This window comes from Megalops cyprinoides, chromosome 11 (genome assembly GCF_013368585.1).
Source record: "Megalops cyprinoides isolate fMegCyp1 chromosome 11, fMegCyp1.pri, whole genome shotgun sequence".
NCBI classification, from domain to species: Eukaryota; Metazoa; Chordata; class Actinopteri; order Elopiformes; family Megalopidae; genus Megalops; species Megalops cyprinoides.
Genome location: NC_050593.1, coordinates 15,905,842 through 15,977,685, shown reverse-complemented (window position 1 = coordinate 15,977,685; position 71,844 = coordinate 15,905,842). Strand labels below are relative to the sequence as shown.

The 71,844-nt window shown below is 44.9% G+C and overlaps 3 protein-coding genes and 1 long non-coding RNA gene across 4 annotated transcripts; 1 reads left to right on the top strand and 3 right to left on the bottom strand.

Annotated features, from left to right (window-relative positions):
* Window positions 1-5,889: 5,889 nt before the first annotated feature.
* LOC118785638 (hemopexin-like) lies at window positions 5,890-10,762 on the bottom strand. The gene is made up of 9 exons (XM_036540457.1): window positions 10,705-10,762; window positions 9,119-9,214; window positions 8,752-8,906; window positions 8,211-8,364; window positions 7,676-7,888; window positions 7,355-7,450; window positions 6,917-7,047; window positions 6,350-6,497; window positions 5,890-6,116 (listed from the first exon to the last, which is right to left on the bottom strand). Exons 1-9 carry the CDS (start codon window positions 10,760-10,762, stop codon window positions 5,890-5,892), a joined length of 1,278 nt encoding a protein of 425 aa, XP_036396350.1.
* A 5,065-nt stretch (window positions 10,763-15,827) lies between these two features.
* LOC118786227 (ankyrin repeat domain-containing protein 50-like) lies at window positions 15,828-23,499 on the top strand. Its single transcript, XM_036541332.1, has 4 exons — window positions 15,828-16,228; window positions 18,089-18,312; window positions 19,399-22,953; window positions 23,433-23,499. Exons 1-3 carry the CDS (start codon window positions 15,828-15,830, stop codon window positions 22,950-22,952), a joined length of 4,179 nt encoding a protein of 1,392 aa, XP_036397225.1. The 3' UTR covers window position 22,953; window positions 23,433-23,499.
* A 9,065-nt stretch (window positions 23,500-32,564) lies between these two features.
* Window positions 32,565-45,198, bottom strand: fam160a2 (family with sequence similarity 160 member A2). Its single transcript, XM_036540664.1, has 10 exons — window positions 45,046-45,198; window positions 43,705-44,349; window positions 40,987-41,232; window positions 40,293-40,460; window positions 39,321-39,400; window positions 38,430-38,599; window positions 36,971-38,296; window positions 36,022-36,200; window positions 34,643-34,808; window positions 32,565-32,890 (listed from the first exon to the last, which is right to left on the bottom strand). The coding sequence occupies exons 1-10, from the start codon at window positions 45,172-45,174 to the stop codon at window positions 32,565-32,567; spliced, it is 3,435 nt and encodes a 1,144-aa protein (XP_036396557.1). The 5' UTR covers window positions 45,175-45,198.
* A 153-nt stretch (window positions 45,199-45,351) lies between these two features.
* LOC118785329 lies at window positions 45,352-54,569 on the bottom strand. The gene is made up of 3 exons (XR_005005281.1): window positions 54,342-54,569; window positions 51,366-51,481; window positions 45,352-45,588 (listed from the first exon to the last, which is right to left on the bottom strand). It is a non-coding gene; the product is annotated as an uncharacterized LOC118785329 (long non-coding RNA).
* Between the last annotated feature and the right edge of the window lie 17,275 nt (window positions 54,570-71,844).

Genomic DNA, 71,844 nt, shown 5'->3' with positions numbered 1-71,844 from the left:
CGTATACTGTATGTAAATGTCAGTTTAGATATTGGAAAATTGAAAAAAACACAATTCTAGATTCTTCACCAGTAAGGAGCTGCCAGTCATCCTTTGGTCAGAAAGTGTCTGATAGTGTATAACTGAAATGTATCACAAAAATTAAGTTGCACCATGGATGAGCCACAAACAGACAAGCGTGTTTCAGTCACTTGACTCCTCTAAAGTCTGTGATTAGTAGGTCCTGCAATCAAAAATGTTTTATAACTATATAAAGGAGACATAGGAACTACAAAAATCCATATTAAGAGACAAAGGTTTTTAGTGCTATGATTGAAGTTCAGTATTCCTGCAATCCATGCTGAAGTGTGATTTACCAGTTTTAAGCTTCAAAAATCTTTGACTTGTTTTGACTTGACTATATTTTTTCATTTTTTTTTTTTTTAAAAACAAGACATGCAACAGTTTTTGGGGTCAATTTGATCCAATGCATCGAAATGCATTGTATTTAAATTCTGACAGTAAATAGGGTAGAATCATGCTTTCTGCTGTTCCCACCTCCAAATGTTCTCCTCAACCCCCCCAACCACCACCATCACCACCATCCCACCATCCCCCAAAATAAACCCTCCTCCACATCCTACACTCTGTCCAGTGCATAATACTGGACCCTGCTAAACCCAGGGCCAAATGCCACCATTGATGAATGCCTCATTTCTTTTAGAGACGGCCACTGTCCATTCAAGAAGTATATTATGCCCAGAAAGCTTGGCAAGTATGGCAGAAAGATTTGGGCAGCATGCAAAGCCAAAACAAGCTATGCCTATCACATGCAAGTGTACACAGGCAAGCCAGCTGGACGAGCACCTGAGAGGAATCAGGGGACGGGGTAGTTCTGGACATGGTAGATAGATGTTATTACGTCCTGTCCTTCCTGATATGAAAATAAGACAAACGTGCCCATGCTAAAAATAAATCAGAAAATTAAATATGAACAAATTATATCCATAATATGAGATTTATATGCAGAGTAGAATGAAATTTGAAGCATAATATTCATTTTGCATCACAAAAAGTAGTGCTATTGAAGCATAATATTCATTTTGCAACACAAAAAGGAGTGCTATTTTTAAAGTAAATATGCAGTAAAAAAGTATAATTAAAATACATATACTACATATAATAATACATATAATCCAATTACAAGATAAACATTAATACAACCTTGTGTGAGCATATACCCCTGCAGTCAATATGTGTCTCTATAGACCCATGCAGCCAGTATGAGTACCCAGCCCACCAGCTCACTCGTTTAAGTCCCTAACTCAGAGGATTTGATAAAGTTTCATGCAAAACAAAAAACAAACAGCTTTTTAGTGATCTTGAACTTTGAGTTGGGTTAATTGGACCCATAACATCATACAAGGGTTATGGATTTGCATCTATATTCCTTTTTCCTTCATATTTCAATCATAATGACACGGATATAGAAAATGATACAGTTGGCATAAATGTTTACCCACATAACACAATTATGAACTGAATTATTTTCATTCAAATAGTTTCCTTCTGTGGAATTCCCCATCAACCGGAGAGACATGGGCTTGGCAAATCATTAGTCCCTGGCAGGTGAAATGATAGCACAGGGGGGGTGTTGAATGTAATTAGTGAAGCAGCATACTGGACGTGAGATGTGTGCTTGGGCTGGTGTTATATTGAATGAGGGGAGGGGACACTCAGGAAATGACAGCGTGATTGGGCCATGTTCGTTACTTCCACTTTGACCAGTGGCAGTGTAGCGTGGCGCCACACAGACGCTAAACCTTGAGCTCTATGACTAATCCTATTTGCCCTTCCATGGTCTTGTGACATCCCACACACCCCTGAGCAGAGGGATATCCCGGGACGGATCCACACATGCCTTGTTCGCTGGATGTCTTGTAAGACATCCCAGCTTCGCTGCCCATCTGGGGGAGAGCCCCCCTCACAGCGGGGGAGTCAGGATGGGGTTAAGGCTGGGTATCCAGGGATTTAGAGACCAAACACACCTCCTCTGCCCTTGTGCTCCCCCATGCCTAAAACAACTCTCCCAGGGGCAAACAGTGCAGCACTGAGACACAGAAGAGCATAAGTAAGTTAATTCAGCACAAACAGAATGTTAAAAACAAGCTGTAGGCGGCAGACTAATAGACTTCAGGATGAGCCTTGAGAAAGCTAAAGTCTTGTTCAAATTGTGTGTGATGTACATGACATTATCACAAAAGAATTGTATTAAATAAATGTGTCCTCTTATCTGTGTCATTCCCAGCATTTTAACCAGGAAGAAAATGAACACTAAGACAGTATCTACAATGGAATTGACAATATCATCAGCACACAAACTCTATTCGAAAGATAAAATGAGGGAAATGTCATCGCTGGCTTTTAATCTAAAAAAATAGCATTACAAAGATGATTTTAGCCAGGCAAAATCTGAGAATGTGGAAACTGAAATCCTTGCTGTAGGGTTACGCTGTTGGCGCTGCCAAGTTGTTATCTCCCCTGAACCCAGAGAAACACCAGGCACAAGTGCAGAGCTCTGACCCGTGGTCCACACAGCCAGCAGAATGGTCACCAAGGGTCCAGCTGTGGCAGATTTCAGTCGCTCGACCTTTGAACTTTGAGCTGTGACCTGAATTGACCACTCTCTCCATTTGCAGGGTCAATAGGTTTCAGAGAGCTGCAGCTCATGATTACAGTGCTGGCAATGATGACATGATGATAGTATGGATTTTGAAGGTGCTCAGCCATCAATATGATGGAAATGATGGCTGAAAATAGCATAGATTTCAGAGCACAGAGATTTAAAGATTCCTAAAAGATAAAGCATCGTCCAGAAGGAGAAAAATAGCATGTCGTGCAAAACCTTGAAAACGATTGGCATAGCAATACCCCATAGCATGAGAGCTAAGCATGAGCAAAAGTGACCCACACTGAGTTTGTGGCACAGACAGGGGCACTACATTTTCATGGACAGACATTTGTTTCTACTGTGAGGGGGAGAGAGATTCTCCAATCCTTCCCCTGACCACCCACCATTATCATTGCTAAGCCATAACTGCTAGTCAGTTGCTGTGTTAGAGACTCCCTTTCCCACCCCCTTCTCACTCTCAATCTCTTGTTTTGTAATGTTAGGGGAGGAGGGAGAGCCCTTTTTAAGTATCCCTACTTGATTCCCCTCTCCTTTACCCATAGCTGATTAATCTGATACATCTTCTGCCATCTTTTAATTAAAACCAAAAAAAAGAAAGTTGTTATAATTTTCTGCACATATACATACTTGTGTGTACTCATTTCAAGCAAAAACATATCCAAAAGCCTTGAAAAAAAAGACAAAAAGACAATGGTGTTAAAGTCACGTATGCAATTGACCTTATAGCTGGTAAGTAAGCACAGCTGAAAATGATGCTTAATTGATTGAAGAAATAAATGTGCCCTGTCCTTGGCGTGGTGTCAGCTCCAAGCACAGAAAGATAAAGCACAGTAATGAGCAGCCACTAAAAGGGCATTTTATAACTATTTTTGTAACTTTTCTATGATAAATCACGATGCAAATCTACAATAAATATCTGAATATATAACACACCTACTCTGGAGGTTATATGGTAATACTGTGAATGTAAGGCTGAGCCATGCTGCAAGCAGCAGAAAGGATTACCTGAGGGTCATGTAAGTAAGTCTGACCAAAAACCTTTAGCAGGGTGAAAGAATATTGATTTCAGAGCCCAAATCAGCCAAAACAGTGACAACAAAAGAGCTTCCAAAGAAAGTAGCACGTTGTTAAGAACATTCAGTCCCTCTGGGCTCTACGGAAAACTCCAGCTCATCATGAGTTGATTAGCTGGTCATCTAGGTATGTTTCTATTTGGTGAAAGGACCAAAACATGTAAAGAAACATCTCATTAGATAATGTGTATGTTTCAATGAAAAACTGACATCTGTGTAAGTGCATGTGTGCCTAAGGTCAGTGAGTAAATGAAATACAATTACAGGCACATTAATTATTACCTATTATATTGGCCAATATTGATTGGGTAAAATTTTTATTGTGGCAGCTAGCAATAAGTTGTGGCTAGCTAACTAGTCACTGTGCCTACCCTATTTGCAACAAGCAACTTTCAAAGTAATTTTGAAATTACACAATGAAGTTATATTACCCTGTCTTAGCAGCGAGTTAGTTTAGTCAAGTTCTCACGGATGTGTCATGGCATCAGATCAGAGTTGTGGGGACTAGCATTCAGCAATTGAAACTGTCTGTTGGTTTTAGTGATATACTATTTAGAAAAACAATTAGGACCTAGTAATCTAATTTTGATCACATGATCACAAAAGCATGACAGGGTAATGATTTTAAATTATATGTATAGGCTATGTCTTCCCTGTACACTGCTGTCCTTTATTTTAAGAGTACCTTTTAAAGTAGTTAGCTAGCTATCTGGGTACATTCATCATTTGTCCCTTTCTGTGCTTGATAGCACAGATGATCATTTGTTTTGACAAGTTTTTTTCCCCCCACACAACAATGTGGCAAGAGTTACCTTTAGTCCCACCTCGGATTTTATTACATTTATGGTGTCATGTATGCAATGGAAAGCTCCACTGATTCTTTGTCTTAAGAATGATTGCTTTGAGACATTTGTCTCGGACACACAACTGATCTACCTGCGGTCCCACACCAGCACATGTTATCTTTCTCTATGAAAGAATGTGAATGCCCTCTATTGGGCACTTTTTGAAATTGCATTGAAACATCTCATTGATAAAGCAGCAGTCCAACTGTATTTCAAAAGGTGACAACAGTCTCTCAATTTACTCATTCTTATAAAATATCCTTAGCCTTGACCATTGACAGCTATATAGCAGATGGTATTACAATTCCCAGTGATCAAACTGTGAAGGAGAGGAGGTTCTAAAACAGTGCATGATCTGGACCATAAAGCACTATGGTTGGAACCAATTGAGGAGTAGTTCTGTCCATCTGCAAAGTGATGCAAGATACTTTTCAGAGGGATCAGAACAGTTGTATCAGCTCTTTCTCAGTACCAAGCCCTGCTTGGCAAACATTTTCAGCTGCATCATTTTTTATAGAATGGGCCTATTATCATTCTCAATGTACTGTACATAGGCTTATAATATTGATTCAGTCTAGCCTATCATTTTAGCTTTTAACGTTTTGTTAAATTATTGAATTATCATTTCACTTCAATTTTCAACTCTTTCTTATAAAACTTTCTCATCAATATTCCAGCTTTTCATCTTAAAACAGTGCTCATGAAAATAGTATACTTTATAAACTGATGTCAAGACAAGGAACATGTTTTAGGCAACAACAATAACGTTTTCATTTCTTTACCACTCACTCAAAGATGATACAAATGATATGAAACTCAGTAAAGTTTTATTTTTGTCAAAATATCTAGAACAACAATGTAAGTAGAGGTATAGAGGACTGTGTAAGCTGTGTGAGCAGATGGTAGAAAACTGTAGTGGCTCTTCTTCACAGACAACTTTCCAGTCACCGAGATTTAACTTGAAAAAACAAAGCTGAAAAAGATGAAAGCACTGTGGTACAAAGATGGAAAAATGCACAAGATACAAAATGAGGTGCAAAATGTGCCACTATGTGCCTGTGTGTGTGTGTGTGTGTGTATGCTTGTGTTTATGTATTTGCTCTGTGTCTTATACCTATATAGACAACACCACCTCAAGATGTGGTGTTAACTTGGTTTCAGGTCAGTAAACAATATGGCTGCCTTCTTAACAAATGAGAAACCCTTTAACGGCATCCTGGTGACCTTATTGTTCCCCAGCTGAAAGCATGGTAACAACCCACCATTTAAGCCCTGCCCTTGCTACTGTGAGACTGCTGCCTTAATGATCACAGCCCAGCAACTCCAGGGAGATCTTGTGAGGCTCAGGCCGGATCCTGCTGAAAGCCAGGAGCATGGGGGTCTCATACTGGTAGTACTCGGGTCCCACAAACACTTTCACGCCGTCAGGGCCGCACATGGCCGCATCGATTTTAGGGAAGGGAAGGTGAGACTCCTTGGCCACCGCCCGAGGGGTGGCGGACAGATCGACATCACGCATCTTCTGCCCTGGAAGAAGACAAAGCCAGAGGCGGGCTTTTCAGTGCAGATGTTAATTTACATTGCATAACCAATGGGGCCCTCCCCTTCTTGCTTTGAGTTCAAAATTGTACTGGCCTTAAACATTTAATCTTGCGTGAAAGCAGGTAAGAACAAGCCCACCCGATCGTTAATGACGGTCACAGCCATGTCGTGTGGTTAGTAATCTCAGAGCATATGAGCATATGGGTAAGCACATGTACCTTGTATGACATGCACTGTGGGGTCCTCTCCGCACACAAAGGCAGCATCCACGTGGCCCTCAATCCCCAGCTCCTCTTTCAGGGTTTTTGGGTACCCCTGGATGAGTGTGTAGTGCGCTGCTGATTTGTAGATGTAAACTTGATCACCCTAGTAAACACACAATTGACATAATTGCATTACAATGATACAATGACAATACAAAGTTAATTTTCACAACTACTGTGATTGTTGCTCAATTAAATTTATTTTCCAGGTAGACACTTAACACATTTCTGCACCTGTTTGCTGTGATGTTGTTATTCACTAACCCTGTGATTAGACTGTTGGGCACAGGTCCTGAAGGTCATATGTTTGAACCTCCAGTGGCACACAGCTATTACACCTTTCAGCAAGGCTTTGTGTGAAGTGTAAAACTGCAAGCACTACATGATACTATCTGTCGCATGATAACCAAGATCTAAACTGTTTGGATAAACCTGTCAAATAAGGAAACCACAAGAGGTAATGTAAGGTTTTCACCTAAAAACACCTAACTTCCCAGTCCATGATTTCTTAACCCCGCTTACCTTGATCATGTACAGCTTGTCATCATAGGAGAAGACGGCATCCAGATCACTCTTCACATCCTTCCAGACATCTGCGATGGCGAAGGCGTGCCAGCCGTCCCGATGGGTGTCCAGGCGCATGTAGAAACTACCTGAATGAGACAGGCACGTCGGGGAGAGCGATGTAGGCAAGTGCCCGAGGAGGCGTAAATCCCCACACTCATAAACATTCTCACTGCTGAAAGCATAGGCCTTTCACAGTCAAACGCACGTGTGTGTGTGTGTGTGTGTGTGTGTGTGTGTGTGTGTGTGTGTGTATGCGCATATTAGAGTGTTTGTGTATGTGTGTGTGTGTGTGTGTGTGTGTGTGTGAGCACGCTTGGGGTGCCATTCAGGAAAAAAAGAAATCTTTTGTATTTTGCTCATCACTGTTGGTTAACCGGCTAACTGTGTCCTCACCCCTGAAGGCATAGGCCTTTCCAAGGTCGTCAGTGGTGATGGCGTCCAAATGGACGTGACTGCAGCGCTCCCTCTCAGTGGCATCACTCCCGTGGTCTGTGGTACAATGACAGCAATGCAGCGCATTGGAAACAACCCTTCTGCCTACACACGCTGAGCTCACAAAACGGTAAGGTGTTCCCGCAAACACTTTTTTTGAGCCTTGCTTCTTCTATTTTCATAGGGGCTTCTATTTCCTGATGTCATAGGGATTACGAGTTTTTCACAAATTCACAGTGGTGAATGACGGTGTCAGCGTTAGTTAAATATTCATCCACTTACCAAACTTGGGGCACCTCATGAAGTAGTTGCGGGTGTCTTTGGGGTACTTGCCAACAACAGACCCGGTAACTGGGTGGAACTTAGTGAACTGGTGACCATGGAAACAGTAGTGGCGCTCAAGCCAGCGATAGGCAGCTGTGCAGTTGGGCAGATGGGCCCAGTTCCTCTGCTTCACAGCCTTGGTCTTGATGTCAAAGTGGTATACTTTGTTTTCTAGGAAACAGGTAAAATGCTCATCACTGGCTACAGGTTGGCTACATGTTTCCGATAATGCAGTATTTGAAGAATATTCAAAACATGGCAGTTCATAAACATGAAAGTGTATAACTGATAAAGGATTGGAGCAGTGATGGTGGAGTTTACATTACACTGAATTTTTTTTTTCTCATAAATTTCTCATAAATTCCTTTATCTTGATTCTGAATTTTTGTTCAGATATCTGGCCCAAATAAGAAAAAAAAACATCATTTGAGCCCTTTCCTTAATTAAAAAGAAAGTTTTATATTTTTTACACAGTTTAATTGTTATGGCTGACCCTTGAAGAAGATGACAGAGTCAGTGACACACTCGCCCTTGGGACACTCCACAGCAGCGTCCAGGTGGGTTGGGATCCCTGGGAACACCTCCTCAATATCCTTGGGAAAACCGCTTTCCAAGGTGTGGTTGTAGTAGCTGAATACCTTGTCATCCTACAGTGACAGTGGGTGGAAAAGGGAACAGGGAGTGATGTCTATACTCTTAAACATAAGATGATTCAACATAAGACATACAAGAGAAAAATCAAGTTATGTTTTGTTTTGTTTTTTTTTGGTCAAATAATTACAATATGCGCAATGTAATATCAAAACTGCAAAGAGTAACAGCTTCTGTGTATGTATGCATATTACATTATTGTCTTTTAGCAGATGCTCTTATCCAGAGTGACTTGCAATTTTATTCATTGGTACAGTTGGATGTTTACTGAGGCAGTTGTGGGTTACATACATTTGGATAACATCTACCAGAAGGATGAGGAGAAATATGAAATTCCTACAAAAAGAGGATTTGACAGCAGAAAGGGCACCAATGGACCATACCTGGAAGAGGAAGATGTGGTCGTGGTCCTCGTGGTCTTCCTGGTGCATGCGGAAGGCAGCGTCCACATGTGCCAGGTGGTGATGGCTGTCCATTTCCTGGAAGGAGCTGTTCAGGAGCTCTGAGGGCCCATGGAAGCCCTTCCACAGGTGGTCACCTGGGCACGGCCAAACGGCAGACCAAGACATGTCTCCTTACAGGTAACTTACGGAATTAACAACTGAATTTATACATTCCTATATCAACATGAAAATAAATACTCCCCCAAAGTGACAAATGAATAAGGATATTTGCTTGGGCTAAAGTCCACAGGAAATTATGAGCATGAGTTTAAATTAATTTATAGAAATTATGTTGATATATAAGTACCCTTGAAGAAGAAAGTGATTCCCTTCTCGTCAGGGGTAATGGCATCGAACTCGATTCCCTCACAGCGGTCAAGCTTGGCATCAAGGTGGGGCTCATGGTCATGGTGAGGTGGGTGGGGCGTGCCCTCAGGGTGACCCTCATGGTGACTCCCATGGTGATCTGGCAAGACCAATCAAATTCTGGATGAATCCAGTGACTCAGTTACTTAAATTGGATTGTACTTCTCTTGATTTATTATTTGTATATATATATGTTATTGCGGTACAAGCAGTACAAAGAGAAACAATGTGCTTATCAATTTTGAGCATTATTTGAAGCAGTTTGGAGTAGATTGAAACTCTGGTAAGCATTCACAGCATTGACTGTTTTGTCTTATTTCTCTAATAATCAGCATTATCTAACAGACAGCATGAACCTTTTTTTTATCTCTAGGGTTTTGAATGATAGGAGCCTGCTGTTTTGTGGGGGGAAAAGAGCAACAGGGCCCTCTTGTGGACTATAGTGTTATGACATTTATGACACAAGAGTGTTCAGTGAGTCATGTCGCAATAGCAATATGTCCAAACCCCATTTACAAGCTTGTATTTTGTCTTTTTAATTTTTCACTGCACCCAAAATGAATACGTCGTAAATCGACTTTAATAACAAGATGAAACAAAGCTTCAATATGGAGACTGAGAGTGTCTCACGTCACACTTACCTCCCATCATATCCTGATGGTGTCTGTGCAGAGAAGAAGAGAAGTATTCAGAATTCAAGGTGCTGGAAGATTCTGTCACCTCTCACCGCTTGCAACAGTGCGTGGGGAGCCCTTATCAATGTGATCTTGTGCTTCTTGCCTGGTATTACACTGTGCATACTCTAGAGTAGCTCTGTAAATCTCACCTTTATATGCCCATTCTCATCAGATGAGGACACAACAGCAATACACATCATAATCCTTATAATAATCACAATAATATGACAAAGAGAGGCCCATCCTCTGTCAACATCTGCTAAACATTGCAAGCAAATAACACGGGTTAGAGAAACCATATATTTCTTGTTCTCTGAATGCAGACCTGTGGTACACAAGCTAGTTTGCAAGCCATTCTGTATAACCTGATGGCTGATATGACAGGAGGAAGTAACCAGGTAAAGAGTATGGTAGGTAGGCTGCTGATGGCATTGGGATGAACTTTGTAGCCACTCTTTTTCACTACTACCCGCTGTTCCATAGTGTAGCTAGTTGCGAATAAAGCATGGCCAATATGAGTCAGCCCTTTTGTTATATGATGCGCAAAACATAAATGCACACATATTAAAACACAGGGTTGTATAATGCAGTAATCTTTGTAGCCTTTGCTGCGGGTAGTAGTTTCTGTCCTGACTGTACATAATAATTTTTTTTTACAGAGCAAAAGATGAGAGGCAGGGGAAACGGGTGAGAAGAATTCTTATAATGCTGAATTCCTATAAGGATAGAACCCTATGTGTGCTGAAGTAGGTTAGAGGTTGGAGAAGGAGATTGAGAGAAAGAGTGAGGAGAAACGCAGCCTGTCAGAGCAGGATGGAGGAGTCAGAGGCATGTGATACTCACGGTGGGGCGGGCCGGCCCAGAGCCAGGACTACACACAGACACAGTGTCTGAAAGAGGGGCCTCATGGTGAACAGTCCTCTATGTCTACGCTCTGGAGAGACTAGAAGTGACCAAGGTTCCTGGACTTGAGCAGGACTGGCCTTTTATACTGAAGCCGCCCGTGGGGTGGGCTGTTTCATTGGGGCATGACATGAGGGAGGATATGGAGGGCTCGCCCCCAGTTTACCCAGAGGTCGGGGAGGGAGTACATGTGTGTACAGTTGAAAGAAAAGGTCAAGGTAAGCCACCGTGCTCTGTGAGCAAAAGGCACAAACACAGAGTGAGAGCCACAGAATAATATCATGTTGGATTACACAAGTAATCCTAAACAGAGAAATAGAAAAAAAATTTCATGTGAAAAATTTCATATTCCCATTGCTAGTTAATTTTATAATATTTGTCTCTAACTGATACACCTGCAGATCGGCTCATGGGCTGCATACATACATTTCATAGAAGCAGCAGTTAGGATGATTACCAGAGTTTGCAGGTATTCATCATTTTCTATAGAAAGCTCCAGTTTTTTCCTGTGAGTACTAGCTAGTCAATGTGTGAACATTCACATTTCATTGGAAGTGATGTGTTTCACAACTAAAATCCATTCCAATCCAAGCTAATTACCATATTTGTGGATTTTAGCCAGGGAGAAATCTGATTTAACCTTTATTTTACCAGGAATGATCACATTGAGGAGTCTCTGCCAAGACAGTGGTAAAACAGTTAACAGTGGATCAATATATGAAAATAATAAGGAAAAACAAAATCTGAATAAGGAGCTTAGAAGTGCATAAGGAGAACTCAGGCATTATTAGGCTAGAAGCAATCAGTAGCCAAATGTTCTTTGATCAAAAGTTTAAAGTCATGCAGTGGTATTAAAAAATCATGTTGGATTTTATTTTGTAGTTGCTCCCAAGACCAAGGGGCAAAGTAACTAAATGCTTTCGCACCAAAGACAGAACCAGTTTGTGAACTTGTGAACAAAAACAAACCCTGGAACCTCAAATCATTTATTGGGTGCTTGTCGAACCAGGAGAGAACAAAAATAACAGAGAAGCCCGCTTACGATTACCTCAGAGGAAGATGCACCAGTGTTTTTTTTTTCTTTTCTGTATGCTGTGAAGGCAGACCAGCTGTTTGATACAGATAGCAATAGGTAGAATCAGTGACAAACCTCAGTGCTACAAGATAGACTGTATCAAGTATGCTTAAGCAAGAAGTAGTGGCATGCGTGTAAATTATATCTCCATAATCAATGACAGAACAGAAGGTAGCTAATTGTTTTCTGGCCTGAAAAGAAAAAAAACTATGTTTATTTTCTACAGAAGAAACCCGTTTTAAATTCTTTTTCAATTAATTTTGTAAATTATGTACAGGGAGGTTTTCATCAAGGAGGAAGCATAGGTATTTCTATTTTTCACCTCTTAAATTTGTCACTGTAATCTGTTTTTCAATCGGCATCTTTGAACACCATTAATTTGGTTTTGTCAGCTTTCAAAACAAGTTTCAAAAAGGTCACTGAACAACATTAAAACCCTTATGTAATTCTCATCATAGCCTACTTGTCTAAGTAGGAAGCGCAAGTCTACAAAATGGCATCATCTGCATAAAGGTGTCATTGCCCACATTGAGACGCAGACTTTTTATATATAATGTACAAAATCAGGCCTATTATTGAACCCTGAGAAACAACACTATCTGTGTCAAAAAAGTCAGATTTTAAATGATTAAGCGTGACATATTGAGTTCTTTCAGACGGATATACTGATGTAAGATATACTGATGTAAGAACATTTCTCTAGTTAAGTCAATGCCATTATCTAATTCTGTAACTCAGTCCAGTGTGTATTTACACACTGGATTGACACGGTGACCTGATATTGTATTTCTTCTGGCCATGACCTGCTTTACTAACAAGCCATATATTTACATTTCTGAACCTTTATGGTCATGAACCATGTCACCTTGTTATTTTGCATAACTGCGCACATATGTAACAGACCCCTAAAGGTATATAAAAATACGTAAAGACCTCTGTAACAGACTAGAAACAGATCCTTTCCCCTAGAAGATATTTCTATGAAAAAGAATGCAGTGCAGGAGGTGATACTGTATCATTTTCCATCAAAGTCTGCTGGAAATATATTCTCACATGAAAGAAATGGTGGAAAAGGCGTCAGCAGGAGCGTGTGGGGGAGGGAACACTTGAACACTTCACATGAAATATTTTCGGAAAGATTTAGAGACGTGTGTAAAAGGGACTGGAATGAACTGACATTCAGCTGCCACCAGCTCAGTACTGAAAATGATAAACTAAATATTCATCAAATTTGACTGACTTGCAAAAAGTGATGAATCCCATTCACAGTTCAGAGCTGAATATATTTGCATTGATATGCTGTTACAGGCTACTTCTACAGTTCAAGAAAGAAAACCGTCGCTTCCTTGTATAAACCTCTCCTCAGTTCCATCTAGAAAATTTTGATCCCTAAGCAAAATGCTTAATCAAAATGTATATGCTAGGGTCAAGTCTAATTCTGTCACAGAAAACCAATTGTTGCAAAACATTGAATAAACATGAAGGGTATCCTAAAGTGAACATTTTAAGCCTCAGTCAAAGCAAAAAGGACCTCGCTGTGTCATGGGATACTTCAACTAAGTCATTCCCCACTGACCTCAGGCGTGGAAGTAACCGTCATTTAACCCTCAAAGTCATTTAACCCTCTGAGAGCTGGTCTTGTTGGAAAAAAAAGCCTGTGGGAGATGTAGCTTTACACCAGGGAAAAAAACTAAGCTAGAATATATTGTGTTATATCCTTCAGTTGTTGAAATCAAAGTTGGTGTCTACACTGGTATGGGATATGGGGTATGCCCTGCTCACCTGTATCTTGGTAGATGGCATATCATAGCTAATCATGACTCTGCATGATACACTTCCTCTGTTTGAGTAACATTGGTCCAGTATTGATTTTATTCTCATACAAGGTTGATTCTTTCAAGTGCAGTTAAAAATTGGACAAAATAGATGTTTGCATTTTTTTTCTCTGATTTGATGTGAACCAAATTCTGACTAAACATGGACTGAAATGTACTTGAATATTCTGTATTTATTAAACAAACCCATTATTTAAAAAATATAGATTTGTTAGACTTGGGTCACAACACGTCACATGTACACACTTTCTTCTGAGTCTATTTATTTGTACATAAATAATTCTCATTAGCAAACTGGAATGTGTCTGTGTTACAGAAATGCATATGGTATATAAGTCACATCTGCAATGCTGTATTGTTAGTCCATTTCCATATAGTAAGAAGCCTGTGACTGATATGGTGCCTGTAAGAGTTTAAATGAGATGCACTGATATCTCCATTGGCTGCCGGGGAGCTGATTGTACTGAATGTGCCCAGATTTGTTAAAACTACAGCAGTGCTGCATCTGCTATACAGAAATATGATGAATTAATATACATTTGTGTCATTGGCTGTTATTTCATATTTCTTGCCAAACAATATCCCTATATACATACAGTATAGCTGAGTCGCAGGCTGGACAAAGCAAATCCAGCCATTTGAAATAGACTGGATATTTGTGGGCTCCGTACTGTTAACTTATGAGGCATGGAATTTATTTGCTGTCAGTTTGATCGAACAGTTTGAGTTCACGTTAAGTATCAGATTTCATGCCTACCAAGCAGACATGAAAAATGGGAATGAAAATTGACTCTTGCTGTGTCAGTGCATTAAAAGCAATAATGCCATTATAATTGATCTACTACTGCTTAATATGCTGCATGTCATTGATCTCCAGTACTTATTCTCACACACTTATTGCTGGACCATATGCAGTGATAGAGATGGGCTGAAGGTATATATTGATCCTTCTCTCCTTTTTTGAAACCCGCATGTCCTTTTGTATTTTACATCTAAGCAGTTTGACCCAAGCAGTTTGAGCTTTTCTGCCAGCTTTGGGTGCTTTAATATTCTGGAATCCCAAGCATTTTGCAGTAGGATTCTGTTTTCTTGTTTGTGTGTAATAATAATCATGTGTTGGGTATTTAGGGAAAAAATCTGGCACAGCTCCTTCTCTTTCGTTCTGGAAGCAAAGGCACAGTGTGAAATGTTGAATGACTGCATGCCTCTGTGTGTGAACTTTGACCTCCAGCATCCCCTTACGCACGTTCTCTTACTTTCTCTCCCCCCCTCTTTTTCTTGCCCTCCCTCTCCCTCTCTCTCTCTCTCTCTCTCTCTCTCTCTCTGTCTCTCTCTCTCTCTCTCCCTCCTTCTCTCTATCTCTCCCTCTGTTTGCCTCCAGGTCTCCTTCATGCCCTGACATGCTTAGCAACCAGAGGGGTGGAGAACGATGAGGATAAGAAAATGATGAGCAGCTGAGAGAGAGAGAGAGAGAGAGAGAGAGAGAGAGAGAGGAGGAGGAGGATCTTCTTGGAGAGAGGGAGAGAAAGGACACATGAAGGAGGAGGAAATCCAGTCTGAGGCTGGAGAACAGAGACTTACAGGGAAGAAAATGACTTTGCAAGAATGGAGAGAGTGATAAAAACAGAAGGAGGGAGAGAGAGATTGGCAATAGAGCAATGGTGTGGTGAGCAGAAGGACAGAAATACAGCAGAAATCAGATTGTGCCGTAAAGAGAATGCCTGTGGTTACCTCTCTCACACAGAAACGGCATGAGCCCGACAATCCGGGGAGGTCCTGAATGGAATACTTGCTTTAGATTTGTCCCTTTTTTTCCCATGGATCTGAGGACGTAGGTGCAGCTGCCGAGGCTCCTGTTTGTTCTGCATCCCTTGTGAAGGCGGTGGAGGGACCGGTGATGTTTCCACACACCTGACGGTGAGTTCGATACTCTGACTCTCTGATACGGCAGTGAGGGAGAGGCAAAGTCATCGGAAGGAGTTTTAACCCGGAGATCTGATTCCCGCGGTCACCTCAGCAACAGAGAAGGCGTCCATCCACACAGACGGTACAGCGTGTGATTGAGGCTGTGGCAGCACTGGCGAGTGAGCGCTATCAGATGCTGTAGAACATGCACATCCGGGCTTCTGGGTTTCCTCCAGGCTGGCTCCCGGAGGGTCCATGAGTGGCGGCGGCGGCAGCCTGCTCCGGGGCCGGCCCTTCCACTGCCGGGAGTGGGCCCTGGAGAAGCTCCGGCACTGGCTGGAGGTCCAGTGCGCCGGGGTGCTGGTGATGGGGGGGCCGGGCGCCGGGAAGACCGCGCTGTGCACGGAGGTGGTGTGGCCCGCGACGGACGCTGGCCTCGCGACGGGACTGGCCCCGCTCTGCCTGGCGTCCCACTTCTGCCAGCCGGAGGACGAGAGGACCACGTCGGTGTGGAGGTTCGTGCTGGGCGTGGCAGAGCAGCTCCGGGGGAGCCCCCTCCTCTCGCCGGGGTACAGAGAAGCCCTGGACACCCCTGCTGTCGCTTCTGCCCTGGATCCCCTGCACTGCCAACAGGACCCTGACGACACCTTCAAGAGGTATCTATCTCTTTTTGCGCTTCATATTTTCTAGTAAATGTAACTGTTTATTTTGAAAATGTATGAACTGTGTGACGCTTAACATTGTTAGATAAATATGTTGCAATATTACACTGGAGTTTCAATGGCGCTCTACTGCTTGTTAAAGACTAAAATTCTGCCCCCCCCAAGCTGACTGTGCAGACTGATTTAGCAAGCTCCCTGCCTGTCATTGTTAGTGTTGGTGGTGTTCTGAACTGTAGGGGCCTGTAAATCACAGGAAAGGCCAATTGTTCAGCTTCCTTGCACTTATTATTTATTTCCCCCCATAAAGCAGCCCATTCACGAAGCTCACAATGGGCGTCTTGTCAGGCTTACCGCGAGAATGCTATTTACGACACATCCTCCAAAACCGAAAAACAGTCGCACTCCACATAAGAGATGTTGCGAAGTAAAGAGCTGCCAGATTTGTTCTGCCACTGGGTTCCATTCCCATGCAGTGCGTCTTCCGTCATGTTTACCCTGTCAGACGCCGCCATTCACACTCTGTTCACAGTTTGCCGTTTCCTGGTGCGAAGTATAGGGTTACATTCCACATCGGACTCAGACTAACCTGTAGCAGTCAGCTCTTTTAACACAAGTGAGAAAAGTAATGGTGACCAAAGCTTTACCTTCAGCTTTACATGGAACTTGAAAATTTGGTGAAAAATGTCAGAAATAATCACACAGTTCTGAGGGAGGCTGTCCTCCAAGCCTGGAGGGCTTAAAGGGTTTTGGGAACCTGTCCCAGGATGTGTGGCCTGAAGCAGCTTGACAGGACAGTGCAGGGCAGGGACCCAATCCATGGCTGGGGCTATTAACACAGTCCATCTCCAGAACACTGAGCACCAAGCATCCAGGCAGTGAGGTCCACTTTGTAGCGTTGGTTTGACTGTGAGTGTGTGATAATCACTGCTAGTAATGAGGCCGTTGCCTTTGCCCTCCTACAGCAGGGCCACATGTGCAGACAGATGGAGAATGTGCTAAACTGCTGCAAACACATCTCACGCCTCAGTAAAATTCTCACTTTTTTTACATCCACATCTCCACTCCCGTGAGCTCTGTTCAACACAGCTGGGCCCCAAAGCAGCGCACCTCCTTCACCAGCTCCTTCAGTGGGATGTGCTTTTGTGACACCCCAGAGGAGCTTACTTCTGTACTGTACCATAACTCTACTGAGCAGAGAGGCCTATCGGAGCGGGGTTGCAGGGTCATGGGAAAGCCTCAAGGCCAACACAGTGGCTCCAGCGGAGGACTGCGGGTGAATTAGAATGCCTCAGTGGTCTGAACCACAGTGATTGGAGTTAGGGCTCAGTGGACCGGCTGGTGGAGATTCAAGTCCTCACTGATTCCTGTTTGCTTGAGATGATGCAGGAAATCTAAAAGCTCCTTTAGGCATAATTCATTATATCAGATATCACTAGTTTCCTCCTGAGAGGCTATTCTCTCCCAGGCCTGCCAAAAGTAGAATGGATCCTTTGTTCCTGTTGTAACAAATGTAAGATTTTTTTGTTAATGGAAGTTTTTACGCACATACAGTATTATATATTTATATATTTCTTTCATCATTTTTTCAAGCTTTTACCATTCTTGCATAGTACAAATTTTTTTGATCTTTATGAATAAACTCATGGCAATTGAAAAATGTTTTCTCAATGGTTTGATCATTCAATATTCAGAACTATTTGATGTCCTCTTCTTTCACCCATCCTCCTTATCTGCATAGAAAAACTATAGACAAACTATACTTACATTCATCCTCCCTGTCTGAGCAAAACTACACTGTATTCCACCTAACAGATGAGGACTGATCTTCCCTTCACCTCCCCCTCTGTCCCGCAGGGTGGTGCTGCAGCCCTTGCAGGACCTGCCCCCTCCGGCGCACAGGCTCTTCCTCCTCGTGGACTCCCTGGACTCGGGATACCCGGGCGGGGCCGGGGCCGGGGGCGGGAAGAGCGGCTCCATCGCGGAGCTCCTGTCCAGCCACCTGCAACTCTTTCCCAGCTGGCTGCTCCTCATCTGCTCCACACGCCGCCAGAACCGAGCCGTCTGCAGGCTGTTCTCAGGTGGGAGGAGGGGGGGGGAGGGTACGAAGCGCCCCTGGGCACAGTGCAGACCGCTCCCGCCCCACCAGCCAAGCGGCTTCCAAGCACGTTTTCAGTAAACAGCCAGATGGGCAAGATAAGATGGCCTGTCAATCTTAACTGACCACAAATGCACTTCTCTCTTCTCTGTCAGCACCTAGGTTCACAAAATCATATTTTGTGCTAACTGCAAAATTAATGTGTTTAGTTTAATATTGACATCCCGCAAAGAAAATGGGTGACATCTGAGGGGATAGCTACTTCAGTCGTGCTGGAAGGGAAGGTACACGGTAACTCAGCATTAAAGCTGATTACCTTTAGCTCTATTACTGTGACTGTGTTTTCTCAACTGAAACCAAAGATATATTTGGGAGGGACAAGCTAAAGGTATTGGCAAATGATGCAATTTACAACGTGAAGGCCTATTACTACTCTGTCAATAGGATTAAGTCATTCTATTTGCAGGGCGCTTATCTAATTTCTGAGTCATGTTTGGTGGAAGCCATGCTGATTTCTGTCATTTCTGTTTTTTTCGTCTCGCTTCTCTCTACTCTCTGAAATGGTTTATTACACCTATTTCATTGCCCGTGTCTCATCTTATATTTTGACAAATGCAGATACCAGTACCAGTCAAAAGTTTGATACAGCTACTCATAGAAAGGATTTTCTTTATTTTTTCTATTTTCAGTATTTTAGAATAATAGTAAAGATGTCAAAACTGTGAAATAACACTGTGAAATGAAATTATTTGGTGACCAAAAATATGTAAAGCAAATCAAAATAATCTTATATTTTAGATTCTTCAAAGTAGCCAAAACATTGTTTTCAAAATTAAAATTTTTGTTTTGGAAAGAAATTCATACACAGGCATCAATGTCACCGTTTATGTTTGCTTAAACACATTCCAAGTATTTCTTCAAGGTAATGTCTTAAGATAATGTCCTTAAGATAATGAGAAACATGTATTCAATCAGGTGTGTCCAAACTGTTGACTGGCACTGTGTTTGGAAAGGGTTGCGTATTCTTTTCTCTTTTTTTCCCTCAGTAATTCCTCTCATCGCTCCGCAGGTTTCCGGAAGCTGCCCCTGGACGACCTGCGCAAGGCCCCGGTGGTGAGCGATGTGCAGCGGTACATCCTTCAGCGGCTGGACCAGGAGGGGGCCCTGCGGAGGCACCTGACCCCCGAGACGGCCGACATGCTCAACGTGCTGCACATCAAGAGCGGCGGCTGCTTCCTCTTCCTGCAGCGCGTGCTGGACGGCGTGGCGCGGGGCCTGGTGGCCGTCCGCGAGATCCGCGACATCCCCGGCACCCTCAGCGGCCTCTACCTGTGGCTCTGCCAGAGGATACTCCCGCGGAAGCTGTTCTCGCAGGTGAAGCCGCTCCTCGATGTCCTCCTGGCCTCCCCCCGCCCGCTCACCCCGGAGCAGCTGTACGTGGCCGCTTGGACCCGGGACGCTAAGCTCAGTCATGCTGACTTCCAGCACAAACTGAATGTATTATCCACGCTCCTGATTGATGGGCCGGGAGGCACCAAGCTCCTGTTCCACTCCAGCTTCGCGGAGTGGCTGACCGATGTCAAGTACTGCACGCAGAAGTACCTGTGCAGCGCGGAGGAGGGGCACGTGATGCTGGCCATGTCCCTGACGCTGCGCGCCCCGCAGCTGTCCGCCGAGGAGGTCTGCCAGCTGGCCTCTCACATGGTCAGCTCCAACGTGCACGCCGGCGACCCCACCCTGCTGGCCCTGTGGATGGTGTGGACCGGCGTGGCGTCCGCCAGCTGCAGCCCCCCGTTCCTGCCCCAGTGCCTGGCCCCCGTGCTGGTGCAGCAGGAGGTTCTGCACCTGCTGGTGAAGAGCGGGGCGTATACCCCGCCCTGCTCGTCCGATTACGGCCCCAGCGTAGGGGTGCGCTGCTTTGAGGACGGGGTGGGAACCTCGGGCCGAATTCCAGAGAGGGTGAAGTACCTTCTGGACAGCGGGGCGAGCGTCAACCAGGCTGACCCGGCTGACGGGCGCACCCTCTTAGCCAGCGCAGCCTACGCAGGCTCTATTGATGTGATACGTCTCCTGCTGTCCCGGGGGGCTAGCCTGGAGCTGAGTGACAACCAGGGCCAGACCCCACTGATCCTAGCCGCCCGACAGGGCCATGTGAACGTGGTTCGTTTCCTGCTTGACTGGATAAGGCGCTGTGGAACCGAAGGAGCCAGGATAGTGGACCACGCAGACGGAGAGGGGTGGACGGCTCTACGCTTGGCGGCGTGGGGCGGGCACACGGAGGTGGTGCGCCTCCTGCTGGACGCCGGGGCGGAGGTGGACGGGTGCGACATGGAGGGGCGGACAGCCCTGCGCGCGGCCGCGTGGGGGGGCCACGAGGAGATCCTCCTCACTCTGCTGGAGCACGGGGCGCAAGTGGATAAAGCAGACCAGGAGGGGCGGACCCCCCTCATCGCAGCGGCCTACATGGGCCACTGGGAAGCGGTAGAGATCCTGCTGGAGCACGGGGCGCAGGTGGACCTGCAGGACGGGGACGGGCGCACCGCTCTGTCCGTCGCCGCTATGTGCGTGCCGTCGGCGGCCAAGGGTCTGAGGGGCTACGAGGACGTGGTGGGCCTGCTGCTGGAGCGAGGGGCCGACCCGGGACACAGGGACCAGGACGGCATGACCCCGCTCATGCTGGCGGCCTACGAGGGCCACAAGGAGGTGGTGGAGCTGCTGCTGGAGGCCGGCGCGGACGTGGACGAGAGCGCCGCGCTCCGCGGCTCCCCCTCGGCCGGCGTGACGCCCCTGCTGGCGGCCGCCTCCATGGGCCACGTGGACGTGGTGAGCACCGTCCTCTTCTGGGGCGCGGCGGTGGACGCCATCGACGCAGAGGGCCGCACGGCGCTGAGCCTGGCAGCCACGCGGGGGAGCGCCGAGGCGGTGCGGGCGCTGCTGGACCGCGGCCTGGACGAGAACCACAAGGACGACATGGGCTGGACGCCGCTGCACGCCGCCGCCTGCGAGGGCCACAAGGGCGTGTGCGCCCTGCTGACCGAGCGCGGGAGCGTGGCGCGGGTCGGCGAGCTGGACAACGAGGGCCGGACGCCGCTCATCCTGGCCGCCCAGGAGGGCCACTGCAGCACGGTCAGGCTGCTGCTGGACCGCAGGTCCCCCATCGACCACCGGGACTACAACGGCCACTCCGCCCTGAGCGCCGCCGCCCTGGAGGGCAACACGGAGGTGATGGAGCTGCTGATGAGGCGCGGGGCCGACACAGACGTCCGCGACGCCCAGGCCAGGCCCCTGCTCTACCTGCTGATCCTGGAGGGGCGCCTGGACATGGCCGCCCTGCTGATAGAGAAAGGGGGCGTGCCCCTGGAGTCCCGGGACATGGAGGGCCGGACGGCGCTTCACGTGGCGTGCTGGCAGGGGAACCTGGAAGGGATGAGGCTGCTTCTGAAGCACGGGGCCGACGTCAACGCTCAGGACAGGGAGGGGCGCCCGCCCCTGCACTCGGTGGCCTGGAGGGGGCACGGTGTCGCCGCCTGTCTGCTCCTGGAGTCCAAAGGTGTCGACGTGAACCTCGCCTGCACCCAGCAGGGGGCCACGGCACTGTGTATCGCAGCTCAGGAAGGACACACGGATTTGGTGGCTGTGCTTCTGGAGAAAGGCGCCGACCCGGAGCATGTGGACCGGTACGGACGCAGCCCGGTAAAAGTGGCGGCGAAGATGGGCCACGTGGGAATCGTCCGACTGCTGGAGAGCTGTGGGGCCAAGCCTTACACGGGCACACTGCCCCCTCTGCAGTGTGGAAACCCTCAGCCTTCCCAGTCCCTGACTGTGAACCCCCCTTCCTTAACCAGCTCAGGGAGCAACAGAGAGGCCACCCCCTGGCCCCTCCAGGCAGCTGTGCCCTCCTCCTCCTCCCCCTCCTGGTCCCCAGGATCCACGGCAGGGCGCTTCCACTCCACACAGAGCTCCCAGACCTCGTCCTCCACCTGCCACTCCCGGGCCACGGCGCAGACGGTGCCGGCCGACAGCCTGAGCTTCACCCAGCAGATCCGGCAGCACTCCCTGCCCCGCAGCCGCAGCCGCCCCTCCACCCTGCTCTCGCCCAGCTCCGCCTCCGACACCCTGCACGGCAGCGGCAGCAGCCCCCGGCTCCAGGCTAACCCCCCTTCTGATAGCATCAGCACTGCTGTCCCCAGCAAGCTCCACAAAGATGTCATCCCACTGGGGGACTGTGACTATTCCATTAAGCCCAAAACCCCTGAAAATAAGAGTGCAGGACTGGAGAAGGAGGACAAGAGACAGGGGAAGTGGAACTCAGTCATGGCTTCCCTGGGAGTGACACCTGGACAGGACTGCCCCTCCCGACCCCCCAAAACCAGGGAGAGCCCACTTCTCGGGTACCCGGTCCAACTACAGAGCCAAGCCCAGCAGGAAGCACAGGACGGGCCTCGGAAGTCTCTGCCCCCTGCTTTCAGCTTCCCCATGGGGTCCTCTCCCAGTGCCTTACCTCCCGAGTCTGGAGTCGTCTTGACAACCACAGACCCAGAGCTCAACCTGAAACAAGCCATAAAGCTGCAGTTTGAGGGGCCTACCAACGATGCTGTGCATAAGAGGGAAACAGCACTGTGAGGTGAGAGCCATAAGACTTTGGTATCCATCCATTTGGGGTGTTTCTTCCAGAAGTTTATGTTTCTGTGGTGCCATCAAAGTTATTAAGCAGGACCCTACAGAACATTGAGACTTAAAGTACATTCTCTAACTAAAACTAAAAAATGGTGACAGTCTCAATGAATAAGTCCATTGCTTAGTCACTTAGTAATTCTATGGCATTAATTTGGCAAGTGAATAAACATAGACTTACAGTGCTTTCATTTCTAAATTTTGTGTGTTTTGTTGTTACTGTGGCAAAACAGTCTGAATGGCTCAGCAGTCTATAGCTTTAGCCACTGTATTGTACCACTCATAAACTTAGCAAAAGCACTCTTGTCTTTTCCATCCTTATCTCTTGATTTCATTTGCAAAGCTTTAGCTGCATTCCTCAGCTGAAGAGCAACTGATGTGATGAAACTGTTACATGGTAAAATGTACTACATTTTTTTATACCAATAGACTGGAAACACGTGCCATCTGTAGCTGGACCTCCTTGGAAAGGCCTGTTTTGAAGTCTGAAACACCCAACAAATTACAGAGGGAAACCCCATGCGTTCGAGAGAATCCTTGGAATGTTAATAAAGGCCCTGTGCGTCGAGGTGAGCGCAGAGAAGAACTCCACAGAGAACTCTAAAGAGCAGCTGCAGTTTGGATAACTGTTCTGTGGGAATTAGAGAGGGGCAGGACTGCTAACTCCAGTGGCTGTCTACTCCTCCCCACCCATGGACAGCAGGGAATAAGAGACTTCAAAGGCACGCTAACTGACATTCCAGCGTTTTCCCTACCTCCCTGCAGAAAAAGAATCAGCTGATTCTTCCAGAGGAACTCACGTCTGTTTCAGTCTTGTCTTTTGTTTTGTTCAGCAAAGGAGGATTTTTCCCTGAAGAGTGTGAAGGTGTGAAGCTGTGACACACAGATCAGCGGATACAGAAAGCATTTTCTTTCACACTTTTTTTCCACAGACTCGATTTTTGATTTAGTCACAGATTTTTTTTCCTCCTCCTATGTACGGACCTACATCTGATTCATATATAAGGTTTTCTAAGCGGAGATCTGTGCTGGATATATGATGGGGACAGAGAATGGCTTGACCAGTGTCAGACTCGTAGGGACTTGTTCATAATTGTAACTCCTTGTTCACTCTCATTATTAATAGGGCACCAGTGTTTATTTAAACACCAAAATGGAACTCAATGGGAGAGCTCTCACTGAGAATGAGCAGGCAGAGCACAAGCAATTTCTTAAAACTGTAGTTTCAGTTTGTTAGACAGATACTTGCATTTGACTCAGAATAGGGCAATTGTTCTGTTTTGCTGCAGATTTCTCTGTTTGCAGACACCAAGTCTGGTTGAATGTGCTTACCTATAATCTGTCACTGATTATGTTCTGGCCATAAATACTTTCAATTAAGAGTGAAATACAGTCATTTGAAGATAATGAAGTGCCAAAGATTTTCTGGATCAATTCCTATTCTATAAACATTTTTTGGTTCAATATCATGGCAATTATTTGATCAGACTTGAAGAAAATGCATGAATTTAAAAAAACTGTAACAACTATAAGATCTGTGTGTCTGTGTGTGTGATTCACTCCACTGTTTAAGAAAAAGCTCAGACTGGAGCAGTTAGTATCTCAATCTCAAACAGAGAGATGGATGATGAGATAGCATTGTTTATCAGCTGCGGCTCTGGGAGGCAGAAGTCTCTGGAGTGATCCTCACAGAGATGCAGAAGTGTTCCCGGCACTGCCATCCCTGAAACCTTGTCTGAAGCTAGACATTCAACAAGGATTTTAAACTCCATAAATCTGCAGTGTCTCGGTCGTGTATTAAGTTCTTTAGTAAGGACTAGATTCTAGTAATTTGATTCTAGTAGTATGTACTCAGCAGTAAGCGCAAGAAGGCTTTCTTTGCAGGGTTAGCGCGCACTAACGCAGGGGCAATCCTAGCCCTGTTTGTTTACATGAAAAATGTCAAGCATTCAGAGAACTCTGTCTGCTATTTGTCCATTCAATACCTTAAGAGAAGTAGCTCAATTAAAGGAGGAACTTATTGCCCTTTTACAAGCTGCTGTTGCCTCTGACTGATTTCCCTGAGGGAAGCTCCAAAAACACACTCTTACTGCAGTTTTGACCACCACAGCCTGAGAGATAAAATCTTTGTGGTGTTCCACCACTGCACTCAAACCATTGAGAGAAGGTTAACTGGAGAAGGTCATTCAGTCTCCCATTGGTGAGTTTCATTCAATGCCAGATTTTATCAGCATAAGACTTTGCAAGTAGCCCTACAATTAACGATTGGGACCCGAAGGCCTTAGCAGACATAGGTATATGTGCAGGTGAGGTTTTCAGATGGCTCCTCAGATCCTGTCTCTTTTTGTTGATATAACAAGGTGAAACTGTCAGTACTTATTAAAAAAAATAGATTTCCTCAGAGGCATGAGAGACAAATCATAAATAAATTTGATTTGCGTTTTTCATGCTTCCTTCTATTCTATCACACCTACTTCTTTACAGCTAGAGGTGTTGCACCTATTTAGAAATTAATATGAAGAATAAACGTTTCATGTTTTTAAACTACTGTTTTTCAGAGAATTCATCATGTACCTGGTGCTCACAATTTAATTGCAGTTAACTCTATTATTTGTCTAGAACTACAATCTGCATTGTAAAAAAAAAACACAATTCACTACACTGTGATTAAAGAAACCTGCTGTTTTGTTTTTTTTTTTTTTCGGCTGTGGTAGTGTGGGCTGGCGATTGCAGTTGAGTGTTTCTTCAGGTTCAAACATAATGTAAAATCTCAGATCTAAAGCATGAACACAGCTAGAGGGGCATACAGCTTCAACTTTTTTTTTTTTTTTTTTCCTCAGACTGTATGGTCACCACGAGAAACAAATTCATAGTGAATCCCGACATGATTCAGGTTGCTCTGTGAAACCGAGCGCAGATTCGCCTGCTATGTTTGGACAGTGCACAGGTGTCATTCTGATTAAGTCCCACACTAAAGCCTTTTCCAGTTGACACGTGGGCGGGAAGTGGGGACAAGTGCTGAATATAAGGAGCGAGCAAGTGTTCCCAGCCATCTGCTCATCAAGCATTGCTGCAGTCCTGTGTGGGAAGCACTGGGTCTCATCCAGTAGTCTGTGCACAATCAGTACAAAGACTGACAGCATGGTGATTTCTAGGACCATTTCTAGGAGATTCAGGAAACTGGTGAAACAACAGAACACTGTTCCGGACTGGATTCCCGTGTACTACAGACAGAAGATATGATATTACAGAGCCCAGGGCCTCCACAACAGAAACTTTTGGATAGTTTACAGAACGGAATTTCCCCCACAAAAGCACACCACGCTAAAACTGATGCATCATATAAAGAATTCTTTGTGGTGTCCCCACAGAATCAAAATCTTTTTGTCTTTTTGTTATAAATTTAAAATATAATACAAAATGACATACATATAAATTGATAAAACGTACATTAACAAGAATCTAAATCAGATATAATAATGTCTAATTCACTGTCCCACCCTGGCGTGATCATCTACCCCATGCTCTGACAGGCCACCACCAGTGGGACTTGTGGAACCCCAGCATGATCATGTGCTCAAGCTGAAAGCCTCAAAACCTCCGGCTCATACTAGCTGCTGAGCTCCTACAGATGTCTGCTGACAGTACCTGTGACAGAGCCCTCTCGGACCTGCAGCTCAATGCTATGAGGCCCCTTCTTGCACTCTTAGTCAGAAATGACTGCACCATAAATCACCATAAATGGAGTACAGATTTCCTGTGAGCTCCTCTCTCAGTGTATCATTTCCATCACACAATCCAGGCTGTAACTGACAAGAGCTACCGCTAACTGTGAGTAGACATGAATGCCCAGCATGAATACTCTCACAGCACCCAGCAGTCTCACTCTGCTAGCGATATCCCAGCAGCACACATTTGTCTCCTCCATACATAAGGGCACATAAATGTTCTTGTAGAGCATCCCTTGTGTACTTATTTTAACTTGGTGTATGTTATGTGATGTGTTTATAAACCACCTTCCTCTTCTCTTCTTCCATTCCTCCCTCTGTGCCCAAACGACAAACGTCCTAGTTTGGTGGTGTGTGCATATGCTCTTCCGCTGCATGCAACCGGAAGAGGCAACACTTCCTCCCCAGCCTCTGGAAGAGGAGAGGGACTGATGAGGAGATGATCCATTGCAGGCAGAGTGACAGGGTACAGCTAGCACATCCAGGGTCGCCCCCACCCCCATCAATTATTCACCAGCAAATGAATATAAATCTGACTAAGGAGAGGGACGCGTCATTAGCGTCACCATCATAATTTCAACATTGTATTAATCATCGTGTCACTCAGACCAAAGTGTCACCTCATTTTCGCCGCGGAGTCTCAAAAATCATTTTAATCAGGTGAGAGGAGCAGCCAATAAGAGCAGGGGCTGTCCAACAGCAGTAAGTGTTTTGTTCGTTTTGTCTCAGATCACGGCCCTTCCTTCTAACATTTGCACCAAACAGTCTTCTTGCTCGACTGCCTGGTGTCTGCCGTGAGCGCATAACACGCAGCTGATCACTGGTTTGAAATGTCAATACAGGAGGCCAGTGACACTAAGATGTTCTCACGCTGTGCTCAGATAGGCGGACGAGACGTGCAATTATCATAGAGCAAGGTGACACTTTGCAGCTGGCCAAAAAAACAAAGCGATGATATACACCTTTCTGACAGCTCGGTCACACCGATCTGACACAACATCAACTTCTGTCGACTGCCGCGAATACTTTCTGACAGGAATAATGGGATCAAGGCCCGAACGTACAAAATCATTCAGGGCGACCTGTTTATTCATATGTTCGGATGCTTGGTAGACATTTAAGCACACTGGAGATAGATGAACATCAATTCAGTCAGACAAGTATGTGCAAGGAAACATACTGCAGGAGTTTCGCTGGACAGAATTCAGCATATCAAACTGAATATGAGAGACGAGGCACAGTATACGTTAACACACAACATACGCGTCTGTCTCATGCACTGCCATTCTACTGGCCAAAGGCAGCTCTCCAGTGTCAGCCGATTGATGATGAGCTATACTTTGACTAGAACACCACTTTCTGCAGTGTATGATGAAATACTCGTATAATGGGGTGGTCCATTGGGAAATGACTGTAAGGGAGGTTATGACAGGTAAGCACACTAATACATATATCAATGTCGATCCTGTGGAATTTCCAGGAGGTGTGTGAATTCTAACAAACTCCCTCAGCTGGGTCAACCTGGTCCCAGCAATGTTGAGTTCAAAGGTACTATTAACTGTCTCTAGGAGTTCTGCGGTGATTCCAAGATTGGTGTGTTGAGCATTCAATAGCACTCTTGAGAGTGTTAAGCAGTCATCGTGGCCTGTTCGGCAACATTCACAATCAATCCCGGCAATGTTCAGCTCTGTAACGTCATCAGACACAAGAAAATAAAGCTGACAGAAGAGATATCAAGACACCAAGCATTATTGCCAAGTCAAACATTTATAAATTAATAAAAACATTCCCTTTTTTCATTTCGTTCAGCTTTTCACACACACTTTTTTGTTTTACAGATACTGTATAAAAATACTTCTAACATTCATCATTTTCGTATGTTCCATTTAGTGTTGTCGATTATTCAATCCTCCATGATGTTGTCTTTTGTCATCAGTTCCACGCATTATTCCCAGATTACAAATTACAGTCTGTGTGTAGTCCTCACTTCAGCATAGGTGGAGAACAAATGAACAAACTTGTTGCATAGATTCCAGGAGATGCTTTAAGTGTTCTAAAAAAACAACAAAAAAAAATTAAAATAAAAAAATGTGCAAAAAAAACCCCCTGCACCAGCCAGGCTCTCTCTCCCCCTCTCTCTCAATCATACACAGAGTAAATACAAAGACAAGCCAATCAGATCATCCACCCAATCAAAGTCCTTAACCCTCAACCTCTCTCTTCCACAGAGATCGCACGGAGGAGCTTGGTACTGACAAAAACCAGTTCAACATTTGCTCAAAGTTCTCATCTGGACAAGTAAGGAAATACACTCCCAAGAACTTCTAACCACATTTACATTCTTAAGGAAATAATATATACCCAATAATGATAACACTAAAAGTTGTGTCTGTTGTATATCAATGTTCCTTTATCTTAAGAACCTGCCCTTTGTGTTACATACCAGTATGTACATAAACGTTATTTAAACTAACTGTTCATTGATTCACCTGTGGTGTTTCTGGGTTTGCTGTACGTGTATGTCTGTGTGCAAGGTACACACGCAGAATCGAAAAACACAGCTGTCTCAGAAATACTACAATCTAGTACCTAGCTTAGTGTTTGATTACTGAAGATAACAGCCATGTAGTTATCTGATGCTTATGAATATAAGGCTGAACCCACAAGTAAATGTCAGATAAATGTTTATATCAGGGAAGATATGAACGGTGCAATGTGTGAAACCAGGCCTCAGGGCTGACAGGTCAGTGACTGAAAGCTTTCTACACTGCAGCGGCCTTCTCTACCGCTGCACACCCATGGCTTTCCCATGAGACTGACATGAGAGGGAGAGGGAAACTCGGGCAACAGGCTGGTGAGAAAGATGGGGTGCAGAGATAAGGTGTCCACCTGACTGACTACAGGCAGATGGACAAACTAAAGAATCAAAATACACTTTGTTTAACAGTGCTGTTATATTAATTTCCATCACTGTGCATAATTTTACATCAAAACCACCCTAGCCCACCCAAAGCCCACAAAAACATTACCCATTTCCCCAGAATGACTTTCCTTTCATAATTTGCCTTCTTTTTTCAATATAATACATTTGTTCATATGTATAAAGGGATAAACATTATTGCCATTCATGATGGATTGAGTCTTGACTGTCAATTTGGGTGTAACTTTTTTGGGTATTACTGTCCTGAAATGCGGGGTTAGAGCAGCCATGTAAATGGTAGATTATTCTTCTCAACCCGTGATTATCGATTACGTGGTTCTTCTTCAGTTCACATAGAGCTGATTTTCAAGGGCTGAATTTGCATATAATATGTATCGACCCACAACGGTTGAAGATTACAGTGTTCCTGTCCTTCATAGATTCATTATTTTTTCCAAGTCCATTAATACCTGCAGGACCATGGAATTTAAGAGATCCTGTGCAGTACTGGGACAGCAGTATTTCATGTTGACTTCACTGGCAGCAATGCTGAAATCCATCTTGTCCCCCAGGTATCCTACGCTGCACTCATAAGACATTACAAACCCATTCTAAACATTCCTTGTAATAAGGGGTCGCATTTTAAGAACAGTAAGCTAAAAATGAAATGAATATCAGCATTGAAAAGAGATGTAATTTAATAAATGACTAAAGACAGTGACTGAGTTTCCATCCATCCTGTGTAAAATCCAGGGGTGTTTCTCAACATCTCTCGCACTATTCCTCCATCACATCTAAGGCCAAACGCTGACTTGTCACAAAGTTGGGGAAAGCTTCCTCAAAATGACATGGTTGAGGGGAAGTTAAGTCTGTATAAACAAACCGCTGTTGTTTTTGACAAATGTTTAAATTCCTTTTCTTGAACACAACAATTACACTGTTAAGACATCCTTAAAATGAAGCTTTAAAAGCTTTAAACCTTTTTTTAAAGACCTTAAAGGGAAAAAGATTCGTAACAAAAAAAAATCACAGCGGGTATACACGGCTCTGATATTAAAGCACAATAGTCAAAAAAAAAGTTGAAGTTGGATATTTCAGTTATTTGGTAAAATGCCTCCACCTCCACCAAGGTAAAAGGTCTTTGAAACAGTTGGGGAAAAAGTAACAATCAAATGTCCCACGACCTAACACTGTAGCACAGACTCTCAAGTTCTCAGGGTGGATTTCTTAAGGCAGTAACGGAAATTAAAGTGCCTCGGCACAAATTAACATTCAAACAACAAACAAAACTGATAAAAACTCCGCACCACTGACAGAAGAACCCCTGACTAGTTCATTAAAGTCTTAATAACAGTGCCTTGCTCCTCACTGCCTCTGTGAGAGAGCTAGCCAAAAAGCACCACTGTTCTTATTTATACGAGGCAGTTAACACAGCAGCATAGTCTGTACTGTACTGTCCCACTTTACACCAGCTTCCTCCAGGCTAACAAGGCTAACACTGTTTCTCTTACAGGAATTTGAATGTCAGTGCAAAGAGGAACCAGGCATTGCGGATTCCATGAGATCGCCAGTGAGGAATCAAAAGCTCTCCCCTTATAGGCAGATAATGAATTCAGTATTTTCATTTTTCACTGGCGGTTTGAGCCTGACAGTCCATAAACTGCAATTTGAGATTTAAACTGTAGCTCAACAGCAGAAGGGGGTGTGACTTCAGTGGTGCTGGACGGAAACCAAGATCGAAAAAAAGCCAATGTAAGAATAAGGGGTATAAAATGTAATTGAAATGATATAAAAGACAAAGCATCCCTCAGGAAAGCACAATGAATACTAATGTATGCCGTTCGCTGTGACATCATATAATTTGTGTCAAGGGACCTCCCATGAGAACCCAATGCAAGCAGATTTTGGCTCTTTCTCAAAGGAGAGCCAGAAAATTAGGAGCTGAAAAAGAATTGATAAACAGCTAAGAGAAATCTGACTTCCTCAAAAAATAAAACATCACAATCCATAGCTGGCATGTACTCAGAGAGGGTAACAGATGTTCCCAATGCACCACATAAGATGAGACCTTTTCACAGACAATGTCTGATAAGAAGAATCAGACCGCCAGACCAAGCAGAAAATCTTTCCCACTCAGCACATCCCTAAAGAAGCTGACATGTATGGAAATATTATATTTTAAAGGGAAAAAAAAAACAAGTCCAGAGGCAGAGATAACAGCACACTGGCTGATGCATCCCCAGCACAGAAGAGCAGGCTGTGAGCAGTGACACCTCTCCCTGGCTTCCTCTCTATAGCCTCCCCACACCTGAGGCTGTTTCTTATAAAAAGGTGTCCTTCTGAGATGTTAAGCACCGATTGGCTGATTCATTCAGGAGCCTGTCTGTTCAGTATGGTGATAAGTGATGTCACTGTGGATTTAACTGTGGGGAAAGGCTGGGGGGAGAGGGTGAGAATTACTATTTCCACCTAGCTTCTATTCAAATCATTCCTAGGTTCCCCCCAATTTATGAGAAGACAGCTGAGAGGAATTCCTGGCAATGGGCTCTAGAAACATCGATAAGTGTTATGTGTGCGTATACATCTAAGCCAGTACACAGTACTGCCCTGAGTAGTTCTAACATGTAGTTTTAAAAGCTCACAATCCTTTTAGCACAATGGTGTGGTATACACAAGCTTCTGTCTCAAACTGGGCCATCTACCGAGCTTCTGTGTGTATATACATATAACGCACACATTGACATAAATATTATATACATGATATGCATTATTTTCAAAAGCTGTATAATAACCCCTAAAAGCCACTTACAAATGTGTTTAAAAAGACTTCAAAGAGCATTGAGTCATCACTTAACCCCCCGCTCCTGCGCTGCCCCCTGCTGACTGGGAGGCATCTTGGCAGGTGCGCGCGGGTCACTCTTCCGCCCCCTGGCTGCGGGGGAAGGGCATGGCGACGGCGTGCTCCTGCGCCAGGGCGGCCAGCTCCTTGAGGAACTCGGTGAAGACGACGGCGCTGTAGACGGCGTTCTTCACGCGCAGGGCCTCGGCCTGCCTCTCGAGCCCGGAGCCCGCCCCCGCCGCCGCCGCCCCCCCACCGGCACCCCGGAACAGGGCGCTGTGCAGGGAGTGCCCCCCGTCCCGCACGTGGGCCAGGGCCAGCTGCGCTGCCTGCCGCGCCCGCGTGGGGCTGTGGGCGTGCCGGAGAAGCAGGTCCCCCAGAGACGTCTTCCGGCTCTTCACTGTAGACACAAACAGGACAGGACGTCACAACCAGCTGGTGACACACACTCTAATGTCACTGTCATGTGCTTTACACTTATCATACAGTAACACTACACAGCATTTACATTTATTCATACACACATTTTTATCCAAAGTGGCAGAGTGAGGCAGAGTACAACACAAGCAAGAAGTCATGTAAGTCATCAATAGCAGTGGAGTGAAGAAATAGAGAAGTGGACCTAATACCAGAGGGGTACAGGTTTCTATCCCTGATCAGGCACTATCCTTAAAAGCATTAAGCCCGTGAATTGGTTTAGCAGTACAAATGTGCAGCTATTCAAAGCTACAAGATGTACTACACATTATATTACATTCACATTACATTCATTTACACATATGCAAAGGTTTTTCCCCTTCCCTGTACTGTACTGTATTATTTGGATAAACATCAGCAGTGGTTCAGCAGCTCTGGAATCATTAAGTTCAAATACATCTTATTTTATGGGGTGAGAAAAGAATAAAGACTGAGGAAGAAATTTAAAAATGGGGCTTCATATAAGAATATTGTCCCCTGGTACATCCAGCTAACTGTGGCTACTTGCTGGAGTCTAAAGCATTAGGAAACCAAAAAAACAATACAATCATAGCAAACAGAATCTACAGAGCCAAATGAGGAAAAAAAAGCCTCTCACAACCTCTGAACGTAACCAACCAGTTAATACCACGTGGCACTGCAGCTACCACAGCTTATTGTGTTTTATAAGTGAACAAGAATCAAAAGAGAGTCACTTTATGAGCAGAAAACAAATGATCAAATCAGCTGGGAAAAAATAGCCATCAAAAAGACTGTGAACATGATTCAACCAAAGAACTATGTATGTTAACAGATTAATGAATCAGCGACTGACTAAATGTCAATGTCAAAGAGACGGATGAGGGAGGCGTCTAAAGAAAGATCAACTGACTACATCAAGAAATCACTTCAACAAACTATCGCACAGATGGATGTGAACTCAACGGGCTGCCATAATCCACTAAAGGCAGATTAACCAAGACAATCTCTTCATCCGTAAAACACACACTCTGAAGAATTTAACTTTACAGCCAGTCAAACTCTCCTCCTCTAGTACACGCACAAGTGCACACACACACTCATGTCACTCACACACATGCGTCACACATGCATACTAATGCACACACATACATACACACACACACAGACACACATGCACACACGCACACATACACATATAAATACACACATGTGCACACATACACATACACACACACACACACACACACACACACACACATAAGCACACACATACGCACACACATACGCACACGCATAGGTGTCTCTTTCGAGCAGAAAACAAGAATTCTGCTTTCATTTTAACGTAAAATAAATAAATAAATAAACCTGTAATCACAGTCAAGAGACCTGTACCATCCAGCTGAGGACAATCTATTAAGCCACAGGGATGACCAGCATATGAAGGCAATTTCAGAAAACACAGTGCGCTTTTTACAGATTCCTCAATACTCCCGACACACTGTCACTCTCACAAACACACACACACATACAGAAATCTGTATTACTGCAGTCTCTAGAAGCCATAAATGGTTTACAGTTACTTCTTGCCACTCAGTTAACTCTTGAGCGCTGGTGGCTGTTTCACAAGCCGAATGGGATAGGTGGGGAAACTGTCCATGACTGACTTTCCTAAATCCCTCTCTTCATATATCCCCTGTCTTCCGCCAAGCCTCACCCAATGAGTCAGAGCGCCGCAGGTTCGGCACGCCCATGGCCATGGAGTCGCCCCATTCCAGCTTTCCCCGGGCCACAAGGTACCGCCGGGCCTTCCTCAGCATGACCGAGAAGTCCTCCTGGGTGGCAGCAAAGGCCTCAATCCGGTTCTTCACTGATCCCAGAACCTGAGGATAAGAGAGAGAGAGATTCAGACAGGAAGTTTGGAGTATCTCAATTACTGATCCCAGAACCTGAGAATAAGAGAGAGAGAGATTTAGAAAGAAAGACTGGAGTGTCTCAATCACTGAGGATAAGAAAGTCAGAGAGATACAGACAAGAAGTTCTATATTAGCAAGTTTGTAATAGTGCATAAAATAATAATGCCAAACAATATAAAAAAATCAAAATCAAATCAAAGATTAAAGTCATGATTTACTTTCAAATGATTAAATTCATGATTGTAGACTGCAGCTGCACATTTTAAAGCTGAAGCCATTTCATTTAATTTTCCATATGATGTGTGGGTATTTCTTATCAAAAAGCACCACAGGGCAGCCATTGCCTGAGGCTACATAACTATTACAACAGCCTTTTAATAAATCAAATTTGTGATAATGCACTGCTTTGAGGTGTGGACTAAAAACATCAACAACTGAGTGGAATTTTATACTTTTCCATGACTAGAATCCTACATCCTTCATTTCCCTATTATTCCAGGCATCCCCTGACCCACAGAAACCCATATGAGCTCAGTCTTTGTTCCAGTTCAACCAATAAAAAAAACACTAAATTTCAATCCTACCATTGAACTAATGCAGACATAACTGGTATGTGCGTGGGAGCTGTAAAAATAATGGCACGGGCCACTGCTCCTGTAACCTGAAACAGACCCTTCAACACTGTAACCCCGTAGTGCCAGCAGGTCAGGAGAGATCAAAGCAATGAAGTATAAGGAGGAGGACGAGAGGAAAATTAGAGACAAGACAGAAATGTAAAAAAGCAGTGAGGACAAGAATAAGGAGAGAGGAGAGGGGGGAGAAAAGAGAGAAAAAAGGAAAGAGGAGAGGGGGAGAGAAAGAGGACAGCAGAGAGAGAGGAAAGAGAAGAGTGACAGAGAGAGGAGAGGGGAGAGGGAATGAGATGACAGCAGACAGAGAAAGGATGGGAGAAAGAGGAAAGAAGAAAGAGAGAGAAAGGACAGAGGAGAGGGACGGAAAGGAGTTAGAGAGAGGATAGATGGAACAAAGGAGAGAGAGAGAGAGAGAGAGAGAGGAGACAGGTAAAGAGGGAAAGAGGAGATGGACTGAGAGGAGAGAGAAAATGGAGTGAGAGGAGAGCAGACAGAGGCCAGAGAGAGAGGAGCAGAGAGAGGCTGGCAAGCGAGACTGAGGCCCACACCTGGATGAGCGACTTGACGCTGGGCTGAAAGACCATGTTGGTGTTGAGCAGGAAGGAGCGGAGCAGGGGCTGGGGGTAGCAGGCCAGCTGTGCCAGGATGCCGGTCAGCAGGATGTTGACGTACAGAGAGTTCTGGAGCATGCACTCCAGCTTGGCAAACAGAACCGCCACAAAGGGACCTGCGGAGGGGGACACACAGGTACCGATGCAGAGACCAAGCACAAGCACGGAGGCTTTACACAGCCTCCCATCAGCGATATCACAGCGACTGTCACTGTCAGTAGGGGTCACTAAGACATCAGAGTAACGCACCAGTCAGTAATGGCCAAGGCCAATTCAAGACAGCTGTCCCCCTTAGCCTTTGGTGATATGCCTCCATTAAACATGAGGTTTTAAGACAAAACACTAGTTTTTTTTTTTAACACAAGAAATTCAAACAGAGCTCTCAGCTAACTAATGTTCTAATGTTGTCCCACAACACAATAATTTACTAGCTATTACACTAATAACTTGCGTGTTGTGACATCAGCTGAACGTGACAGAATATTCAGATTCTTAACGTTGTATATGTGTTGGTCAGTGGGATTGACTTTTTTGGGCAGCAGAGTGGCATAGTGGTAAAGAGCAGGCCTTGTAAATGAAAGGTTAGTGGTTGTTGTACCTTTGGGAAAGTCACTTAACCCAGAATTACCTCAGTAAATATCTAGCTGTATAAATGTATAACACGTAAAAACTGTAACCTATGTAAGTCGCTCTGGATTAGAGTGCCCACTAAATGGCAATAACATAATGTAATGTAACTGACTAGCTTGCTATGTAGACACACATCTTGGATTTTCATTATGTGTTGCACTTGCTTGTACGGTATCACAGCATAGTAATACATTCTGTTTATCTGACTGCACCATAGTCACAATGATACAAACAAGACTGCAGCCTCTCCCCTCACCTGTGTAGGGCTGACTGAGGGGCTGTCCCAGGGGGCGGGCGGGGCTGAACACTTCTGGGGCGGAGCTCTCCGGTTTGGTCTCAGAGTCCAGGGGGGAGGGCGGGGGGTCCTCCTCACCGGCGGCGGAGGCGGCGGGAGCGTCCCGGGGGCCTTCCTCCGGGAGGCAGGCCGCGGCCCTCCTCTCCCTCACATGCTCCTCCAGCTCGCGCAGCTCCTGGTGGAAGGCCTCGATGCTGATGCCCTGGCCGCCCGAGTCCCCGGGCCCCGGTGCTGCTGGTGCCCGCTCCAGGAGCTCCTCGATCAGGCTCTCCACCGACTCCAGCCCCCGGCTTACGGCCTGCTCTGGGAGGCTGGGGGCGGAGACGGGCGCCGGGCTCGCTGCTGACGGCGGTGCTTGCGGCGGCAGCAGAGCTGGCTGGCTGTGACACCCCTGAGGTACACCCTGCTGCTGTCCGCCCCTGGCGCCCCCGTGCCCCTGCGCACCCCTTAAAGGGTTACACGATTCCGGGGGGCAGACGCTAGCCCCTCCATTCTGCTCCACGTCGGCCGTTGAGCCGCCTTCGTCCGGGTCCCTCTTCACCTTCTTCACCTCCATCCCTCCATCCTGCCCGTCCTGGAACACATCCCCTTGCACCGTCCCGTTGCACAGGGCCTGCTGGATTTGGGGGCCAGCAGGGGGGAGGGGCTGCTGGGACGCTGAGCAGGAGGAGGGAGGGAGAGGGTAGGCGGAGGGCAGGGGCGCGTGTTTGAGGGGCGCTTCCGCCTGCAGGCTGCGCTTCTTGGTCCGAGGGGTGAGGCTGATGCAGTTCTTGCTAATGGTGATGTCCCACTCGCCGCTGTCTCTGTCGGAGCTGCTCCACTCTGAGCGCGCCGCCGCCACCACCGCTGCCCTCTGCTGGCCGGAGTCTGCGCTCGCCGGGCCAGAGGCCGAGGATGAGTGATTAGTGCCACCCGGCTGGAAACTAGGGTTGGCAGGAGGGGGAGGAGGGGGGAGGGGGGCAGAGTTCGGGGAGGGGTTTTCCCCATCGTACGGGGCGGACCAATCCCTGCAGCCCCAGGCGCAGAGCTCTATCCCCTTGCGCGCGTCCCGCAGGTATTCCAAATACCCCGACTCCCCCGAGTCCTGCCCCTCGGCAGCCTGGTGCACGGGGCTGTCCGGGGAGAGAGGGGTGGCGGGGCCGCCCCGCGGTGACCCCGGGGTCGTCTCAGGGCCAGACGCGGGCGTCACTCCGCCTCCGCTGCCCTGCTGCCGGATGAAGAGCGCCAGACGGGACGGGGTGCTGGGTTTGGGGTGCACGGGGGACTCTGCACTGGGACTCCCTGGGACTGCAGAGCAACACAGAGAGGATGAAAAAGGGATTATCCTCGGTAGTATCCCCCAGCTCCTAACTTTCTAACGCTGTCTTACAGCAACATCAAAGCACCAATCAATCACAATTCCTTTGGCCCAGTCCCTCACCTTTACCCCAAGGTGCAGGGTCGTCCTCCCGGTCAGCAGAGGGCGCCGTGTCGAGGCGGCAGCACTCCGGGATGAGGGAGAGGAACTTGTCGGCTGACTTGGCGTACAAGTCCGTCTCCCTGACAGCACGTCTCTGGCTCAGCATCACGTGAGTGCAAGGGAGCAGATACCTGTGGACCAGGAGAGGCACTCTGCGCTTAGAACACTGTGCTTAGAACACGCTGCGCTTAGAACACATTGTGCTTAGAACAGACCGAGGTTCAATTTCTGACGCAGGACAGAACACACTTAAGGCCACCACTTTTCCATTTTTTTTCCATAAATAATTTCCATTTCATGTGATTTCGACAGACACATACTTGCAATAATACACACACATGAAATACTTGCATTGAAATGTTTGAAATATTTGAAATGATAAATAATGAAATGATAAATAATGATAAATAATGAAATATTTATTAATGAATTCTAACTTCCTCCTTCTGGGCACCTTCAAGGTTTTATGTACAAGAATCTGCCATCTCTCGTGCTTCTCTGAGCACTTCTCACTACGGTCAAGCCATAAGCCATGGAAAATGAACTCAGTTTTTCATGCGTGTTTCTATGAAACATGCGTGAGTGTATCACTGCTGCATTATTGTTATACATAAAGCACAGGCACAGTTCAGTCATGCTCCCGGTTCATTTTGCGCTTATGGTAATTCAACATTAATTAATATGCAGATCCCTTCTCTCTAGCTTTGGGATAAACAATGGAAGAGTACTGCAAACCTCACTCATATGAAGCTAGTGGCTATGCAACACAATATACAGCCACGTAAACTACCAAATGCGTAACTCTGGCTGCGTTTTTCCTGGAGACCCCACGGACACGGGTGACACGCCTACCTGAGGACGAGCTGCAGCATGAGGTCTTCGCAGTTGAGGGACAGCAGAGTCCGGAACAGGCTGAGGGAGACCATGCACAGCTGTGAGGGCGTACAGTACGAGTCAGTCAAAAGGGAACACACGGTAAAGACCGTGCAAAATTACGATAGCATCAGCACGCTAGTGCAGAGCGACATCAAAGCTACATTTCAGATATAACGCCGTACGTAATGCGCTTCACCGCGTTACCCAATTCCACACAACGCAGTCACATGCAAACACTCAAGCCCTGTAGGCCTCAGTGAAATTCACTGAAGTGAAGACAGAAGTTCTGTCTTTAGTGGTCAGGCAACGTCAGCTCCTGCACAGAGCTAGGGGTTACAAAAAAGTCCAATCTTCTCAGATCAGACATCATGCACAGATTCACCAAATTAGATCTGCCAGCTTATCCGCCATGAAATATTGCTGCCGGCCCCTTGACGGCCAACGTTGCATTTTCTCCTGTCACAGAATAAATCAAACAGCCACGGGATGCTATACATGTCACATGCATATAACGCATCAGAGTAAACTACTTGTTATGCCACGCTTGCTGTTTGCACAGCATTTTAAGCAGTGCTTAAAATGAAACAAAAGGGCTATTAACCGTGCTTTAGTGAAGCTAGAGGCAAATATTTAGAGGAGAAAGCAATATGTTCCACAACTCAAGTGGAAACTTTTATTTTAAATTAGTCACGGAAATTTTGATTAGCCAGAATTATCAGTTAATGTAAATATTGTCTTTCGCAACTTTTTTACAGAGCAATGAACGTCCTCATCCGCTGAGACAACAGCTTACAAATTGAATAGCCAACTAAGAGAGGCTCTTCTACAGTCATGATTAGTGCTTAAGTATGGAGCTCAAGTGCACAGCTGCAACGCCTCAACCTGATGATGAGGCAACTGACTAATCCCTCCTCACTGCTGCAGCACCCCCCACCCCCCTCCGCTCACCCGCGAGTTGCTGCTGATGCGCGTGAGCAGGGTGTCCAGGATGGTGGCGTTGTCGTGGCGATGGAGCAGGACGAAGCGCAGGAACGTTTTGAGCAGGGCGGTTTCCGTGACGCTGCGCAGGAACAGGTCCAGGTAGGCTGTGCTGGCGATCATCTCCTCTACGGAGGACTGAGAGACATGGGGGGGGGGGGGGGGGGCAGGAGTACACAAGCAAGGACAACAGAGGAACAGAAAGAGAGAGAGGGGTAAGGGCCAGGCAAAAGGAGAACAGGAAGTGAAAGAGGTAGGATTGTGATGCGTTTTGGGTCCTGTGATCTAGCAACTTACATATGGTGGTATACTTCCCTTGTCTAGTCAGGTTGCATAAGTTAACTTGGGGTAGCGCCTGCATAGCGTTAATCTCACACTCACTGGTCTGGGAGTGTTGTTAGCCTGGTCTGACACTGCTGCGCATTCAACTTGAATGTACACACATCTGTTCTTCTGTGCTGGAAGTCACTCTGAATAACAGCATCTGCTAAATGAATGTAATATAATGTACCGTAATGTCCTTCTGATACGTGTCACTTTTGCGATAAACGTGCATCTTACGAAATAAAATATTCAATACAACAGCATGTGGCATATGCGACAGGTTGTTTCAGACAGTGAGAGGTAGGTGTGCAGATTTAAGGTCCTGGTGACAGCGGGTTACCTTATGCAGGGCAGGGCCCATCACTGGCACCAGGAAGCCGTTGTGGACGTAATCGACCAGCTGGCGGCGGACCAGGGGGTGGGACACCTGGATGACGGCGTTGCAGAACTCCAGGGAGTTCATGAAGAGCACCAGCGAGGACACGCCCATCCAGTCCTCCCGCCGCAGGGCGTGCCAGTCGTCCCCGCGTACTTCGATCTTCCGCGGCAGGGACGAGTACAGTGCGCTCAAGCCTGTGGCCAGCACCTGCGGGGGTCAGAGGTCAAACATAAGCAGGGCTGGGACTGAGGAGGTGGTCCTGAGTCTGCCTCTTTACCTGCGCTCTTAATCTGCCTGACATACAGTAACTCACTGATTCTTCCAATCTCTACAATTCTTCCAATTCTTCCAAGCATGTGAACTGTCTACAGACAACCACCAAAATGACAAAACACTCCTGTTCCGGAATAATCCGTTACAGCGTTTCCCGTACGCAGTCATACACAAACTGATACAAGCCCTGAGCTGGCACAGGGAAAGAAAAAGAGCCCGGGTGTCCTGACCAGCCACCTGTGCCGCAGCTCTGCGTGTCTGTGTCTGTTTGTTTAGACTGCGTCCGATCCAAGAACAGAGTTCACGGAAAGTGCAGGGAGGCGCAACACACAAGCACAGACAGAGAAAGGGGGACCAGGGGGCCACAAACTCTTACCCGCAGTTACTTTATATGAGATGGCAGAAGGGTGTCTTTATCAGTTATTTCGACTCCGAGCGTCAGAGTAGACAGGGTGAACTCTGTGTTTGGAAAGCGAGTTTTTAACGCAGGCCTGCTTAACTCCAGCTTGGTGGCGTAGGTTACGCAACGCACTGGTTTGGTCTGAAGCACACCCTTGGAAAAGACACCACACCCTTCCACATTTTCGAGAACAAAAAACAGCTAGAGGGCCTCACTGGGGTAGAAGTGACTCAGACTCTGGAGCGAAATGAATATGTCAGTAGAGATTTGCGCAAAACACAAGCATCGTGGGGGGGGGGGGGACCACATGTTCCTCTAGAGCAGGAACTAATCAGCAACCTAAAGCATTTGCCTGCACATCTCAAACAGCGGCCAGGTCGGGCGTAGTTCAGGGTCTGCCGCTCCTTCAGCAGATGTCAGCAGAGCCTTTTCACAGTGTCATTACTTCAGAGGAGAGCGGGAGAGTAATGATTCCGGGACTGCCCAGTCTCAGTTGGAAAGGGGTGAAATGTGAAATGAGTGTCTGTGTGGTTTTCACACAGATGCAGAACAAGGTGCAGGATGGGACAAAAAAGGGGCTCACGAAGGCAACAGAACCACGAGAAACAGCAGGAGAAACAGCAAGAGACACTTTTCACAGTGTCGTTACTTTAGAAGAGTGCAGGAGAGTAGTGATTCTGGGACTGTCCAGGCTCAGCCAGAAAGGGCTGAAATGTGAACAAGCGTCACCATGGTTTCCACACAGACGCAGAACAAGATGCAAGACAGGACAAAAAAGGGGATCCAAGAGGTAACGGAACCACAAGAACAAGCAGGAGACACTGCGGATCCAACAGAAGCATCCCGGCACCTCTACCCCCCCCAACCAGTCACCGCTAAGTAGGTCAGACGCTAGCACATCAATAATGGGATCAGCAGCGGGGGAGATGTTCCCGAGACGGGGGGGGGTGAGATCGGAGAGGAGGAACGCAGCACACGCAGACGTGCAGCCGAGCGGAGCCGGGCCCGCTCTCCGCTGACGCTCAGCATGCAAACACAAAGGGCCCTTCAGTCCGTCAAAACGCCGCATAAAAGAGCCAGTGAGCGAGCTCGCTGCGAGGGCTCGGTCACGGCACAGCGATGTTCCTCTCGCTTCCACATTCTGCAGGGAAAAAAAAACACACACACACACACACACACACAATCGACAAGAAGCGACCCGCGCGCTCTCCTGAAGGCCGCTTTATGCTCAGCCGTGCGACCGTCACTCAGCCGAAACCGCAGCGACGGCCGTGACTATTCACTGCTGCCCTATTTAAAAAGGAACCGCGGTCTGTGCACACCAACCACAACTGTAGCAATGCTGAAGCAGGTCAGCACACAAGCAAGAGCAGATATATCAGAAGATGGAGCAGCATTAATTCCCCTTACAGGCCTGCTGCTTCACTCCTTTAAAGGACAACAGAGCGGTTCAGAAACCTACACTTACCAGTGCTCAAACTAGTTTACTCTGACTAGTTGGTGAGCTCAGCTACTTTAGGGTCCCGCTGACTACAAGATGATTTCCGATGACCTGTGATTTTCAATCAGGGCTTTTCTGTTCTAACCTCTCTACTAATCTTGCAGAGGCCTGCAATAGAGAATTTTGCAGAGCACAGTGTAAGCTTCTGGAAGGTAATGATAACAACAGGGCCAGTGACCAGGTCTAGCATAAATAAGTACAACTAATATACAGTCAGGGTTTTAGTGTTTTAGCTGCACCTTTTCATGTTATTTTTTTAAATCAATTGTCTCAAATGAGATGGAAGCAAACCTACTTTTCACCCTGGTCCAGTCTACACCAGTCTGCAGAAAAGGACTTTACAGTTTTATATCCAGTCGCAAACGCAAGTATATGTACGTACAATTATATAGTATAGGGTTTTAGCTATACCTGAAACCAAATGGAAGCAAACTTACTTTTTCTACTGCAGAAAAGGACTTTGTTCTTTACAGTTTTATATCCAGTCTTGTCCTCAGTCACTCACCGGACAGAAGTAAGAGTTCTCCGCAATGTAGCCGGCCACCGCCTGGTTGCTGGCGGAGGTGGCCATGACGAGGAGCAGGGCGTCGCGGGCCTGCTGGCCGATGGCGCCGTCGCGGTGGATGAAGGGCACCAGCAGGGAGAAGATGAGCATGTTGGTGGGGCCCTGCTGGGCGGGGCCGGTCTGGAACAGCAGCTCCAGGACGGCGGGCTGGCGGGCCAGCGACACGCACACCTGGTTGAGCAGCAGCACCAGGCTGTCCTCCACGGCCGGCGGGCAGCCCAGCTGCGGGTCTGCGCAGGCCCCCAGCAGGCACAGCAGCGGCTGCAGCAGGGCCGCGTGCTGGAGCAGGGGCTGCTGGGAGCGGCCGATCAGCATCTCGAAGAGCTTGAGCAGCGCCCCCTGGCTGTCGGGGTCCAGGCCACGCCGCAGGTGCCACTGCACCAGCCGGTCCAGGATGTTCTCCGCCGCCACCAGCTCCAGGATGGGGCCCGCGGCGGGGCCGTCCCCCACGTCGCTGCCGCCGCCCGCCGCCACCGGCGGCTCCTCCGCCAGCAGGCACATCATCTGGTCTGTGTGGTTCCGCACGGCGGCGAGGTCGTCCCCGACGCCCGGCCCGGAATCCCGCTGATCCAGCACCCAAGACACCTGGGGGAGGGAGAGAGCGGGAACGGGAACAGGAAGGAGAGGGAGAGAAATAGAGAGAGTGGGAAGGAGAGAGAAAGAGGAATGGAGAGAAAAGAATAGAATAGGAGGGAGAAGAGGGAGAGAGGGAATGTAACAGGAAAGAGAGAGAGAGAGGGAGCAGGAAGAAGAGGGGGAGTAGGAAGGAGAGAGGAAGAGAGAAAGAGAGAGGGAACAGAACACAGCAGGAGGGAGAGAGGGAATGGAACAGGAAGAGCAGGAAGTGACAGAGGGAACAGGAGGGAGAGAGGGGAAAGATCAAACTATTAGAGACCAAGGAAGGAATGAATGGAACAGGGGTTACAGCCGTAGCCTTTAATTAGTATTTAATAACTTCATTCTTCGCCTGGATCAAACCAACAGCTCACTGCAGCACGCAGTGGAAAGTCATCCTGAAATTTCCACATGTAATGGCTCATGAAGATTAACCCAGTCATCAATCAGCAAAGTAACTTGGAATGGTCACAAGACTAAGCGTGTAAAGAATGAGCCATTAAATCCATTTGGGGAGAGTCAGACACTAGACGGCCAAACTATCCAAATTCTGAGTTTCAAAGTGTGTGTGTGTGTGTGCGCGTGTGTGTGTGTTCAGGTGTGCACCAGTGTATATGCATAAATGAGGGAAGGAGTGGAGGAGGTTGTGAGGACCTCCTGTCTCACCTGTCTCCAGTGGTTCTCGAAGACCATGAGGCAGGTCTCCGGGTCCGCGGTCACGGGGCTGGAGGGGGGAGCGTTTCGGCTGGACCGGCCCCCAGGGCCCCGCGGGGTCAGCCGGCTCAACCAGCTCATTCTGTCCGCTAAAATGGTCAAAGGTCAGGGGTCGGACGGTCAGAGGGGAGAGAGGAGAGAGGGGCTTCGGCACATGGACGGAGAGGAAAGGATGAGGAGATAGGGCGGGGTAGGAGGGGCAGGGGCGGGGGGAAGGGGGGGTAGGTGAGGAAAGAAGGGGAGGGGAGGGGAGGGGGGGGCGCAGTAGAAGAAACCAAGAAAGAGTCCGACTGGCTGTTGACGGGGAAAAGGTGCTTCTCTGGTGGGAGGGGCCCCTGCGCACTCTCTTTTGCCCTCTCTCTCTCTCTCTGTCTGCGGCTGTCAGCTCAGCTAGGCGTCCGTGTCCCGGCCAGACACTCCTCAGCTCTCCCAGGGGACCGTGTCATCCAGTCTGCAGTCCGCAGGCCTCCATGCCCAGCCACAGGGTCCACAGCACTGCGAAGCAGCCAACAGGTACACCCGCCATTACTCAAACAGCTCACCCAAGCCTGGCCACTATCATACCATCATACAGAAACGGGCAGACATCTTCATATATAATGGTTTTGTTGCTGGGTGGGTCGATACACTTCAGGCAAGCTACAAAAAACACAAGACATAACTTGAGTTTCGCATGCCTTCTTTATTCTGTTTAGGGATCAATCTCTAAGTTACAACGTGAGTCACACCCCACAAAACTGGTAATGGTGGATGGATTCCTGCCGGTGCAGCTTTCCAATCAAAACTAAAGTGACTTCTGTTGTCTTCTCCCATGTTAGAGGGTCCCTGATCACCGCCTGTCTGAGATACATCATCATTCCTCTCCAGCAACTTGCTGCTCAATAACAGATGTCTGTACACAGCCCAGAAGACACTGCTGCTATAGCTTCCCCTTTTCTGTGAAGACTGCCTGGGGTGTTTTATTTTTCCAAACTCTCTACGTCACTCTCATTTTAAATCATCGCACAGTTTTACCTCAACTCACAAGTGTCACGTTCAACAGATACATTCTCTTCGCTGTTATTTTGGATAGCAGAACATTGGCACACTCCATCAGCTGTGAGCTAATTAGGTTATCAGGAAATGGGAGCTGCTGTTCACATGGGACGGTGCAAAAAGCACTTAAACTTTCCTTCACCCTCACCTCTCCCTCAAAATGTGATCCTAGAGCAGCTGCAAAAAATCTCAACCTCCAGGGCTGTTACACATAACTATGAAGAACAAAAAAGATTTATGAAAAATGTTTCCTTTCCACCATTAAGCTCCACTGAGTCCACCAATCACTTTGGCCAATTAATGTCAGAATGTCTATTATTCACTTTACAGCAAATATGGTTGGCACAAATAATACTGACAGAATTTTCAAATTTCACCGTACGTAAAGCCATAAGCCAAGCCTTAAACTTAGAAAAAGACAGGGAGATGAAAAAGTTCATGCAGCTATGGGGCTTGTGGAAGGTAATGAGATAAGGACAGAGAAAATCAGCAGGGTGGTGGTGCCCCATCTTTCTCCACAAGCTTATGCATGCAATAAAAAAGCACTGATAACAGTAAATTCTATCCAATTCCAACTTATTATTGAAAACAACAATCACTTTAAAATATATATTCCAGATAAGTGTCTGTTTTTGTTTAGTGGCATTTTCCCAGTTTCATCCCCCCATTCGGAGTTGACAGAAATGGGTTTTTTTTCTTTTAGAGGTGGGTTAAATTTCAATGTCTGCATCTATTCACCTCCATGCCTTACATAATGCATTTGACTGGAGAAAGACTGTCCATTACTGGATGACCTAGAGGAAGAAGATTAAAAGGAGATCTATTTTGTTATAAACCTGTTACAGAGGATAGCATTGTGCTCTCTTTCTAAAACGTCGATGACAGCGGGTGCCTGTGAGATCCACTTTACTCCTGAAAGCTACTCTGTAGTCCTGAAGTCCTCGGGGAGAGACAGTGTGAAACGTTTACCAAGTCTCTCACAAGCCCTGTAACAGGTGTGTGCTGCGTATGAGCATCACACACACACCCACAAATACAATATATAACCACAATCCTGTGATACGCACACGGCAGCAAGACATTCAGAGTCCCTGCTATCATCTCCCCCATTACTGTAAATAAATGTAAATAAATGTACTGTGGAGATAGGCATCACTCGACCAAAAGCGATACACCGAGAATCAGATTACTGCAGTGTACTCCATATCCTGTTACATTCGATACTATGTAATCAAAACATATCTGCCTGGGTAAACGCAGTATGATCAAATGGATAGCACATGGGAACTGTATTGTCAGTCATGAGGTTCAGTTTACACTTCAATCCAAGAATATGACACTGGAAGCATTTAGCAAAACTCTACACTGTACATTTGAGTGTCGTTAGCACGTTAGCCACCTGTCTCAGTGATTTCATGAACGATGCGCTGTATTAAATTGCTTGTCCAACCATATATTTCAAATGTGACTGGTAGTGTGTGTGAACCACTTACCCGTAATGTAGACCACTCCCCAGACATTTTTCATTTTTGACAAGCACAGCAACATCAGCGGTGGTGGCACACTCGCCTTCCCCGATTCACTGGCATGAATATTCATTTACAGGCTCGAACCGTGCTGTCACCACAAGCTAGTGTTTTTGCGGTATGCAAATCCTGCATTCCAGTACCATTTCTTCTGTTTTATTCAAATATTTCCACACAATGCTTCTTTTGAATACAGCAGCTGACGCCATGCTCAAACAATTTAAAGAATGTTTTTTTTTCCCCCCTTCATGGTTTCAGGCTTCAGATCAAGACAATCAAATCAGCCCGCTCCTTTTAAAATGATCCCGAGGCGCTAACTTGTTAAAAGGGCGCAGAGGCACTTCCTCTTGTTACCGGTCTTGTATTGTCAATTGTACTGCATTGTTGGCACACACTTTTAACGGTGAATGTTCATTTAAACGGACAGGCCAAACAAATCCCATCTTTATTCCCCCGGCCTCTACAATTAGCATAACATTCACGCAATCGAGCAGCGCTGCCCACGTATTTGTTCTGTCCAGAGTACCTGAGCACCAGTTTCCAGGGACAACCTCAACACCTAAACGCATTCGAACAACAGGCAGCTGAAGCGCTAAAGTGTTCGAGACGCAGCAGGCAGCAGACATACACAGACAGACAGAATGTGATGGACGGGAATGTGGCGGAATGCAGAGGAATGTGAGAGAATGCAAGGGGAACGTGAGCTAAGGAGGCTAGCCCACACAGTGCATGCTGGTGCTCTTCACTCCAGGAGTGAGGTCAATGCACGCGAGGCTTGAATATCCTGGATTCCCATGGCACCAGTTTTTTCTTCTTCAGTGGCATTTATGTAGAGATTTCAAATAGACGGGAGCCTAAATGTTAATGTTTTTGTATAACGCAACTTTTAATGCCATTACGGTATAATTGTTCTATGTGTTATTTACTGAGCACCCCCAGGCCAAGGTTAGTTTGTTTAAGGCCATGGCGGCAATGTATGTAAGTTTAGTCTGAGTTACAGTAAACCATTTTGAAAGTTCATTCTGTACCCCGTCTGTTTTCTTTGTGAGACTAAACTGTGAAATAAACTGAACTGAAACGTATCAGGACTAAATACCACATTTCAGCAGGGAGAACAAATCTTTAAGCACCAATCTGAAAGTGTTGAATCCAAACAGATTAGAGCTGAAAACTCCTGTTTTTCTCTTCCCTAATTAAAGATTTGATCCACAGAAGGAACTGAGGTAAGAAATTAAAGCTCAGCGCTAATTCATCAGCTCCTCACTCAGGTTTTCTCCTGCCTTCGGGTGACACAGAGCTCCCCGTTCTGAGAGAGGGCGGAAAGAGAGGAACCGCAATTCCTACCAAGCTGTGAGAAATGCAGTCACAAGGCATGAGCTTCTCCTCAAAAACCAAATCCTCAAATCCTCATTTCACTGACCATGCTAACACACCCACAAAAAAACCTTGGCAGGACCTCAGCAACAAAGGACTCACTGATGCCTCATCGACAACATCCCAAATAAATATACATAATACAAAAAAAGGGTGCGGCCATACTTAGAAATCCCCTCCCACACAATATTCCAAGCAACGAATATGGCCTTCAAGTGTTTCTTTCGCAACATAGCGCTGCCCTACTTATTCTAACAAATTGGTTCCACGCAAGTCTCTCTGCAGATGCTCCGGTATGCCAAGAGGATAAGTAAAGCATGAACACAGAGCTGGAGGGAGAGATGCGCTGCACTGAACAGCGGGCTGTGATCACCAGGGTTTGCAGAGATAGTGCTGATTCTCATTTCCACAGGGGCCTGCAGGTCCTGGACTTTCACTGTCAACACTGGAAAGGACATGAGGCATGATGGCATAATGTTCTTACACAAATCATTTTCAGCAGTTTTTCACTTTTCACTAGCCTGTTATTTAGTGAATCCCGAGTTTACAGAGTTTCTGTGCATATTTTGATTTATTAATTCACAAAATACCAACTAAGCACTTCCACTTCAATCACAGTTTTGTCTTTTACAGACAAGGTATTCACAAATTTAGAAGCAAATACACACGGCCAATAAGAAACTCATAATGACTCAGGGGGGAAAAAACGTCACTGGGAGTGACCAGAGGAGACTGGCAGGACTACGGAATGGTTGCGGAATGTGAAAACAAGGCCCAGGCAAGAATGTCCCCCTGACCCAGGCCATTCCCAAAACTTCCTGTAGGAACCCGCGCTGTCAAGTCTCACGACCTCTTCCTTCCCAGAGAGTGTGCCTGCCCCACCCTGGTTCAGCTCAGTTCTTCAACAGGGGGCCAGTACAGAGCACAGTGCCTCATTGCCTCTGCGCTCAGAGCTTCAAGCCTCACATCTCCACAAATACAGGCTGGATAAAACCACAGGACTAGAGTCTTTGGAGGGAATCAAACTCTGGCAGAGGTAAACACCCTGCTCTCTCTAATGGGTCTTCAGTAAGTCATCAGTAGTGGTACGCATGTATTTACAACCACGGACACTGTTTTCACCACAGATCCTGGTGTGCTGAGAAAGTGAACTGGAGACAGCAAACAGAGCTGTGGATGGTACAAACACAGAGCTGGGGGCGCTCAGAGTCTACTGCTCATTTGCACCGAGCTTGACCCTTGAGCCAGGCACTCCAGTCATGAGCTGTGATTACAACTGGCTGTGTTAGGCTGTGCGTGGGAGCTCCAGGTGGACTCCCCCCAGCTAAATGTGGTACTCACTGAAAACACTACGGGAAAGATCTGAGGATGAGCAACGCATTTTGCATAACACAGCAATCTTTACCGAAGAGCATATCTCCTCTCAGTGTTCCATATTGCCACAGTGTACAATACATCTTCTCACAGTGTGGCCCATATCTCCTCATTGTTTACCATATACCTCCTCATGGTGTAGCGTATATTTCCGCACAGCATACCCTATATCTCCACACACAGTACCCTATATCTCCTCGCAATGTACCCTATATCTCCTCGAAATGTACCCTACATCCTCACAGTGTTTGCAACTTAAGGGCATCGACATGCCATCACAGCAAGAGGTGGAGGGGGTATGTAAGGATAAAGGCTTATCCCTGTCTTTCAGTGCTAGGACCTATTATACAAGTTCGAGACTTGCAAGCTCATGACACAATTGACCTTTCATAGACTTACCTTAAAAGAAACCAGAGCAAGGATGACGCCTGACACGACTGCTGTTTGGTGAACCAAGACACTCATTACTATGAAATCACCTCATTTACTAAGCTCTGTGCTGACTGGCTGATCTGAGCCAGGAAGGGGAGCGTTCCTCTTCAGGTCACAATTACGTGAGCACAGCACCTTTTCACTAAATATTCAACTGAGGAATCCTAGAAACAGCAATCCTAGACACAGCCTCTTTTTAACAGGGGGGAAGGCCCTAGGCCTAGCTCTAAGTAGCAGTGAGTTTTAACCTTTCCTTCCTTTCTTTCTGCCTAAGCTTGTGTATTACTTCATCGTGACTATTTCCCTAGTCTCAAGGTTTGCTATGTTTGCAAATGCTGGGGGCAGATCAGGGTCACAGCTCCCATTTCTTTCTGTGTATCTTTAGTTCAGAGGGGCTGCACAGCCAAAAGTACCAATGAGAGCTGTGGAGCTCTATTTATACGACAGTGTGTAATTTTACGGCATGGGTAATTATGTGTCTGTTGAAAACACAACACAAAAATGGGAAAGAAAAACTCACACAGTTCTTACCAGAATACCTCTGCAGGGTCTCACTTAAAGTTCCATGTCGGTGTTTTTTTCCAGCTGAGGGACAGTGCTGCCGATCATCCACGACCAGGCTTCTTCATGGGTCTTACTCCCCAAAGCTGTTGGTCACACAGATGAACTGACTCTTCAGACTGTCCTTGAGACTCCTCAATATGATATTCAGTATATACCCTGCTGAACGTTTTGACTGACTAGCACAGCTCAGCAGACAGTGATAGACTTGCCCTGTGAGTTGAGAGCTGCATACTGCATTTTCCTGATTCATGCAGGAATAAGAAGTATTGAACTGGGAATGATTATTTTAGCAGTGTATCGAGTCCTTTTATTTGATTTGCTGTTCATCTTTTACATTTACATTTACATTTATTCATTTGGCAGATGCTTTTATACAGTTCTTTACAATGTTATCCATTTATACAGCTGGATATTTACTGATGCAACTGTGGGTTAAGTACCTTGCCCAAGGGTACAGCAGCAGTGTCCCAGCGGGGATTGAACCAGCAACCTTTCGGTTACGAGTCCTGCTCCTTAACCACTATGCTACACTGCCTAACATACATTACCTTCACACAGGTAATTAAGTAGAGTATGTAACGCTTGACACTGGTAATTATGAGGAACATGCAGTACTTCATACAGGTAATTATGTAGGGTTTGCAGCACGACAAGCATGCCATTTTGAGGAATGTGCAACACCTCACACAGGTTATTATGAGGAATTTGCTGGACCACAGCATTATGAGATTAGTAAAACCGCCTTTATTTCTACTGACTTTTGCCAAGTCACCTGAAGCAAAACGTGTTTTGGGTAATAATACTACAGTCATGCATACATATGAGACTCGTGATATATTTTACCGCAAATAAGTTCTGGTGGATCGGAAAAAGGCAAGAAAATGAATTCCCAGAATAAGTGTATTCCTTTACAGTGATATGTGCCTCTCTAGAGAAAGGTAAATCACACCAGAATGCAAAGGAAAGATTCAACTTTTAAAAAAAGGTGACATAACTCAGCCACCAAAGGTACTGTGGGTCACTCCTATAGCAAAAGCCACCCTGCAGAGGAGCAAGGTGACAATGTGCGACTCAGTCAGTTACAATCAGACAGGAAAGTGGGAAACCATTGTCAACACATACAGCAGGTAAACTTAAACAACTCAAAGCTTTTGTCAGCAGGTCACATTCTTAACCGTCAAAAGCATCAATAAGTAATGCTTAACTGCAATTCAGAATAGCTGCGTGCTTGCTAGTGGGGGGGGGGGGGGGGTACCTGTTGTCATAATAGTCCTGATAGTGTTCCAGTTCTAAATATGTAGTATTAAATATGATATGGAGTGTAAACACTGTCCATTGTCCACACACTGTCCAAAATGCAGTCCACTCAGCTTGAGGGTGGGAGTCAGCTTGATGGAGCGAGGTCCTGAGTCCTGATTGTATATAGCAGTGAACCAAACCGATTAGAGACAATCTACAGAGGAACGCATGACTTCTTAGTGTCACACACTGAGAAATGTGGGGATGGGGTGGGGGCATCTTTGAGCTATGCTTGACCTACAAACAAGTAAATATCTCCGTTACCATGACACTCTGTCACATAGAATAAATATCGACACATGCACGTCTCTGGTAAGCTTCGGGTTCATAGTTTACACCCATACCACATGTATTCCGGTATTGGAATAATTCACTCTAAACTTCAATATTATTAGCCTACAAAAGAGGTCCCCATCTGATTAACGCCTGGAAAGCGAATGCCCTCAAATATGACAGATTGTAGTTTCGGTGAGATCAGTGTTTGCACGGTTAATAGCCAGGGTAGTTTGTGTTCGGCGTACTTACTATTTTAATGTGACTGTGTCCTTCATTTGCCCAGGTACTGCCGCTTTATAGTAACGTAACCTAATTAACATGGATGAACCAGCTCTCCAGAAACGCTCTGGCAGGGCTTAAAATGTGACGCCTTGATTAGATTAGGGGAAAAAAAACAACAAAAGATTTTAAATCAAACGTAATAACCTGTTAACAAAACAAAATGGGACAAGGGTAGTCCGTATCACCAAGAGGGAACGATTACAACTGATGTGACAGTCAAGTCGACTGCTGTATATTAATGTAAGCAGATACCCAAGGGTAATCGCAGAGGGCAAAATTGCCATTTATATTTGAGTTTATGTGATCAAAATGCACCAGAAATTGCATTTTAAAATTCAAACGATGAATGATTCAGCCGGCGTGCGAATTTGGACGGGTATAATATAACGTTATCACATTTGTATACATGGTAAGGAACGTTGCATGTTACATGGTGACTTAACGTTAGCAATTTTGCCACTTTACAGTCGTTAAGGTCACTCCATCCCTTGCCCTTACGCAATTATCTATCTGAACAGCAACACGAGATAACGGCGGAGATTGGCGTACATTGCTACTCTAGGCAGAAAGAATCTTAAAACTAAAAATGCAATAAAATCCATATATGAGTCTGCTGTGGGTGTCTTATTAGTTATGTTGCCAGTGAACGTTAACGTTAAATAAAATGTCCACATCTATGTGCCTAAACAGCACTACCACATGAAAAGATGGATGAACAGCATTGCCTGTTACCTCACCAACAAAATTTTACTGTCACGTTTGGTGTTCACTTACTAATTACCCAGCTACACCCTAAATAGCTCTTTAAACGGAACTAGCTGGCAAGCTTAACAACCCATTGAGCTAGGATTAATGATTCAGATATTTATAGACAGCAGCTATTATTTTACAGACACAGAAAATCCTCACATTCTCTAGCAGTTCTGGTCTTAAAAACAATATACAGCTACGATCATACACTTTAAAGCCAGTTAGCTAAAACCCATTGCCAGATATTTTCCCTATTCAAATCCCATGCGAATAGTCAGCTAGCCGCTAACTAGAGTACAATGATGTTGTCAGTTAGCTTGGTAGCTGGTCACTCACCTGGCAGATTTGCGGTAACGTTATTCAGGCGGCGGGTATAGGGATTTCCACAACACACTGCAATCAAATTCCCTGTATAGTCTTCGGCAGTGATTGACGGGGAAAACAACACAAACTACAGCCCATGCGAGGGTCTCCTTGTGCCTCCTTTTCCTCTGGTTCATCTAAAGCGTGACTAACATTTTTTCTGGAATCAAGATCACCCTCCTTTCGCAGCCATCTTACTGGAATTCCTCAATCACACCCTCACGTAAGCGACGTTGTGACGTCTTCCAGGAACCGAAGCTCCACGCAACCAGCCTATACCCGCCCTCAAAGAAGCATGCAAAAGAAAAAGCGCCGATTGTCCTATGAACCTAACGGGTAGTATCTAGGAATATGACGAATTTGCCTGCATTGTGTGGATGCATGAGAATGCACATAGAAACGGGTGACAATGTCAGGACCACACTAGCTCCATGCACCCTGAGGCAATGATTTAGAGCAGTAAATAAATGTGACCATAATCCATAATGAATTACACTTAGTCTACAGGTGTGCACAGAATACCAGCTGTGACCACCGCTAACATACTGATGCAATGTGTTAGTTTCGTTAGTTTTAAACAAGGGTATTTCTCCATAAGGAGTTTAGTGTTTTTACTCTAGCGTCCTTGAAGCAATAGCTCTGTCGCCAGTACTTTTCAGGAAGATCTAAAGAATACCCTCTAGGTTTCACAGAAGGAGCAAAAGGCTTAGCAGTACATTACATCCTTTACCAAATACATTTTCCTGAAGTGGACAGGGACGAACCACAGCATGTATGCGTGCCAAGCTGTGATGTGGACAAGTTATCCGGTCAGAACATGCACTGCAGACTTCATCCAGAAAGGCACACACTAAGCTGTAAACAGAGACACTGCAGAGGTGTCTTAGGCTGTAGACAAAGAAAATTGACCTCAAGGTGGGAACACTGCTTGTGGAAAACATGCTCACTCCTGCAACATACACCATGTACATGCACAAGTATTACAAGGACAAGGAGGTGAGGTAAGAGGAAGGGAAAATATACAAGGACAGACTAGAGAGCAGCACATAAAGGAGAGATGGCCACCTTTTAATGTGCCTGTTAGAAGTGTGCAGAAAGGTTATGAGTTGCCAGCAAAGCTCTTTGAACAACCCAAGGATAAATGAGGAGGGAAGGATGGCATACAGAAATTTGCTTTCTGTGTCTACACACTTAAATACTGGCAATGCTCATTTCATTAAAATAAATGTTCTATGTACACATTTGCACGCTTTTCTGAAAGCTCATGTTACACTCAAGAGAGTGTAAGTATATAAAGAGAGAGAGTCTGTGGGTGTGCAGGTTGGCTGACATAAACCTAAATGCCTACATGATGACAAAAGAATATATTTTCAAAAAAAGGAAAAAAAGAAACATACAAATAACAGTGATTTTCTGTAGTGTAGAGGCTATCAAAATAAACAACATCATGTCTTTGAATAGGAACCTACACTCTTGAAATATATTTTTTGAGTACTTTGGGGGAGCAAATATAATCAAAATTTAAGCATGCTTCCAAATAACTTCCAAACAACCAGGCAGCAAAAGCAGGACATAAACAGGACAATCTTAAAGGTGAATGCAGTAAGGATCTTGTGCTGACATTAAAAGTCTCATCAGCATTGTCCCCTACAGGTTTCCCAGACAGAGGGCTCTTAGTTTAAAGCAATTTTCATGCACTTAAATCCTCCAGTGGGATCTGGCAAATGACCCACTGCCCTGCTTTATTAGCATGTGTCCATTCACTGTCTGTTGCTATGTAGCAACTGTTTTCTGCACATGCTACTGCTGCCAAAATCCTTCGACCATATGGAGATGTCTTACACATTGTGTCATTCTGGCTGCTTTGACTCTGGGGCAGATAAGTAGGTGCGTCCCGATATCTTTAGTGTGGTGTTTGCCTTGATGTGCTGGCAATGGCACTTCTGACCGTGGCTCTCACAGCAGACAGTATGAGCCACATCACCACTGTGCTGACAGGCGCTGTATCTCGTCTTGATCTTTCTGATGAGCTTTGCCTTTATCATGAGCGATGTGGGCAACATGATCACCAGCCTGCATGACCAACTATCAGCATCCTAGCTTCAGAAACACATTCCCATGCAGGAATGACATCTTGCAACAGCTGCCTGACCAACTGGATACCAACACTGCTGTCAGCATGCATCTGCCTAACCTCTTAAAGTCAAGAACACCATCTGCCAATACTGTGAGACCAGGCCACTGCTGGAGCTGGTGCTGATTTTCACAGGGGAAGTGGGGACAGAGCTAAAAGGGCTTCAGTTGCTGTAGTTATTATTGCTGCAAATTTGTCATTTTACAAGTGAAAAGGTATCACTCTAGCCAGTGTTCTAAAATGACTGCAGGTGTAGAATCCTGAGGAGTGTGCAGAAAGGGGGAATCTGGGACATGAAGTGGACCTCACAGAGGACTAGGAATAATGGCAGATGATGCTGGAGCCAATGCAGTAAGCTAACTCAGAGATATAGCCACACTGCTTGCAAAAGGTGATTGTCAACCAAGATGACAGCGTTAGTTTTATAGATCTGCACGCTCCCAGGCAGTGTTCAAGCCCCCTTTCCACAGGGCACAAAGTCCAAAAGGGGTTATCATACACACTGAGATACCAACATAGGCTTTCAGCTAATGAGAAAAATCAATACATACCAGTAATGATGTCACTGTCCACATAACAAACTCATTTCCCTCATCTGACTGGAAAGTTATCAGTAGGTCAAAATTAAGGGATTTATTGACATTGACATTTTTCTCAAGTTTGAGAAGTTTACTGAGAAGCACCATGGTCAGAGACCATCTTAAAAGAGGAGGAAGACAAAAACAGGAAACGTAACCTGGGAAAGAGAGAGAGGGAGAGAGAGAGGGAGAGAGAGAGAGAGAGAGAGAGAGATGGAGCGTACAGTGGGAATGGGCAGGGCCAAGCAGACAGACACAGGACAAACAAGAGCAGCTATGAGGTGAATGTGGAGAGGAGGACAGATCCACAGGAAGCTGAAATTCAGAAGGGGAGGAGATAATGGAGAAAGCAGAGGGCTACAATCAAGAAGAACACTAAATATTCTGAAAGGCCTCTTCATTTTGTAGTACTAATGAGCGGGATTACGTCATTTCATAAACAAGGCAAAAGATAAAAATAGACTAGTAACTGTTACACCAGTGAGGTTCATAAATTCTGTTTTATTTTCAGATGTACAATATAAAACATAGTGTCTGCTAGCCTTGTCTAATCATAGAAAATGAATGCTTCATTTTCATTGTTATTGTTTTATTTTTCTGAAAAACAAGAAATCTGCATACAGCTTCATAGTCACTTACATTAATCGACCACTAGATGGAAGCACATACTAAGTTCTCAGGTTTTTAATGAGCTAACAACGTTGGTTATGACAGATGGCGACGTACTTGACACAACAAAGATGGACATCAGGGCTTTTCTGAAGTAAATACATTTCCAATTTCCAATTTCCACAATACATTTTCTGGCAATATGTTGTATTTTACTCAACCTAATCACTTATCTGTTCTGGCAAGTACCACTACAGACTGTCTTGTATGTACCCATCATTTTATACATTGCAAAGCTTATTATTCATGTAATGTTACAGTAATCAAGCATATAATGTAGCCATTCATTGCATCATTCAATATGTAAAAATATTGAAATTCTTTCCAATCTGAGTGACATATTAGATAAGCATGCAATATAATTCTGTTGTGAATAATGTAAACATCAAGCTGATTCACATCATTCATTTGTCTATAACCCTTAATTTATAAACCAGGATGGCTACTACTGCCTCAGTACATTTGGCAAACAGCAGTTCCTGCTTTATTTTATTTTATTATTATCTGAGCATTTTTTGTCCCCCGGTGATAAAAAGATAAGCAATGGTGACAATCTTGTAGTTGTTAAATGGATCAAAACCTTTGGACCCAGCTGAAACAGTCAATGACCATGCAACATTTTTGCTTGGTGGTTATTATAATTACTCCAGTCAGCACTGTGTTGACAACAGGAGAGGCAACATAGAATATCTAAATCAAATAACAATCAGGACCACATGACCTTAGAACTCTGTGACCTTAATCCATTTCTCTGTCATGCTTGGCTTGACGACAGACAGACAGCAGGTTTCTCTGGAGGTGATTACAGTTATATAACTCCCTGGTTATCTTGTCGAACCCAATAAATTATTTAAATTTATATTTATGAGAATGTACATGGTAATTTTCCAACCGTTTCATAATTTGATTTTACATCATTCAAAAAGACGTTGATTGCAGTTGCTGGTGCAAAAACATGAACTATATTTCTGAGTTTCACATGTGGGGACAACACTGGGCAGGCTTCCCACAACTGCACGATGTGGGTGTCCTTATTTAACAAGAAAGTGGCTTTTGCAGAATTCAATATGTTCAACTTTCCTACTGCTCCTGCAGATTATCTCCTGGCCACAGATGATCTGAGGGTATGTCTGGCACTACCCAGGTAATATATTCAGGATATTATCTTCCAGAACATTTATTCATGAAGATGCATAATACTGATTATCTTAATAGCTACTTAATACTTAATAGCTACTTCCTCTACTCAAACATTTAGGGAAAAAAAACTTTCCAAAAAATGACAGTGTATACAGTGTCCTGTTTTGGCAGTATTGGAAAATTGTCAGTATTGCTTTTACAGTTCTGCATCGCAGGCCTGTCATACAAAGTGTAACTGAATATATGGGCTGCATGTATTCACCCAAGAAGTATTATTAGTATTAAGTATTAACATATTCATCAAAGCTTGAATACTTTTAATGAATTAATAAACAATTGAAATATAATAAACTAAATAATATATCAGAAAATCAGGGCTGCAATCTGCATTACTTGGGTTTGTGTTTACTGTGTTGTTGCCTCATGAGCTGGCATCAGATGTACTTTTAAATGAATTTGTGTGTGTGTGTGTGTGTGTGTGTGTGTTTGTGGACGTAGCCCCCCATCCAACCACAAGAGGGAGTTGTCCTTGCTGTGGTGTTGCACCCACCTTGAGAGAGTGTCATCACTGCTATCCAGCCAATGAGCTCATTTAGTGGTTTGTTGGCACACATCTGGCATCTGTATCACACAGCAGCCAGGTAGATAAACAGCTATTTTACCGGTCCTTTTAATCACTGCTTTCTTAGATAACCTGTAACATTGGTCAAAAATAGTCTATTATCACCTTGATTGAAAAGGGGCCCACTTATGGTTGAAGTTATCTAATCATTCTGTAAGCAGCAGAGTATGCAATCAGTAGGGTTCAGTTAAGTAGAACACTACAGTGTTGCAGATGTTGAATTTCTTATATTTTCATCATCACCATTATCATTCTCTCTTTCATCCTTTTGCCAAAGGCTTGCCTTAATGACCCAAGCATATGAATAATCATGACAAAGAAGGAGACTTTTGCATAAAATAGAAACTCTCTTCCCTGCTGCTCCTTGCATCAAAAACCTTGCGTGTCCTGAAGGCTTACATTTACATCTCAGCTGCAGACAGACCATGCATCTTCCATCAAACATGACTTTAAATGACTACTAAAACAAACAGGAATTTTTTAAAAAGGCAAATGGGATGTAGTTTTCACGAGGAACATCTTTGCCATGACGACAAAGGGCCTGTCTGCAAGGATTCCAACAAAGAAGCATCTTAAATACAGAAGGTTTAAATAAACCAAGCATTTCGAACTCCCACATAACAGTAGAACATTAATATGCATACATATTTATATTGTCCTTGTATGGTTTCAGCATAAAAATATTTGCGTCATATCTGATGTAAGTGAGACAAACACTGTTTGTTATCGTTATAGATATGGGCAAACGATGCATTGCTATGTGCAAATGCTCTTACTCTGTGTTATAACATTCTTATAACATGCTTAGGTTCAACTGGATAAATACTTCATACAACATCAATATGTGAATTTATGTATATGATCCAAAAATGTGAAGATTTATTTTCAAACAAATTGTACATTATTTGCAAGTTTGCAATAAGTGGGAGGTTACTGACTGGTCCCTCATTGTCCCTCTCCAGGCATTTACTTTGCTACCAAAGAAGCTAATGTTTGCGGGCCGCATGATCATTTTGTGGCAAAACGAGCTATGAATTTATGTTTAACAAACAGCCTCAGAAAGTGCTGTGGTGTTGTCATTGGAGACAGTTCAGTTAGATCAGATATGTGTTTGACAGTTAGATAGCCAGTCAGCTATGGGCTTGAATAAGGGTATTGCACACTCCAGAGGGACCTTGGCTGACCTACCCACCTTTATCCCTGGTGGAATGAAGCCATTTTTTTCTACAGTTCTGGACTCTTGGCCATTGACTTCAGATGACCCAGCTGGTTTCAAATGCAGGCTGGAGGGCTCAGTCTGTGCCCAAGACAAACACTTTGTCAACTAAGCCACTTGAGAGCCCCTTACATTTTTACATTAACACCAGGTAGCCTGTATTATTACAAACAACGTTGATGTTACAACGACGTTACGGGCAATACTGTCATGCAATTTTTATTCCACCTTTTTGTGAGCACAAGGTTTGTGGAGAGAAACTCAACTCGTGTCAGGTTAGAATGTACACATCCTGGTAATAAATGAGACACACCCTCATTTTGAGCAAACAGTCCCAAGTGCGTATCTCTGAATTTGTGCAGTGGTAATGGGGGTGCAGGTCTCTTCTTGAAAGCACATAAGTGGGGCTTCTGTGTGTGGATCTCAACTCTGATCTGACCTCTTCCAGAGGTACTTGCAAGCAAGAGCATCAGCCGTAGAGAGAGGCCTTTACTCTTGCTTCCCTGCTTTCATGCCGCCACTCCCACAGTCCACCTGTCCTTCCGGCGCCCATGCCATCTGACCTTTAAGCCCTGAACTTACACCCTCCTCTGCCGCTCCCCTCTTAATGAGATCATCTACTTTCTAGATTCTGCCTTTGTCATGCTGGTGAAGAAGTGAAGACTGGTGATTTATTCCATATGGGGCTCTCTCTGCGTAGTTTACCTTTCATATCCCCTCAGAAATAAACGCGTGGGGAAATCTCATATGGAACAGATGCGCCCTTGTTCCGCTGCCGTTAGTGCACGTCAGTGTGAATTTGCTGTCCCTTTGCCTCCATGACTGATTATTACAATTGTTTGTCTGGTAGGTGCTACTGTAAATTGCATACATTTGTAACCGATCCCGGCTTTATTGGTGCGCCGGCTCAGCTTCAGAATGCAGCTGTCCAGCTGCCTCCAACTATAACAAAATTCAATAAATGCACTGCTATCCCTGTCCCATCTGACAGAGAGTAATGAGACCAATACAAACTGTAAAAACCAATAATGTGATTTGTGCCAAGGGGATGATACATATTTTATTGCCATGTGAGGCTCTGTAATCTGTATATCGTATGTCACACAAACAAGCAATTTCCCAATTTAAATACATTTGTTTAGGGCAATTCACAGGCTGGTTTTAGCAAAGGCAGAGGGGCCAGTCCACTCAAGATGTAACCTAAAATGTCACATGTTATGATTAAACCATGAAAGATGGCTGTATTATACAACTTTATATCTATTTTAGAACTATTTTCACCATATTTGGATACGTTTTAACCCTAAACAATCCCCAAATAATTAATGTATTTTAAATACATTGGTTTCTTTCTTTTTATTGTTTTATTTTGTGTCACAGTTTAAGTTTAAAGAATGGAAAGGTCTCAGAATGATTCTTCAACCTGTATTGCATGTGAAGAAAAAAAAACATGATTACAGCAACACCACTCTTTTGGGAATGCAATATTCACACAAATGAGCAATGACCAATTTTCTGTTTCCTGCATTCTCTCTCATCAGCAGATGTGAGATTATAGATAGCTTTGCTTCCCTGGATCTTTTCCGACCATCCTCTCTCACAGGGACAAACTTGGTCCTGCTGCTACATTCAATTCATTCTCTGCCGTCACTCATCATTTTTTCCATTGCCAATAACATTAGTTTACACCGCATAATATCACAGAAACAATAACACAAACAAAATGAGCTGGATCACTAAAACAAGAACAGATGGCTCATAATTGCCTCATGCGGGAAGCCAGGGAGTCCTTTTATGCAGGTCTCGGGGGGAGAGAAAGGCGATTTCAAAAAGTGCAGGTGTATTTGTTCTGATCCGTGATGGCCTAAAGGAACCATCTGAAAAGTACTTATCCCATGCAAATCAGAGAGGAATTTAACAAAAGCGTGGTTACTTCATTAGCGAAAGCAAGATGCACTTGGACACTTTCATTACGGCAAATAAAATGAGGAAGGTGAGTGGCAGCCCGTAGTGCATGTCTGGAAGGTATGCAGACGAGGCAGAGCTAGAAGGTTGCATCAGAATCTGCTGAATCTGTCTGTCCCAGCTGTAAACCAGCGAGTCGTGCCATCCGTTCAAATGGAACGGTATGATCCATAATTGTTTGAAATTACAGTCTTTGATAATAGGCCTACATTTAAAAAAAAAAAAAAATAGTTTAAACTTGTGACATGAAACTGATGTACCTAACAGACACCACACAGTTAACCCACACAGTTAACCCACATATTCTTTCCCTGTAACAAACCTATGAGATTAAGTCCAGGCAAAAAAATTTGACGCCGTGGCATGAGGCAGAGACGGACGTCGGTGAAATTCGATTTCACGCAACAACTTGTTCTGTGCACTGTTCGCACTTCTCTGTGAAGTGTAATTTACAAAGAACTTTGCTGTAGCCACATTACTTAACCACCAGGTGGCGATAAAGCTACAGAGGTAACAGTGTGCTATCCAGAGAGGAAGAAGGAGTTTTAATGTTTTTCCTCCTCTCTCCAAACAATAATGCATTATAGTTATTATAGTACTGAATACAATATATCAGCATTCTATAGTCAAAAATTTCCAAAAAAAAAAAACAGTTACCCGGACCGAAACAAAAAGATATATCAATAAGGTGACGTATAACTGTATTCTTTGTACATGACTGGACACCTGTATACTGTACATGTGTTGAATGCATATAAGTGAATACATTATATTATACAATATAAATATAAATGTAATGCAGACAATATGAAGTATACTATTTCCAAAATGCCATATCTAAAGTAAAAATATGCCTGTGTAAATTAACCATGCCTTGCACTCTAAACAGGCTTTGCACAGACCTTGAGCCCTGCATTACCCCAGACTTGAACTGCCTGTATCAGACTAATAAATTGCAGTCCACCTCACTGATAACTTAGGAGAAAGATTTCATTCAGCCTGCAGCTGTGACCCGGGGTTACCTAGCAACAGGTCGTGGTCAGCTGAAATGCACATGACGGACTAATGGCAACACAAGATCCCGTTCTTCCTTAACCTTGCAGAACATTTGTTGATGGCCTATGTTTAAATTCTTCCAAGTTATTATCCATTTGATAAAAGGCATCCTCAAGCTTCGATCTGGAGATGCTATACTGCGTTAATCGTTTCCTTTTCATATGGTCCATGCTTTCAGATTGAAAGTACATTTCTCTTTGTGTATTGGAAATGAAATAAAAATTGGAAGACAAGCAGAGAATGACAGTGAACATCACGGACTGCAGCATCCTCACACTTTCTGACACCTAACGACTGAATGACTGAGATTGGTATTTCATGTCCCTGGAGCAGGCCTACACTGTTTGAAGTATAATTTTTTTGCCTCATAGTATCATTAAAATAGTACACTAGTACACATGCCTATAGATTATTGATATTGAGATTAAAATCTGGTATTTTAAATAAGTCATTGTTTTTCATACTGTATAATTATTATTCCTTAATAATCCTCCTTGCCATGTTTGCTGGTTTGCTGGTCTGTGATTTGTCTGTGAACTTACCAATGCATCTGGTTCAATGTTGATTTACCATTGATGTTGAAATGAATGTAATGTAATGTAATGGGACTTATAGGCACTGGCGCACTGCACAGCCTCTCTCTCACACTCATACATTCACATACATTACCAGCATTGGCTTTCAGAAGATTGACCACAACTTCATTTTCAGTTTCAATTAATTTGTTTTTTTTAAACACTTTTCATACAGTAAAGTAACACAACATGCTTTGGAGGCATAACAAAAGGAAATAAGACAAATAGAATGAAACAAACAGAACAAAGACAGGTCATGAAATTAAGGTGAATGAGGTTTACATAAAAGAAAAGAAACTAGAGTGATGTCCAGAAATAAAACATGCCCCCATAAAACATGAGGAACAATAATCAATAAGCAATAAATAACAGTAATAAATAAGCAAAAATAAAATTAAAAGCAGCTCACTGGAGTACCATGTTTTGTTATAAAGCTGCAAAAAATGCATATTCCCTTTGATGCCCTGTTGACATTTGCTCAGGAGGACAGTGGTGAGGGGAACTTTGGAGGCTACAGACATGAGAAAGCCATGGCTTCAGCTGCAAAGCTGTTCCTGGCTACTGGTCAAAGAACTCTGCCTTATGTGAGCATATTACAGGCGAGGCCGTTTCCACTCACTTTTCACTCTTTCTGATTTCTGTGCCATGTGTCGCTGTGCCAACATAGTGAGAAAATCAAAGACTCGCTGTTCAGTCAGTGTTCACCAATCTAGCACAGCCTCTGGGGGTACCATGCAGCTTTGTGAGCTTAGGACATGGTGTACACACACTCACACACACGCACACACACACACACACACACACACTCATACACACTCATACATACACACGCACACTCATGCAACACAACACATGGCTTGCCCATTTTTTAATGAAGTACTACTGGGAAATGGAATATATCCAAGAGCATACAGATGAGTCAAACCCGTGGTTTATGTGATTGTCTAGCGCCTCTGAGAATCATATTAAACAGATGAAAACGGAAAACTATTTTCCATGTTGGTGTATGATAGAGTTCTGTAGTCCTCCATCATTTGAGCATTGTACCTTGGAGCCAAAATCAGTGAGCACAAACTGAGAACGATGGTGGCCAGCAGAGACTATGGAGATTTGCAGATTTTTACTGATTTGTAAAATGCAGACTGCAATGTATTTCCATTTGCACCATAATTATCATTATTCCCCTCTTTAACAAGTAAATAAACAGACAGCAGGAAAAATAAAATCATAATCCTGTTTCACACTGGTAAATGTTAGCATTTCTGTTATATGTAAAAGGGATCTAGGTGAGGTTCAAGGCAGTTTGAGAGTCTGTTCTCGTGAAATGCCACCATACTTTTAAATGATCTCCATAGGAAGATTTGACATTAGACCTGTGTGTAGCGCTGAATATGTCAGTAAGGAGATCCTCCCGCTTGTGTACTGAACTTTACAGAGTGCCAGTCACACAAGCCAAGGTTATACGTGTATTTCTATCAGGCAGAGCAGCCAGATATTAATCCCACAGAGTATGCCATTCATTTGCTGGAGCTGCGGTATTCAGCAACTGGATGATTGCAAGGCCATGACCACACAAATTCAGACACTTACACGCATGCACACATGCACACATACACACATACACACGCTCGTATGCACTCTACAGTGACGGCCACAAATGGCTGTAAATCTGTAGCAGGCATTTCCATTACCAGACGTACAAATACAGAGACACATCGGTTACTCTCCCCTCTGCTGCCAGAGGATTTCTTTCATTGACCCACACTTTGCGTGTCCGTCCTTTGTGCTATTAAACACAGCTTTGGAATCCACAGAGGGGTCTGATCAAGTTTCTATTTGTGATCAGGTTGGTTTGCTGATATGAATGACTTGTTGCTGAGAGGTTGCAATGCAAACGCCTTGTGATCCTTCTGTCCAGACCAATACCCCTGCCTTGTGTGCCGTTGATTTTGCTCTTCCAATAGGATTGCACGCCTCGGATCTGCATGCCCTCTCTGAGCGGACTCCTCTTCCACTCACGCGGAAGTAATGCTAACCCACCCGAGGCGGTGAGCGTGCGGGGGGCTTTGTGCTTGCGTTTTGTCCTGCATTCGGCACAAACTGTGCCCACGGGCACTCCTCAGCGCCTATTGTACAGCACCCTCTCCCGCTCTCCATGCATTACCACCCTGCTGTCAGTGTAGCTACATTAGACAGCAGGCTAAGATACCAGGGAGGGCAGTGTTTGTGTGTGTGTATGTCTGTCTGTTTGTCTGCATGTGTGAATGAGGGTGAGTATGACTTTGAGCCACTAAGAAGGGGGCTGCAAAGACCAACCCAGGGCAAGGTAAATGTGAAGTATTCCACAGGCCAGGACTAGCGCACATTCACATTAAAAAATATGGCATCATCAAAGGGAGAAAGGGGGCAGGGGGAGCAGACAAAAACAGCCTACATGGCCACCCCCCCCCCCCCCCCACTCCCGTGGGCCAACATACCTCTTTCAGTTAATATGGCATGGAGACAGTTTATACGCAATCTCAGAGAGGAGGAGGAATCAATGCAGCACAGAAGAATAAGAGGAACAGTGATGTTCACACAGATGCAGGTATATGATATATGTCATACTAACTGTGTTTCCATAGTCATAATCCATCCATCATTGCATATGTAGTATTAAGTTTGCTTTCAACGTGTCACCTTAGCCAATGAGGGGGTCTAGTTATCATGAACCTCTGCTTTGGCCTGCTCTAAATGGAAACAGGTTCCTGCAAAATGTCACCCAGAATCAGAAGAGGACTTTGTTGTAATATGCAATGAATCAGTGATGCAATGCATAGAATTGCATATATGAACACATAAGGAAATATATACTGTTGAATACAGTCTTCATATGCCTCAGGACTCCAGCAGTGTCCTGCATTTGTGTTGGTTGGCCCAACATGATGCCTGTAAGGAATTTTCAAGCAGTGTGGTCAAATGTCAGAACAAACACCACTGAAACATCAATGAGTTCAAAGCTTCAGTTAATGTGAGTGCTGTAGCTGTACAAATGTTACAAATGGAATTATTTTTCACTAAGTCTTAGCGTTGAAATATTTTAATCTTTAAATTTTTTTCATTTAAACAGTAAAATATGTTATTCTCTGATGTTTGCTTAATGACCCCTCTGACACTTGATGGTTTCCCCCAGTGTGGAAATGTTCATTCATTTTGACAGCTGAGTTGAGGCGGACTCTAAACTACCATGGTTTGAGGCATACAAAGCTTTAATAAAGTCTTCTTTTGAATGCAGTCCACTCTGCAAAATACAGGGTTTTTTAAAAGTTCATCATTTTCATGTCCATCTGGTTCGGTGTCAGCCCTGAACACTGAAATCAGGGGGCGGTGCTGGGGCCATTGTGTGCTATCCTGCTTGTCAGCCCTGACAAATTAATACCGATTCCGTGTCCATTGTGTCCAAGTTGGGTTACACAGAAGGACAGGGCTGTCATCACATCTAACAGCTCTGCTAATCTGCAACAATCTATTCACCTTCATAGCTATTATTTCAGATCACACGTTCTGCCAGCAATGTTTCTTATGAGTGTGCCGCGCAGCCCTTAGGCTGAGAGTGTAGCGTTTCCCGCTCTCGGTATCAGAGTTTCCTCCGCCGCTGTGATGAATGTGGCGGCGATCACCCGGTTGGAGAAGGGGGCCTCAGCAGCTGTCCTGATGCAGCCCGTTTCCTCAGCCCGAGAGAGTCTCTCCCGTCTCTGCGTAGATGCGCTTTTGTCTCCTCTCTCCCTGGACCCGATCCTCCCTTCTGTCTCCTACATGGCCCATCTGTCATCACTTCTGTCAGCCAGATGTCCCATCCCCTGTTCCTCTCGCTCCCTCACTCTTTTCTCTCCCACCATGAAACACTTTACACGTAGCATTCTGACATTCTGACAGCATTTATGCAACATTGAAGTGACATAAGGCATGTCTCCACAACCTCAAAGCATCATTCACTGGTAACGTTATGAGTTAGCTGTCTAGAGTAGTCCGTTCCCGTTCTCCAGCCTCTCTAGAGCCTACATCTCCCAGAATCCCCTTCTCCCCATGGAGCACTGTGAGCATGTGCACACTTTCTCCACAAATCCTGTGTGATGTCTGTATATCTCATGACTCCTTACAAATAGTGGACATTGGCAAAGACATCTTTGTTTCAGCTACAGAGTGTCCAAGTTCAGGAAAGAGACATTCTGCCTGCTTCATCAAAAGGCCCTGACCCCAAGAGTATGAGACTTTGTACCACTGACTGGTACAATATTGCTCAGCTGAACAGATCCATACATCACAGAAGCCCAGTTATACGAGAACTCTGTCCTGCTACTTCAAGCACTGGACTACCTCCTGACAATTACAGGCAAATGAGTGACATGTAGAATTGCACTTTTCACCTGGGAAACATATTTTACTGTGGTACACAGATGGGCAGAAACAACTATGCACGAGCAGTGAAGTGACAGATGCTTTGTGTGGCCAGTGTGCGTAAATGTGCATTCATCACAGACACTAACAGTACTGATTACGAATGTAGTTACAGCAATTGGCCTCCTGATGACTTTGAGTGATTTAAGTCCTAATTGCATTCAGAAATGGGTATGATCAAAGGCAAGTCACACCTGGTCTCCAGAAAAATGATATATTTTAATGACTTCATTTGCATATTTTAGAGGTACCAGACAAAAGGATATTACTGGGGATTTTGGTTTATTGACAGTCACCAGAAGCTAGGTTGTTCTGTCCGTGTCCGAATCAGTGGATCAGTATGTGTTTGTGGATGTATCACTGTGTAGCTGTGTACCTTTGTGTACCTGCATGGGTACACATTTGAGGACTGACATTTCTATTTATATTTTTTCAGTTCTTTTTCCTCAATCAGACATGAGACAATTTTTTTGTTTTATCCTTGTTGTTTCATTTATCTTAATCTCTCTCTCTCTCTCCCTTTCTCTCTCTCTCTCTCTCTCACACACACACACACACACACACTGTTTGAACACAGGAAGAAGGTAGGAGAGAGAGGGAAAGCAACTTGCCTGCTAACACTCAGCCGGGCATCCTGTGAGCACCCAATTTACACCATCCCACCCTGCCACTAGTGTCCCTGTCCCCAGCTGAGGGCACCCTGCCAACCGCTATCTCACTCACCACCCACCGCCACAGGGGACATCATTCTCCACAGGGGGCCACAAGAGAAAGGAACAAACACAGGTTTGATTTGCACTTCAGATATCACCAGTCACATAGCTCCTTGAAAATGTTTGTAAGGCTTTAAATTCCTATCACTCACTCATACACACACACACACACACACACTCACACACAAAGAAAATGAAGAAATGGGGTTGAGAAGCTGTCCTCCAGGCAGCCTGTTTAAAAATTGAAATGGGATTAAAGTGGAATTAAACTGCTTTGCAAAGGCAGTTAATTGGAGTGGATGGAGTTTTTAATAAAGCGTTGCATTAACAGCTGACAAACGGCTCTGGAATCACAGGGGAAATTGCGTTTAATAGAATCAGGTATGTACTCTGCCGGAACTCATTGCATTACACTTTTTTATTCATGCTTATCTGAGTCAGTTTAGGATTTTTCCACTTTGATTTTAATTGTGGATTGTCGGTGGTGTGCATGGGGAATGAGGGAATGGCCAAACAGGTCATTCAAAGGCACAAAGAAAAACAACTAATTCAACCCTTCCCAACCAGCATATAATGTGTGCATTCTCCTGTAGCTCTCTATCAGGAATTCTATAATGCTGATAATATGCTTGTGTTACAGGACGTCCATATGAACTGCTAATTTAGCTGAGTTAAAAAAGAGAAATGATTACATTATTATCACTCGTGGCTTTCCACATCAGTCCTCTGTTGCCACACAAGGTCTGTCACCATAAAACAAATTGTGTTACCATACAGCCAGGTGAAACAATTATCCAGCTTATTTAATTTAATTTCTGTTACATTGCTGGAATTGTACCCAACCAAGACACAAATCCAGGCTCATGCACCATCCCACAGACTTGGCCTGAAACCATAAAGATATCCATGCATTGTCACTGGTGATTAGGGAGATGTGTTAGGCGTTAGCTGTATTGCCACTAAGACGGGATGACTGGTCACATCTTCCTCTAAATTAGCTTTCCCTGCAGATTATTTTGAGGAGACAAGAGAGCTAGTTTTTTTTTGTTTTTTCAGTTTTGTGGAGCACACATTGCCTTCATATCCATCACATAACCAGCGAATAAAAACAGTTGGGTGTCCATTCCATTCACATTACGAACTAGATCATTCAAGTGATGAACTGATTAAAATTATTTTGAGTTCAACTATTCAAAATGCCAAAAATGTAAACTCATTTTTGGAGAGGATCACTCTCCAGGACAGCTGTCACTTTTTATTAATGAGGCATTGAGAATGGCAGCTCCCAGGTATGGTGTGACAGGGCACCGAGTGCCTGGGGCTTCTGGGATAGGAGGGGGGCAGTGGCAGCTGTGGAACAGTGACAGGACTCTGTCCAGCTCTCCCCAGGCCAAACACCGGCTCCCCAGTCTTCCACTGCCACAGCATGTCCAAACCCCTTCTGTCACACAGGGACACTGGAGCCCAGCTATAGCGTTATGCCAAATGCACCCCCCACCGCTATACTTACACGTCTCTCTACCAAACACTATCTACTGTTACACGCACGCAGCTCTCTACCAAACACTATCCACTGTTACACTCACACTGTTGTCTACCAAACACTATCCAACCATTACACTCTCACAGTTGTCTACCAAGCACTGTCCACCATTACACTCACTATCACACACTTCCAAGTGTTACATTGATGACAGTTGTATAACATTAGCCTGTCTAAGATTGTATTCTGTGTTTTGTGTTTTACGGGAAATTGCCACACTGTTGATGGGAACCTTATGACATCAACAAGGTGTGTTTTTTTCATATTGTACAGAAAAATCATTCAGTAAAAAATGAATTGGGCTTTTCCTGAAACTTCATGTTAGAAACAGGCTGCTAGTTGTGTACCCTTTCTTGAGAGGATGAATAATACATACAAGTAAACAATAACTGAAGAATTTACTTTCTGAAGGAAATATGTGTGCACTGCCTCAGATATGGATATGTTTCTCTCACCCAGTAAGATTCTGCTGAAGCGAAGTATGCAACTGCTCATTCTATGTCTGAGAATGATGCAATACATAAAGCAATTTATGGTGATGAATGATGCAGTATGCCTACAGACTTATAGTAGTGAAGACTTCAGTGTAGAAAGCTTTTATGAGAGAATACAAATTTGAAATCACAGCTGAGAAGCATATATGAACAGAGGAGAGAGTGTGCCAGAAAAGAGAAAGAATGAATGCATTTTGATTCAGATGTAAGACAAAAAGGGAGAGAAACGTCAAGAAGGTATAGAGGGCCTGATGGGATTTCAGTTTGCCTGAACTATTTGTTTCCCTCATTCAGTTGCATATTTGATACACATAATTACACAAACACACACACA

Bases quoted from the DNA above. Each gene is read 5' to 3' on its own strand.
- fam160a2 (XM_036540664.1), bottom strand. From the start codon at position 45,174: ATGAGCTGGTTGAGCCGGCTGACCCCGCGGGGCCCTGGGGGCCGGTCC. The intron at 40,461-40,986 runs GTAACCCGCTGT...CATGTCTCTCAG, and splicing joins TGGGCCCTGCCCTGCATAAG to TCCTCCGTAGAGGAGATGAT. The intron at 39,401-40,292 runs GTGAGCGGAGGG...ACGCCCTCACAG, and splicing joins GCATCAGCAGCAACTCGCGG to CTGTGCATGGTCTCCCTCAG.
- LOC118786227 (XM_036541332.1), top strand. From the start codon at position 15,828: ATGAGTGGCGGCGGCGGCAGCCTGCTCCGGGGCCGGCCCTTCCACTGC. The intron at 16,229-18,088 runs GTATCTATCTCT...TCTGTCCCGCAG, and splicing joins CCTGACGACACCTTCAAGAG to GGTGGTGCTGCAGCCCTTGC. The intron at 18,313-19,398 runs GTGGGAGGAGGG...ATCGCTCCGCAG, and splicing joins CGTCTGCAGGCTGTTCTCAG to GTTTCCGGAAGCTGCCCCTG.
- LOC118785638 (XM_036540457.1), bottom strand. From the start codon at position 10,762: ATGAGGCCCCTCTTTCAGACACTGTGTCTGTGTGTAGTCCTGGCTCTG. The intron at 8,907-9,118 runs GTACTTATATAT...GGCCGTGCCCAG, and splicing joins AATCACTTTCTTCTTCAAGG to GTGACCACCTGTGGAAGGGC. The intron at 6,498-6,916 runs GTAAGCGGGGTT...TGTGTTTACTAG, and splicing joins ACAAGCTGTACATGATCAAG to GGTGATCAAGTTTACATCTA.